This window comes from Daucus carota, chromosome 6 (genome assembly GCF_001625215.2).
Source record: "Daucus carota subsp. sativus chromosome 6, DH1 v3.0, whole genome shotgun sequence".
Taxonomy (NCBI): Eukaryota; Viridiplantae; Streptophyta; class Magnoliopsida; order Apiales; family Apiaceae; genus Daucus; species Daucus carota.
The window spans coordinates 6,160,654-6,232,742 of NC_030386.2; the positions used below are offsets into that span (position 1 = coordinate 6,160,654).

Sequence of the window (72,089 nt, forward strand, 5' to 3'; positions counted from 1 at the left end):
GCCTTCACTGTTCTCATGATATCACAAGATTTTGTTTGTTTGTTCTAGGAACACAACTCAGAATTGTGTTTATATTAACTGGATTCTTTAATCTCTGAATTTTTTTTTTGACAATGCAGGCTTATATGCCTTACAAATTAGTATCTGTTCTAATAAATCTCGGGGTGAGCCAGAGTCGAACCCGGGTGTCCCGGGACAACAGAGGATAAGCCCACCACTTGGGCTATCCAATCGTGCTCTAATCTCTGAATTTTGATTTGCATCTATTTTAGATGTAAATAATTTCATTGTATCAATCGATTCTTTAAACAGCTTTAATTGATTACCTTATTTAAAAGATTTGATTGCTTTTACCTGATCCTAAAATCATGCTATCCTCTCATTAATAAAATTCAAAGAAGATTTTGTACAAGATTGCCCTTGAAATTGAAAAGATATTATATATATTCCATTTTAATAATCAACGGTATCTAAGAGGTTCCTCGGTTTTCTTGATAACTCGGTTTTTAAAATCTCAAATTTTAAAAGAATCTTACATGGCACAAATATTTCTTATTAATCATAAAAAAATATCTTAGAGAATCTTTTGATATTTATTATTTAAGACAATATTTTAAAGATTCTTAAGATAAAAAATTTTTGTCGGTAGGTAGAAGATCTCTCAACAGAATCCGAATAAATAATTTCTCATTTAACTATAGGAGAAGTATTTCAGTTTAAGTGTAATTGGATTCCCTCACGTGTTATATTCATACTAACCAGATTTCATTATGTGTTTTGATGCATATTTAAGAGAATCTTAGTAACATAATAGTTTAAAAAGAAAAGATAAATATAATCAAGCCTGTTCTATAAATATGTGATAAGATTTATTAAACTTTTGTATAACACTCATATGAGATTCTATAAGTTATTTTAAATTGATAACGACTTAAGAAAACTTCTTACAAAATCATTCAGTAAATACATTAGAAAACCAAATAATATTAAAAAATTTATTTTCTCTTAATATTTCATTGATTAGTTTTCGGCCATATCTATTTGGTTCAAAACATACAAGAATTTAATAAAACCAAAGATTCTAGCAAAATAAATAATACTAAATAGAACTTTAATATAATACATGTTAAAAATGAATAAAAATTATTTAGCAATATTTAAATTATAATAAAATATTTTTTTATTATTATATGATAAGATTTATTATTTTATGTATAGACTAATGTGAGATTCTATAATGTATTTTATATGCATAACATGATAACATACAAGACTTTATTATTTATATAAATTTGTAAATAATTAATGTGGTCTAAAATTGATTGTTGTAGAATGTAACTGACCGTTTTTGACCGTCGATTTTGCCATGTTTTTTTTAATGTTGGAAGAATCTTTTATTAAAAATATATAATTTCAATGCTAAGAGAATCCATCATAAATATTTTAAATATTGTTGACATAAGTTATTTAATATTTAAGCCCTTAATTTTAATTTATATATTCTAAAATCACTTTTAAAAACACCTTAGAGAATCTTAGATTATAAAATTTAGCAAAAATGAATCATTAAAAAATTACATCTAATATAATTTTCAAAAATTATTGCTATATAAAACATTTATCAAAACCTTGAATTTTTGACGAAATGGTTTTTTTTTAAAACTTTTTTAAGGAATCGTAATAGGAATCCAAATATGACACAAAGAATAGTTCCACGTGTGATTTAAAGAGTTACGGTAAAGATTAGAATAAAGAATAATTTAAAGAATCTCCATAATTAATATTATTCACTTTTTATGTCATACTCTTTGTATGTTACTATCTTTTATTAAAGGTTTTATTATGTTTTATTAAAGATTCTTTAAGGTAACATAGAATACTAATTAAACATGTTGAACACACAACAGAACCCTTATAAATTATATACTTAAAAAACAATTTGATTCTAATTAGAAACATAACCGCACACTTTTTTTTATAGTTATATTGATAAGCGAATACAATTGAGAATATAAAGACCCTGGGAAACAACCAGCTAGCCATCAAAAGATGAACAAAAGAGAATCCAGGTTGACAATAAACATAACTAGAATACAAACTAGAACACCTAAAAAACTAACTCAAGATCAACTTCCACCTTAGTAAAGAACCTAGTATTCTGAGGAGATCATTTAGAATCATCGAGGCTTTCCACCTCGTGGAGAACCTGATCAACATCCATCAAGTCTTTACTCATGTTGCAGAGAATCAAAAGGGAGGACCTTCGAGGAAAACAAAAGCTCTTCAGAACCTAGATTAGAATCCTCTGAAATGTTTAGATCGTGGAGATTCCTAAGCATTTTATCCTCTAGCACATCTTGCGCATTTTATCCTTCAGACTTGGGAACTCATAGAAGAACCAATTTTCTCATCAATCAGTCTTCCGCCTCGTTCTTCTTCTTCCTATTCCTCTTCCAACAACTTTCAACATTCCTCATCAGCGTCCCGTGCCTTCTTCTGAGCTTCATTTTCCTTCATTGCTTGCAACTTCAAGGGATTATAATATGCAACATCCAAGAAACCCACCCCATATCCGACCAATTTAATCAGACTCACTTGATCCTTATCACCGATCACGAAAAAGCAATCAACAACCAATTCTTACCTACCCCACCAACATTCATGATCAATGCGGACGTATTCTGAACAAGCAAAAACACGGCAAGATCGAAAGCAAATATACAACTTGAATCAGTCCCAAAAATCCAATAATCAAAATGGGAACTCGAAGTCTACCCCAACAATGGAACTCAACCATCAACAAGGCACTTCCTTTGTCCAACTAAAAGATTGCCCACGATTCTCTTTAAGAAGATAGGTTTTACTTGAACCAACAAAAGGCCGGTGTTGTTACGGAGATTCTTCTCCGCCATTGAATTCCTGAAAAAGATTGGACGCTTCTGGAGATTATACGAATGTGATAACAAATAAATTTTGTAAAAAAGTTTAAAGATTCATGATAATGAGACGTAGTATAAACCTTGAATTGATGGAGCATGGTGTTTTAACGTGGCTGTCTTCTTCTTACGGTGAGAAAGATTCTTTTCAGAGGAAAATATATGTAATGATTTTCAGACTATTTTGTGCTTTGATTGAATTGTGGAACATGCCAAAAATAAGAGATTGTTACTTAATCAGCAACAGATTCTTTACGATTTTGCCCCCGTATGTATTAGATTAGGATATATATTTGATTGATATTAATATAGGAAATGATTAAATATGACAAAAATAATCAACGGTATCTAAGAGGGTTCCTCGGTTTTCTTGATAACATGGTTTTCTCTGGAACCTCACTCATATATATATATATATATATAGGGGAGGGTTCTGGTACAAACTTACAAACTTACAAACTTTTTTTGTTCAACACATATATAACTTGAGTTCAACATTTTTTTAACATATTTTGTTGAGCATCGATTAAAATAGTGGTGGAGAAGTACGTAAACCAATTTTTAAATGTAAGAACTGAGGTAAACATGTTATATAACTAATATTTATGTTTCTAGACCCTACCCAAACCCCAGAGGTATAGTTTAAACATCTTTTTAGATATATTCAACACAATGATAATTAGTGTTCAACACCCGATGTTGAACCCCAGTTATAAATGTGTTGAAAACGCGATTTATTTATGCGTTATTTTTAAAAATTGTGATGTTTTTTGAAGAATTTTCAACATGGATACTTTATATAACTAAGGATTAACACGATGGGAAAATAAAAAAAAGTTTGTAAGTTTGTAACTTAAAAAAGTTTTTATTTGATCCTATCCCTATATATATATATATATGAATTTCGATATTCTTAAACATATTATATTATGTTTATGAGTCGGATATAATTATTTTTATTTGACTGATTCGGATATAAGTCGGCGTCGGGAACTCGAAATAATTTACAATGCATGTTTTCTTATAAAAAAGGGAAAATAGAATTTTTTTTTTCACTGGACTTATTGTATTGTTAGAAACTTACCACTCAACTAATTTATTTTTTCTTTTACTCACTAGTTTTAGGTTTTGAATTTTTTTTTGTCACTTAGGTTCGGTTTTTTTTTGTATATAGCATCATTAATACATAGTGATAGTATTTTATGCTTATATCTTTGTATAGCAATAATAATATAAAATGAGCAAATTAAAAATTAAGATCAGGATAAATCGTAATTAGAATTCTAGAAATTCATGCAATCAATAAAAATGTCCCTCTCATTTGTTTAAAGTTTTTCTATTACTCAGCACGTACTTTAAAACTCTTATAAAACATAGTTTCATATCTTATTTTTGAGATTTTCTTTTTGTGTATAAAAATTCAAACGCTAAACTTTTATTCGGAAGGAAAAAATAAAATAATTTATGAAAATACATATTTTAGAAGTCGTAAAATGAGTGTCAAATTTTTATCACCCAAAGTAAACGACTTTGGGACATAAAAAGTACTATATATAGCAAATCATCAAAATATTACAAAATAATGTTAATAATGCTAGAAAGAATTAATATAATGATAATAATCAAATCTGAACCTAACTTTATTGACCAAAAAAAATTGAACCTAACATTGTGAGTAAATAAAAATAATTATAGTTTGAGTGATAAATTTCTAAAGACAAGATAAGTAGAATGAGAAAAAAATCCATTTTCCTTCCAAAAAAGAAAGTATTCACGCCAAAATCGGGAAAAATATCAAGTAGGTCACTCGTTTCGTCCAAATGTATCAATTGAGTCATTGATTCCCAAATTGACTCAAATGAGACACTCATTAAAAAAATTGTATCAAAAATATCACTCTATCGTTAGTCGAAATTTTGAAAGTATTATATATTAAGTTTCACACATTTTTTATGAATGATATTACATCTAAATGAAAGATTCCGAAATCTATTATTTTCGCTAATATTTTTAGATTTTTAAAAATTTATCTCCTATTTATTTTTATTTAAATCAAATAAAACAATCAAAAAATTAAAAATAAATAGTTGATAAAATTTTAAAAATCTAAAAATATTAGCGAAAATAATAGATTTCGGAATCTTTCATTTAGATGTAATATCATTCATAAAAAATGTGTGAAACTTAATATATAATACTTTCAAAATTTCGACTAACGATAGAGTGATATTTTTGATACAATTTTTTTAATGAGTGTCTCATTTGAGTCAATTTGGGAATTAATGACTCAATTGATACATTTGGACGAAACGAGTGACGTACTTTGATATTTATCCCCGACAAAATCTATTTTTTTTCACGCTGCCTAGCCGACAATTAATAACATGCATGAAGGGTGAATCATGTTATGTTGGTTGATGAGAAAATGAAAGGCCATCCATCAACTTTGGACAGCTCGGGACAGCTATACAGATGGACCAACCATAGAAAACTAGTGATCATAAACTCCGCCAATCATGTTCATCAACTGCCCTACCATTAAAACGACAAAGCAAAAACTTAAATAACATAAAAACTCATGAAATTATCTGGAAAAGAAGATAAGAATTCGGCCGCTGTCATTGAAATCATCTAAATATATTATAATAACTTGTGAATATGCATATCATCAAGTCCACCAACTCCATCATTGTGCACAACAAACAAGCAAAAGAAGCAGAAGCAGAACAAGAGCTGCAATTCAGAGTTAATCGTGTTCTGATAATCTGGTCTTATCGATGGGTGGGCAGGTGACGAAACAAGTCGATCGACGAAAAGCCATCTCAGTGGAGAAAAAGACCTTATGTACTCTATGTGAAAGCAGTGGAACTGATTTCCCTGGAAGTGATTACCGTCCTGCTGATCGAAAAACCTGGATGTCAAGTCTAGGCCCAGAAAAAATGCAGATAAACAAGATCGTGTGGCCAGGAACACACGATTCAGCAACGAACAAGATTGGAATTCCCGGAATCACACGCCCTTTCGCGCAATGCCAGTCCCTGTCGATCTATCAGCAGCTCGTGAGAGGGACACGTGTCGTGGATATTCGCGTCCAGGAGGACCGCAAGGTGTGTCACGGGGTACTTTTGACATACGGCATCGATGTGGTTCTTAAAGATGTGAAGAAATTTTTGTCAGAGACCGAGTCAGAGATTATAATTCTGGAGATCCGCACTGAGTTCGGGCACGAGGATCCTCCTGAGTTTGAGAAGTACTTGGAAGGAGAACTCGGTGAATTACTGGTACATCAAGACGATCACGTGTTCCAGAAGACAATCGCGGAGATATTGCCTAAGAGGATTATATGTGTGTGGAAGCCGAGGAAATCTCCTCAAGCCAAGGCAGGGAGTCCGTTCTGGAGCAGCGGGTATCTCAAGGACAATTGGATTGACACGGATCTGCCATCGACTAAGTTTGAGAGTAATATGAAGCATCTGGGTGAGCAGCAAGCAGTGACGTCCCGAAAATTCTTTTACAGGGTGGAGAATACGGTGACACCCCAGGCTGACAATCCAATTTTGTGTGTTAAGCCTGTGACCAACCGGATACATGACTATCATAGGCTTTTCATTTCGCAGTGCTTCTCTCGGGGGATTGCTGATCGGTTGCAGATCTTTTCCACTGATTTCATACAAGAAGATTTTGTGGATGCGTGTGCAGGACTTACATATGCGAGGGTGGAAGGAAAGGCATGAATTTGATTTTATTTTAGCTGCTTGCTTGGATAATCTTTCTCATCATATCTTTTGTGCCTAAAAGATCAAGTTGGAGTATACCATAATTTGTGAAATATATGTCAGATTTTGATATGGGTTCATCTGCATTTCATCTCAGACTGCTTGTGTAAATGGTTATTATTCTGCATCTTATATGTTTACTGTCCAAATAAAGCGAAGATTTCTCTCTCTTGCGGAATGTCGACTTGGGTTCTTTTTATTATTAATTCAAATAATATAAAAAATATCGTGTTGAAAGGCTCTTAATTCGAAGGTATATTCTTCAAGTTTCTTGCAGTTGGCAGCTTACTTCCAGTTAATCTTTCTTATTCCGGAACCAAAAGTGAGCATATAGTAATCAGCACAATTAAAATTCACCAAATAATATTTGTGATTCTTGACGCAAATATTACCTTCACAACTTGCTAGCTCAATACATAAAAGGCAAACACTGAATACAGATCCATCTGTCGGAAAATGTCGGTTTTAACGCCTCACATTGTCAAGTCATTTTGAGCCGAAGATTTGAGTAGTGAAAGTTGCGTGTGAATAACAAGTGATACTTGGAATGTGTCCTCCGTCCAAAGAGCTTTGCGAGACACATTGAATTACTCAAAATGATTTAGGGATGAATGAGACGTGAAAATTTACTGCACTTCTACAAGGATGGCATATGTACTTCTTAACCGCAATCTTCTTTCAGTTGTTTTTTTGAACTGTCTCTACTCCTATACTGGGTGGTATTAGTTTTGTATTCTTAGCAATTTATAGGATTGTGGCAAGTAGTTTTCATTTCATATGCCAATTTATTTTTTTCTCAGTAGTGTACAGGCTATGAAGTTAATTAATTGATACATGAATGTCAGCTCACATTATATGTTTTTCCTATTGTTGTTATTTACTCCCTCTGTCCCAGCAGATTCTTTACGGTTTCCTTTTTGGGATGTCCCATCCAATTCTTTACATTTCAAAACTTACCAAAAATAGTCAATGGGTCCCACCACTACCCAACTTTTCCTCCCTTTTTACATTACTTTTACTTCCTTTTCACACTACTTTTACTCCACTATCTCTCTTTTATACATTAAAAATTAGTGGGTCCCACCACTTCACCCACTTTTCTTTCTTTTTTCAACTACTTTATACATATTTCTTAACCTCCGTGCCCAAACCAAACGTAAAGAATTGGCTGGGACGGAGGGAGTATGACTTTACATGTAATAAGAGATTGACCTTTGTAACAATATATAACTTGATTGTTGTGGTTCTTTGGAAGTGCTTTTGTCATCTGAAGCTGGTTGTTTAGGATAGGAGATGGAAAACTACTACTACTACTACATGGTAGTTCTCGAAGGATAAATATTTTTAAAAATATGATATATATTGGAATATATTATTTTGCTGGCTGTTGTTATACAATGATATATGTACTTGCACACTATCGTTTGGTCTCTGTTTGAAGTGTCCAAATATGTTCGAACCTTAGATAATTATTTTAAAGACTCAATGTTTAGGAGCCAATATTAATTTTTGACATTGTAGAGTGTCTCACACAAGAAATTATGGTAGAATAAAGAGTCCCAACAACATAGCATGCAAATGAACCATATATATTTATCATACAAAAGTTATTGCTTTTAGTAGGTTGCTTTAGTCCATATATCTTGATAGGTTTACTTGTCATTTTTCGTCTAATATATATGACTATCTTGACATACATGTATATATGAAATTTGATAAGGGTGATTGGTATTGGAGTTGACTCCTAATTTCATACTCTTATGACATGTCTCCTATTGTTGGTTGCGCTCGCTATTATTATTCATGTCTGACAAAGAAGATAAACTATATATTTTTCTATGCTATAGACAAGGACACTAGGGATGTTTGTAAGTAGGAAGTTCATGACGTATATGTTAAGCTCACTATCAATTGTAACCATAAGTCTCATGCATATTGCCAAAACTCCACCTGTATAACTATATTTGTTTTCTCATGTAAGTTTTGTGAGATTCATCTCTTTTACAACTATATTTTAATCAATTAAGAGTTGAGATATCCGAATGACCCACTCAATACAATTTAATAATTCGATTTGTTAAAATCATAGCATAGACAAGGGAGGCTTATATCAGAGTAGTGAACAACATTACGAACAATACTATGCTTCATCATATATGATTTCACCTGATTATGTAACACTAACATCGAATACATCATGGCAATAACAAGAGTGTCTGTTTTTGTTTACATTATTTTTCAGCTTCACTTATCCTTCATATTGGTTTTACAATATTTATAACTCTTCCTACGTTACATATATGCAAATGCAATGCTTAAAGTCATTATTTCAACTTTACTTAATTCATAATATATTTTAATATACACATTTTATAAATTAGAGAAAGAGTCTAACAAAATGTCCCTAATATCCTAACAACTTTTCACCTAAAGAATGAATCCTTCAGAAAAAAAATCTCTTTGAATAACTCACTATGTTTTTTTACATGTCTAGTTAGCTTACAATATTTTCTCGAATATCTAGCCGTTGATATAACTACTTCCTTGCAACTCCAAATCCACACTTGACTTGGACAGCCAATGCCTTAAATGTTTCGAGACAAGTATCTTTGTCCTTATCAACAAAAACATCCCTCACCAGCGGGATGGTACATGTAATCTTACCAAGACAACGCTGTAAATATAAAAAGATGGGAACAAAAGTTAGAACACTTGTGCGCAAACAATCTTGCACATATTTGTAGTCTTACCTCCTCTACAACTTTGTGGCTATTGGTAGCATGACATTTCCCTTGACTAAACATTCCGCAGGCACCAATAGGGTCGCCAAAGCTTGCAAACTCCACTTTTTCCATGACTTTGCCATCAGGGCAGATAAGTCGAGCTCCAACTTTCATATCCTCTACCACAGGTCGTAACTGGTTGTCTTTCCTCTCCCATGATCTAACTGAAGGTGGAGTTATCTCACTCAATAAACTGCATATTGTGTCTCTGTTTACCGTTAAGATTGTAATATCATGAGGAATTCCACCAACTTCCTCGAATACCACTACCAGGTTCTTCTTTTGATTCAAGAATGCTCTTGGTATATGATACCTACACATATTTTTTTTAAACAAAAATTTGATAAATCAATTATGTCAAGCAAATGTTCAAGACTAGTTTTGCCATCCATACAGAACTAGGTGGTGCAGCTTGTTGCTTACTTGCTTCCATCTAAATTTAATCATCATCATCATCAGAATATATATCCTATAGAGGCATACATGCACACAAAATAAATACTATACACAAAACTCGAAGTAAAAAAAACATACTCAGACTGTGAGGGCTTTCCAAGGGGGCTAAGAAATGATGCCCAATAACGCCCAATGCTTTTTCCATTGATCCAACAATGACCTTTCTTCATTGAGTCCATGGTAATAGCAAGAGGATCATTTCCCGGTGGAGTATCAAAGTATGCCTACATCCAAGTATGCATGTGTATAAAATTTATTACATAACATATGGTTTAGAACATATAGAAATCATATTTTAACAGGAATCCATGAGTTTTTAAAACATATACAAATAGTCTTCCACATACCGAATATATCGATTTAATATAATGAAGCTCATCCATCTAGGTTCACTATTTCACAATTAGGATATAGAAAGTGTAGAGTTCAACATATAAAATTAAGGTTCAAATTAATTTTCTATTGAGCCTTGGCTATATATGTTTTGTACCGTGAATCTCATTTTGGTTTTTATTTAGGTGGTTCTGGCTTAAAGTAGATCCTATAGAAATATGCATGATCCTTAGTACTACTAGATTCATATTAAACGTGAAACTCTAATCTAAGGACAAGCTAAAGTCAAAGTGAAAGAATTACGTACCTTATACCATGTTGCTGGAGTTCCTAGTCCTCTGTCCGGCGTCCATTTTACTTTTTTTGTCCCCTCCTCTTTAAACAATTGTAACTTCTCACCAGAAACTCCAACCTATATGACATATTATTAAGTAACAGGCCAACTTAAGCATTAATATATTACTAAGATTGTAAAGATATATATATCAATTTTAGTTATGATTAGTAATAGATGTATTGAACAAATACATGCAAGCATACCTGGTGCCCCCAGTTATTACGGGTGAGGTCAAGTGTTCCTGTGTTCAAACCTTTGATAAAAAGTGCATCAGGTCCTGTCCACCTATTCTCCATGTGAGCTCCACTGTTCTACATTGATCATGTAAAAGTACTTACATTATGTATATTTCTGTTTATATTCTCTTTGGGTGCTATATTTTAGCGTGCAACACACACAGACATGTAAAATTTTAGACGGAGTTACAAATTTATATACGGTTACCTGGATACCTAATGTCATGCACAATAGTGATATGTGATTGATTCCTGGCCTAAGATTTATAGGTTTCTCTAGCGTAAATTTCTTCTCGTCTAACTTTCCATGAGCAAATCCTAATAGTAATTACATGCGGCTGTCAGTCCAATTTGCTACAAATTTGCTATAATTTGTGTGTACGTAAAAATTAAAATATTATGATGCTCTCACCAACAAGTTCTCCATTAACAAAAGCAACCATGGCATGACCATTATTTTCAACAAGCATAATCGGCAACACATCGGGCCTCATTGGTAGATCACGTCGATCAAAACTTACACTGCATTAATCATTTATCTTTATTGTTCATTATGAAGAATTATGAATTTATTACCATTATAAGATTGGGCAATACCTGGTACTATACCATGCATAGTCAGAAACATCTTTAGTCAAAAAATATAGTTCAATCGGTATGACATTTTTGATAGGTAAGGTTTCAAAGGTTGGTATTGGCTCTTGATAGAATTCCCAGTTTAGATTTTTGTCTGTATTTACTGTGACAAAATTTCTCGCGCTGTGCTGGGCTGTAACCTGCAATGTAAAAAATATAAAATCCATGAAATATCTCTATTTTACAAAGTACTAAAAAAATCAAGAATAGGAATATTAAGATCTACGTACTGTTTCAGTGTTGAAAACAACAGTCTTACAATCAGGTAAAACACTAATTGATTTAGCTGGCAAGTAAACATCCACACCCCTAAAATTTACTGTGGTTGGAATCTTGGTTTTATTGTTTATGATAAAAGCAGCACACATGCTTACATCTCCAGGCTTCTCATAAACAATTGTCTGCATAATTTATACAAAAATGAAGGTTAACTATCTTACCGTTTTCACTTACATGTAAAACAAAGGGAATGAATCATGGAGAAGAAATATTTTGAAACTCAGGTACCTTGACATGATGATTAAGTGTTTGAATCTTTCTTTCTCCCCAAAGTAGAGCCTTTTTGGACAACTTTAGAGCTCGATGTACATCTCGAAGGTGACCAAATTTCGGTTCTCTAAAAAAACCTAGAAATAAGAAAGCTTGATTAGTATTTCATATGTACACTACTTGATATTAAATTTGCTCTACTAACCAAATTCATCAAGGGGAGCTTCATCGTAGTATCTAGTTGTCACAAATGAGGAGCTGATTCTACCATAATTAGTCCCACCATAATACTGTAACATCGTAATAAAAATATGAATTATATTCACAAGATGTGACTTGCAGATAAATGATGAATAAGACATTAAATAAGACATTGTCGTCTCTGGTTTGATTCTCATTAATGTGTGTGTGCACTGTTTGTTTAGAATTCTTAAAAAAAAAGGTTTTGTTTGACATAAAGCTAGATGTGCTCAAAATTGTTGATACCATGTAGTAGCTAACAAAAGATCCACCCCTAGCAAAAAAGTTAATAACTGAGTAAGCAATATCTTCAGCTGATCTTTGAGATGGTGGATCACCGAATGCTCGATACCTTTGACAATTGATCGTATAATATAAATGTCTGTGATTGATTATAATCGCATAAATAAATAAAAATATATGCATCAGTATATACTCACTGTGCAGTCCAATTTTCAGTCCACATCATAGGCTTGTTAGGACCATTAGGCCCAACAAATGTATCTGCGCAGTGCCTTCCGTTGCAAGTTTGTATCTGGAAGTTAAAAATTCCAAGAATCAAAAATATTGAGTCAGTATAGAGCCATGTACATATGTGCATATGACGACAACCAAAGATGTCCTTGGACACAATTGGTAGAGTAAGTGGCCGGTATAAAGAGAATTCAAAGGTTAGGCATTATAGTTTAAATTCTTGATATCATCATACCACTTCAGGCGGGGCATTTGGTTGCTTGCACATAACCCAGGGGACTTCATTATACAGACTCACGGCCATCTGAGCTGCCCATTTAACATATTTTACACCATCTTCTCTATAAGTTGCCTGGATTGATCCATACTCATTCTCTATCTGCAAGATGTCAACTTAATTCGAAAAGCCTTCAATTTTGATATAGTGAATGCTTATTATAGATTAAAAAAACACAAAAAGAAGAAGATCAATTCTTCAAAAATAATAAGAAAATTTAAAACTAGTTAATAAAATAAAACAAACATATAACAAACCTGTAACAATATAATGGGACCTCCCTGAGGTAAAAACAAGTTCTCTTTTCTCATAATGTTTATGGTCATCTCGCAAAATCTTTTCATGTGGAACTACATAAATGACGATTAGTAAATTACAGATGAAGATATCTGTGATTATATGCTTGGTGCTGATACAATTTGTATTAATAGACACAAAATTAATGCACCCCAACCAACTCAAAGGCATACTAAAATTTGAACTAGTCAGTGATCTAACTAACCATGAAGGGATCATTATATGAACGAAACATAATATCTGGAACTTCTCTCAGCCAATATGGAAATCCTCTGTGTAACATATTAATGTTGTAAGCAATTTATCAATATAACAAAGAGAAAATGAACATGTAGACACATTGGTATATAAAAATAGATCATACCCTTGATTCCATTCAGCTGCAACATATGGACCAACTCGGAGGCTTGCCCACAATCCATGCTCGTTAATAGTTTTAAAAAATTTAACAATATCAGCATTGCCTTCAAAATGGAACTAGCAAAGTAAACATATTATAATTAGGTTGTTGATAGTATTCAGAACTGTTTATACACATTTAGATGTACATAATAAACAAGAAGACCAAACCTAAAGTTAATAGTACAATCACACATAATATGGAAGTAGGGTATAAGGATGTGAGATGTTACAAGATCTGTTGTGTTTGGTTAGAATGAATGGATTTAGAAATTATAAAATGACATTTGAACAATGGTTGAATGTTTAAGATTTCACTCATTTTCTTTTTCCATTCACAACAATCAAAACAGTGTTTAAAACCTCGATATGAGAAGGAATGCTCTATTCTCTATCATATTCATCCTCTTCCAAAACCTATCATAAAAATATTGCATTGTTTCCCTTTATGTTTACTAATTTCATTCTTCTCAACCAAACATAATTACACACTTATCATTTAAGGCTAGTATTCGTAAACTAAGACAATATATATTTCATACCAGGTTTTGTATAGGTTCGTGGATGTTCCAGAAAATATAGGTTTGGATAACATTAATGCCTCCCAATTTCGCCTTGTGGATAAGATCCGACCACATCTATTTGAAGCAATAGATTGAAATTTTGACATGCATAGAAAAGAAATCAAACAACACACAACAACATGAGACAAAAGAATATACATAGTCAGTGACAAGAAAAATTTATGATTTGTATTTCACCTTGTCCCAACAAATATATATATATACATTTAACTACTAAGGACCTTTTCCCTAAATGATCTATTGGTAAATCCACCGCAGTAATGAATTGATTTCAAAACAAATTTAAAGTAAATTTTGTTATCACCGACTTAGTGGTATTCTTTAACTAGTAATCTTTTTTCCATATTGTATCTTTAAGTGTTGTTAAGTATCTCAGTAGTTAATCATCATGATTACAACAATTACCTTCATTCCAGTCTCTAAATTTCGAAAGACATATGGGTATAACAAACTTAAAACCAAAGCTATTTCATTTTAAATTAAGACCTACATTTGTTATTACATATTAAATGATCGAAAGAAAATAAAAGATTGGAAATGGACCTCAGGCTGGGTACGAGGATAATGAATTGAACCCGAAAAAAGTAGCTCCCTGCTTCCATTGATGATCAAAGATCTGGCATCATAAGTAATTGGTGGATATGAACCTCTAGCATGCACAACTACTAAACATGTTGATATCAAAGTTAACATAATGGTGGGACTGTTTAAACCCATCATATATATTTTTTCAATCGTGCATGGTGACAACTACCATAAAGATGGAGTTTAATGAAATGGGGTTGCTTTTTTCTTCCCTCTGCGTGGGAAGGTTTTTTTCTTTTTCTTTTAAATTATGTAAAAGTCTTGAATAAAGCTGTACATATTTGTTACAGACTAAATGCGGTAAATGTATGGCCTTGGAGAAGTTATAGATACTGACAAGTCATTGTATATGTATACATTAAAAGTGTGTGCACCTATTCTTACGAGAGAGAACGAGTTGAACGTTTCTGAGATGTACATATTTGGATTTAACTGATGTATATAAAATGGAGGAAGGAATAAGTATAGTCAACATCTCTTCTAATAAAGTCGAGGTTATGTTATGGTAAAAAAGGGACGCTGAGTTCCTCAAATTACGTAAACTAGTTTTTGTGCCCACTTTGAATGATTGGGTTTTAGAAAAAAATTAAAAATTAAATTACTGAATAGGATGTTATTTCAAAAATATTAAATTAGTGGATACAAATAATTTTTGTATATTGTTTCCCTTATCTTCTTGTTTAACAAGAATTTTATAAGTTTGGGGATTTAGGGTTTATGAAAAAAAGAGGGGCAGAGCTTGAGAGATGTCTCGATTTGTCTCGTGTATCGGACCTCATATCCCCATATGCATGCGTACCTATGTTCTTATAGGATCAAGCTCACGCAAATCTGTTGTTATTGGACCTATTCCGAGAGATTTTAGGGATAAGTTATGTTAAAGGCTGAATTAATTGATTTTAATCTGATATAATCTTCGAGTTGTGAAATCTTTCTTATTTAAAAAATATCGTTTTGAGATATTTTCAATGATAGTTGATTCTTTCCTCGTTTCGGAGAGAGGATAATTACTTACGGCCAAGTACTTAATTATTAATCTTAATTAATAAAAGAAATTAAGAGATTATTAGAAAAAATAGGCTATGCCAAAATATGGCATAACAACAACCCCCCAGTTCTTCTGTGCAGCTTGATGCAATGCAGAACTAAAAATCTTTAAGCTTCCAAATTCCTGTAGTCGCTGAAACAACTAGATATAGAATATCAGTAAAGCATATGGAGCACCACAGTGCTAGCAATATGTGCGTGGATGCAAGTATGACATCATGTAAAGACCAAAATCGAATATAAAAAGTGCGAGCAATATAATTTGAAATCCATTGAGGACTTCATTGTCAAGTTAGGACCTTGGCATTTGTATAGAACCCGAATTGATGTGTAAATGGATATACCTGAATGTAGTAGGGACAAATCTTTTTGTCAAATGGATAAACCTGAATGTGGGTGACACATTGACAGGCTTTCAATCATGTAAGATTACCCATGTGCTCGTGATAGAGTGGAGCCTTCAATAATATAAGTTGTATCCGCTCGACTCTTTTGTGAAGAGGAGGGACTTCGGTATTCGGTAATTGCTGACTCTTTTTTGGATAGTGTAGCGCGGGGACTTATAAGTTTGCCCAGGTTTCCCAATTGATAAGTTCAGTTCGCAAGTTTGAATCTATTTTATTGACATATATATTACCGCGACAATATATGAAAAATATTTTAGAAACACAATCCAAAATATAATAAGCATGCTGATTGAAAATTGTCGCAGTGTATAAAATATTTTTCTTGCAAATATGATCCTTGTAAAATCCTTCAAAATTGAAGATTTCACTTGAGAATGTGTTGATAAATATTTTTATCCGAGAGATGCAGCTCGTACGAAATTTTAAAGACGTACAAATCATCCAAAACATAAATATCTCGTACGATATGTTTTTTTAAAAAAAATAGACGTGTTACCCGAATTTGGGCTCACAATTAATTTTACAAGCATAAAAATAAAACTCTCACTAAATAAATATTTTTTGTTTAAAAAAATTTAATAATAATATTCATGGGTGCATGACATAATATATAGATCAGTAGAAAACAAGATATGAATAAAAAACTTATCTCTATATTTTGCCATGCAGGATTTGATTTCCAAGGGACAAATCCGGTCTTTTTGTGCAAATCCTCTGTGCTTCGATCTTTTTATTTGCTTGCGGCCATGCGATTGTTTTTTTTCCAACAAAACATGTCTTCTCCTTTTTCATTACATGTGGTTTAGTTGCAGCACCCAGCGTCTAGGCATACGTTTATCAATTTCCTCCCCTGCTTTATATCGTAGTTTGGATCAAATGTCCAAGTCCAACATTTTCTCTTTAATTGTTTATGCCAAGCACCTCTATGTAACCTTTGGACCAAATGCCAAGCAAGCCTGGTTGTGTATATGTATTTCATGAAAAGCTCCCCTAACAGCCCCATGTATTGAGATTTATCTGTCCTCCACATATAATAAAATATAACTCCTCCCGTTGTGGTCGCCAATGGTTAACAGAGGATTTTGGTTAACAACAATGTGGGCACTTGCGTGATTGAAGGAAGAATGTTTTGAAGAACACCGGACGGAAAGTGATGGATGTTGTAGCTGATCTTGTGGTTTGATCCTTGAGCAAACGAGAGAAGATATTCTCAAGCGTTCTTAGCAAGAATCAGGTTATGAGCCACAAAAGGCCTACATACCCTGTATAGGGGTTCAAGATACCACGTAGTTCTGTCGGGCCAAAATTTCTAGCACGGGTCAAATGTCAGTCTAGTCCATAATGCCTAGGTTCGTGCGACCATGAAAACCGCCGTGAAGAAAGGCCCGTACTCGCATGGCCCAGGCTCATATGGGAAGGGGCTGTCATGGAGTGGGTCGGAGAGTGGATAATGATCCAATAAGCGGAGGGAGCCCGATCGTCCTCTCATGGGGTGAGGGAGCCCGATCGTCCTCTTATGGGGGGACCCGATAATCCTCTTATGGTGGGAACCCAATAGCCTCTTATGGGGCGAGGGAACCCGATAAACTCTTCTGGGGAGAGGGAACCCGATCGGCCTCTTATGGGGTGAGAGAAACCCATCATCCTCTTATGGGGCGAGGGAGCCCAGAATAGAGGGCTTAGCGCTAAAGAGAGCCCACAACGGACTTAGTATATAAAGTGGGTGACCCCTCAAATGAGGCCAACTTGTAGTAGAGATGATGAGGCCTAAGAGTTATGCTGGAGAATGAGCCCAAGGGTGATGACCCCTTGGCTAGCAGTCTTGTAGCCTAGGACCCTAGGTGAACGACCCCGGGATATAGTAATCCTCATCATAGCAACCCCCATATGATGAGGCCAAGGTCCCCTCGAGTGATAACCGCAAGAGTGATGACCCGTCGGGTGATGACCCCTCAAATGATGACCTCTGGGCGATGGGACCCCCGGTAGAGCGACCACGGTTAAGGTACATGGGTTGTCAAACCTCGGGCCACAACCGCCCAGCCCTGTCAGGGCCCGTATCTAGAGTCTTAGTCTAACTAGGCGTCTATTAGAAAAATCTAGAACTTCAGAGTTATTGATGAATTTTGACTCTTCAGAGATGAATACTAAGAGTCTTAGATAATCATCAATGACTCAGGATGATGATCACAGATCAGTTCTATCCTATCACAAACTCTAATACCTACTTCTAATATATCTCTAAAATATGAAATATCGATATAAATTGATCTACCCCTCAAAACTAAAACTATGTTTTTGACTTGATTCTTTACTCCTGTGAAGATACGTAGGCATCTCGTAAGGACACATTCGAGTTTCAATTCACGAGAGCAGTCATAAAGGATGAAACTCACCTCTCGTTTTTTAATCCATAACATTTGGTGTCTTATGTGGGAAGAAGACGACAATCGTATGAGACCACAAAGAGCACTACGCTTAGAAGTTCATGTTCCATCAACCGGAGAAGATATTGGAACTCAGGATCCACCTATCAGCCAGGTCATCACTGCAACCACTACATGGACGATTCTTGCAATCACTACCGCTGGAACCTTGAATCCCATCACCACTACACCATCAGTCACGCTGAACCTCACCTATAAAGTGGAAACACTATCGAACCTCACGCCTGGATCCTGATGATTTTTGGCAGTTTCGACCGTCATTATAACTCAACCCCTCTTTGATAAAGGACGAAATACTGGACTACATGCCGCTAAAAGAAGTGGACTCAACAAAGACAATCCTTGTGGGACAGTTCACTATGATGCATGGGTTACGGACAAAGACTCATCTGATGATACAGACAGGGATAACGATATCCCCCGACAAAGGAGAAGAGATGACCACTAAGGCCATGGCACCTAAAATAATACCAGACAGGGCAACCCCGAGCTCGAGGGACTACAACAATTGTGAGGGCAGCCAACGGTTACTCAAATCTACTTGGACATAATTCAAGCTTTCAAAGAGCAGATCGCTCAATTAAGAAGAGATGTGCTTAGACATAAAGAAAGGAAGGAAAGTCGGAACCCAAGGGACGAGAACCATCGTTCGTGAATTTTGTGACACCTCGCGTGAGGCCCGAGAACTCTTCTCTGGTATGAATATAATTCATTTATTGCTTGTAAATGATCTAGAGATAACCCGATTCTACCATTCACGGAGGAGATCATGGGAGCTAGGATCTCAAGAAAATTCAATTTGCCAACTATCAAGGCCTGTGATGGAATGGGTGATCCCGTTAATCAGGTACGGACATTAATGATTGCATTGTTGTTGCAACTAGTCATAGAGACCATCAAGTGTCAAGCTTTTCCCTAAATCTTAAGCGGGACGACTCTACATTTTGCCTCTAAATTCTATATTCTCGTTCACGGACTTGAGTAGGGCTTTTGTAGGATAATTTATTGGAAAGACTCATGCCAAGAGCTCAACTTCTTTGATGAATCTACATCAAGACAGGAATGAGTCTCTTCGGGAGTACATGAACAGATTCACTAAAGAGGCACTCAAGGTCCCGGATTCGGACCAAAATGTAGCGATGATCGCCCTTCAGCAAGGAACCATGGATGACAATTTTTGAAGGTCGCTAGCCAAAAGGGCTTCAAATAACATGAATGAGCTCCAAGAAAGGGTCTGGAAGTATATTAAGACAGAGGAAAGCTTTAGAAAATCCCACAACCCCTAAGGACCATCTATTAAGTCCAAGAAACATAGAAAAGATATAGAGTACAATGTTGATGGTAAGTACTCGAAGATTGGAAATGATGAAAATCACCATCTAAGAAGAAAACAGAACTGAGGTTCACAGAGTATGCTAGGCTGAATGCTCCTAAAACTCAGATCTCAATGAAAATTGAAAAAGTGAGTCACCGTGAGATTAAGTTAAAACGAGACTTTAGAAAATGTTTTAAAATTAAAAGCGAAACTTTATACAACGTTTTGGTGTCAGGACGGAATATCATGTAGCGACTTGTTCAAATTTTAAAAATAAATTAACATATTTTAAATACTTGATGATGTAGCGTTGTAAGATTAAACCTAGTATTATATAACGTTTTGGTCAAATTTTAAAAATATTAAAATGTTTTCAACGCTCGATGATATAGCATTTTGTGCTATTTTTGTGTGAAACGTATAAAATGTTATGCAAAATAGCGTTTTCAGTAACTACCCAAAACACTACATAATATAACCTCAATAAATGATATTCGAGTCCATATTTTCGATTGTGCTATTTTGAAGCCTTAATGTTTAATACGCTCACCGCCCCCTTCAATTATTTATAGTGATAAACAGTGGCTCGGCATTTATTTTAATGATATCATAAAATATAATTTTATAAATGGTTTCTCTATAGTGTGCTCATGAGCACATGCTAAGTATCAAATTTTAAGTATTTAACTCATTTTGATTAGCTACTAGTTATTAATAATGATGGAACTCAGGCATATACAAAAGTTCCACCAATCAAAACACAAACTAAATACATCAAATTTAGCAAGCACATGTCCATGGCACATACTAGTCAAACCCTTTTATAAATTATTTCAAACCTTTTTCTTCCAAATAAAAATTTAATAGTTAAAGTTTTATACATATAAGAAAATTTTTGAAAATAAATTATAAAATTATATTCTACTCCCTCCGTCCCATTTTAATTGACACTTATTCCTTTTTGGGACGTCCCAAAAAGAATGAACCTATTAAACTTACTATTTTTGAACATTACTTTTCACTATTACACCCACTACTTTCTTCCACTGTCTCTATTCTATAATAATATAAGAGCATCTTCAATAGCCTCTTTATAGTGGCTGTTAAATTGAAATTCGAAGAGCATTGTAATTTTGCTTGCTCCAATATACTCCTAGTCACTCTTAAATTCTCTAAATTTCTCTTTTCTCTCCTCAATTGTAAGAGCTACTAGTCACTCTTAACTAATATTTTATAATAAATTTGTAAGCACTCATTCTCTCTCCATCCACTTTCTTTTGTACTTTTATACACATGACTTGCTTTTAATAATACTAGCCTTTAACCCGTGCGAAGCACGGGCGGGTATATAGTTCGTAATTTATTATTTATAATTTAAATTTTAATGTCATTTTATTAGTATTTTAATATTAATAGATTGAATTTAATTAAATTATATTATTCGACTGACTATATTCTCTCCCGATTACTTGAAAATGGACAAAACCTACATGTAGATTTAAAAATTAAAAAAAATCAGAAAATTCAAATTTTTTTCAAACATAGACGATCTTGTAATACATTTGAAAGATTCAGTAATCTAATCAATCGAATTTCAACATAATTCTGTAATGTTGATTTTTTTGACAACAGAAACTTTTAATATTAGAATTAGAAAGGGTTATGTAATGTGTGGTGTTTATATTTATATAGAACACGTTAAAGTTAAAAAAAAGTTATATAAAGCTTCTTGTTAAAAAAAGATATTCAAAATTATTATTTATAATTTTATTTATAACATCATTATAATTTTTTTAATGAAATATTATATGATAAGATATTGTTAGGAGTGTTTTTAATATTTGAAACTGTTTAACAATGTAAGACTAATAGACTCCACATTTGTAGACTTGTAGTACCAAAAGGAGAGTACCAAACCAAAAAATATAACTAAAACCTAGGACTACAAATTATACCCATGTTGGCTTATTATAGTATAGTATAGATAAAAACAAATACGGAGTGAATATAAGAGGTGTTGTTGGAGTTGAACCTACATTAAATCACTAAGAGTCAATATTTTATATTATATTTAGGAGTGATTTAAGAGACTATTTGAGATCTCTAAACACTATTACACCCACTACTTTCCTCCATTATCTCAAATCTATTATTAAAATTTTGATGGGGCCCACCACTTTACCAACTTTTCAACTAATTTAATTTATTTTACTACATTTTTCTTAATCTCCGTGAAAGTCAAAGCAGTTCAATCTTTTGGGGACGGAGGGAGTATGTGTTTTAAGAAAACATCGGGAAAAAATGAAAGGACCCTGTTTCAAACCGGTATTTAAAGACGGGTCCTGTTCCACAGCAATCGCGTGTTAGATAAGGGTTATCTAACACACTGTACGGGGGCCGTTGGATTTACCGTTGGATTTATATTTCAAGTGCTCAGATTCAATTTTGGGTTTTGAATGTATCCGCGGTTATTTACCGCGGAAAGGAGTTTTCTTTATCCGCGGTTTTTTATAACGGATACATTAAAATCTCATATTGAATCTGGACCTTTGAAATATAGATCTAACGCCTCCGTACAGTGTGTTAGATAACCCATATCTAACACGCGGTTGTCGAGGAACAGCACCCTTTAAAGATAGAGGGACTGCATATATAATTGGAAAAAAAAAAAAGGAAAACAAGTATGTCTGCAGAAACAAAGATGATTGTTCTGAAAAGCTCAGATAACGAGACATTCGAGGTGGACGAGGCTGTCGCACTCGAATCTCAAACGATGAAACACATGATTGAGGATGATTGTGCAAACACAACAATCCCTCTTCCAAACGTGTCTAGTAAGATCTTGGCCAAGGTGATTGAGTATTGTAAGAAACACGTTGAGTCTAGGTCTGCTGCTGACGATGAATTGAAGAGTTTTGATGCTGAGTTTATTAAGGTTGACCAGGGCACGCTTTTTGATCTTATCTTGGTACTCATTCTCTCTTTACTTTTATTTCTATTAATCTCGTGGCCCTTCTCTTGATTTCTATGTGTATACTATGTTTTTTGAGATTATATATTTTATGTATGTATGTGTGAAATTGTGAATTGCCCTTGTTGATAACTTTTACTGTGTGTTTGTGTTTTTAAGGTTATGGGTCAATAATTTGCCAGCTAGATATATCAGCATATATGTTTCATTTCTTAGGTGACTGTTGGCTCTGTAACTTGAGATAGAGTATATGTAGATTAATTGTTTCGGAATAATAGGATTTTATCTGTTGCTTGGGTCCTGTATTTTATGCTATTTGTGTTTAGTGTATCAAGGGATAAGGTTTGTGTCCGAAGATTAGTGGATTAATTGATTGTGGGAGTATGGAATTATACGGCTGAGTTCTATGAAGATCATTTTTTTTATTAGAGACTTTGGAGGTTATATATCTTCTGCAAGAAGAAAAACGCTGCAAAATATATTGTCATGCAATTATGCAAAACATCTCCTGCGTGTAGAACATATATGGGGTTCGAGGTCTCCAATAAAATGGAGATCTTCATATAACTTTTCTCTGGAAATATATCTCTGATTTACCAAGTTGGGTTGTGTGTATTTCCTTTAAAGTTTGGGATTTAGAGGACTATTGTTTTATATTGTTTGGGGTTGCAACAACTAAATTTTGAAAGATAACCTGTACACTCTTACCTGACATGTATATATTTCGAGGTTTTATTTATGAAGTAAAGTTTTGGTCGTTAGAGCAACTCCAATGGCCATCCCTACTTTAACCCCCTAAAATATGATATACTAATAGTTGCCTTAATTTTAAGGAACAAAAAAAGCTACTTGACTCTAATGGCATTACCTATATTTTGAAAATAGTATTTAACTAATATTTTGAAATTAGAAATTTGACATGGAAATAAAAGTTTGTTCAATACATAGTTGATAGTACGAATCCACAATTTAACATGATATTACAAAACAAGTACAATAAACACAACTGAGCCTCTTTCTAAATGTCGTCTTTGAGAGAATTGTAATATTTGTGCGAGAGGTGCCTCCATGGTCTAGTATCAGTGACCAAGATGGACAGTTCTTACACGTCGATGTCTCGTTCTTCCCTTGCTTTCTCCCTTTCCTCCGCTGCCTTTAATCCTTTTTTTAGCTCAATCAATTGTTGGATTGTCTCATTTCTCGCTGCAGACAACTTACTCACTGTATCTTTTACTTGGCTTAGAACTGCAATGAATTCATCACCTTTTGCATCATTATCAGATCTTTTCAATTCTTTCTTCACTTTCTGGGACCGGAGTGCCAATAAATGGACTTTGAGCACTTGCAGAAGAAGTTAGGTTATCCAGTGCTTGATACTTCAGGGTTTTTTGGCAACATTAACTCTAAATTTTGGGCAGTTCTGCAATTCTGTCCAAAATGTATCAACTGGAAGGTCTTTTTTGTAGGCTTGAATACATCTTCATTGTTTGGCGTAGCTATCCAATGATGCAAAAACAAAGAAAGAAAAGCATCAAGTAAAACATCAAACGTACTTGCTATTCTGGGAATGAAGATCAGTTACAAATGCAAGGGGAAAAAAAGATAATTACAAGAGCATATTGCGAGGAAACATAAAGTTCACAACAAAATTAAAGATCTGAAGGAAATAATACCTTGTCTTGTTCAGAAAGTCCACTTTGATTTCTTCCCTAAATTTGATTATAATACCCATTGATTTGGACCACTGATAAGACAATGAATCAGCTGTTGGTTCACTTGAAATAAATGTTTTGTTCTCTGCGTAAAAAGCTGCAACTATGTCCCTATAATTTTGATGTGTTTGGTTGCTCCCTTGTGTTGGATCCATGCAAATGTTTTGCCAAGCAGAAACAAGTAACATATCCTCCTAGGTACAAAATTTGGTAGCTCGACCCTTTTTTTGTTGAGTAGGTTTTTTGTGTACTAAAAGGAGGTATTTGGATTTGGAGGATTTGAGATGAATTAATATCGTCCTTTCATTCAAATTCACATTCAACAAAGATGTAAAATATGACATAATTGACCTGCAATCATTTAACCATAAGACTGATTTCACTATTCAAAGCCAAACTCAAATATTTAACCACTTGAAATCTTAAATATTCATAAGACTAATTTCACTAGAAGCAAAGATAAAGCCTTTGTAGGATCATACAGAAATTTCACTATGAATTATCTGGTAGGAATGACGTGCATGACCCTGCTTATCCAATCGATCACAAATTAAAATGCATCTTCTCCATGATGACATGATCTACCATTGCACCATACCACCAATAGACAAACCTTTCTAAATTAAGTTTGTGAGCATTATGTAGACATGTCATAGGCATATCTAAAATTCACCCTACTGACCTAACCATACATAGTTAATACATAAGAACTAGAGTTAATAAAACAGTTAAAGAAAACAATCAGTTGCAGCAACTAAGGCATATCTTAACAGAAATAGGGGCACTACTTTGCTCCCTCAATTATGGGGTTCAAATTCCTCTCTCCTAAAACTTTTAGGGAAGGGAGGAATGGTTGGAGAGAGTCTTGTCGATTTTGTATGGATCCCTATATTTGTCCACCTGGCTCATTTATAGGTAAGGAAGAAGAGGCATTGAGGTTGCTTTTATGGTTGAGAAAAAATGGGGGTTATTAATATTCTAATGGTTTGTTATGAATTTCATGAACTGAAAATTTAATTTAATTTTGTGTAGAACAGAGAGCTCTCGTTGAGTCAGTGGCTACTGTAAGTGTCAGTTATTAAGAATGTGTCTGGTCTGTTTTGATCATGGATCACGATTTTGTCTGGTATTTTTTAAGACAACATCATGCATTTTCTACTCACATAAGTTCACATCTTAAGTTTATTTTGTTAGTTGCTTTCTAAAATTTGAAAGCTCTTTGCCACTGAGATTATGTTTAAAGTTCCATGCATGTATATTTCTATCATGTACTATTATCCATATATTATATCCAAAACATTCTTCTTTTTTTTAAACTAAAGAAGACTAGAGTTTGGTTTTCCATTGCAAATAGTCAATAACTTAGTTGTGTTTTGTTTGTTTCTTAAATTATCTTCTTATGAACAATACTTTCACCAGTGGTTTCATTTCCTTTGTGGAAACAATCACCCCATGAGCTGGGAGGCGAACAATTCTCTTGCATTATGTAACCAACAATTATGAAATGCATTGGCATTTGATACTCTTATTACTATTGACATATTTCATTATTTCATGTTTGAATTCCATCTTTTTTGTGATTCTGTGTTTATAACCCGATCTCGTTTTGCTAATAGTGCTGTTTCCAAATTTCAGGCTGCAAATTACCTTAATATCAAAAGCCTTTTGGATTTGACATGCCAAGCTGTTGCAGATATGATCAAGGGAAAGACTCCAGAGGAGATCAGGAAGACTTTCAACATCAAAAATGATTTTACTCAAGAGGAAGAAGAGGAGGTTCGCAGGGAGAATGCTTGGGCATTCGAGTGAACCTGCTTGCAGCCCAAGTTGTGTGAAATTTTAAATATGATTTAGGATTCTAGCTGCAATGTCTATCTTAAGTAGGTATATAAGAGATTTGTGGTTTTGAAACTTAACTGGCTGTTTTGAATTAACATCTTTGGAGAAATGATAGTCCTTTTGCTATGATTTGGTATAGATTTTGATCTCTATATATTCTTGAATGTGGTTGATGTTGTTTGATCTTCATTTTGTATGGTTCGATTCTGAAGAATGAGTTGTGGAATGATTATGTGTATACGTGTTGGTTTGTGAGTAGTTAAGTTGATGCTCGAGTGAAATTATGTAGCCTCATCGTAAATATGCCAAAACTCTAAATCTTTGTGGTTTGTATACCATTGAACTGGAATTTGCGTTGCTGAGCAGGCCGTAGGGGACATGATGCAATGCTATTATTATTACTAAGCAAATCCCTCCCACTACCCTGTTTTGTTGGAATGCTTGATCACAATCTGAATACTAGTAGTATCTTAAATGCAACTTGATGTTGGATGTTTCCCCATTAATTCTGCAATCCCAAAATCACAGGCAGAAGACAGATTCTTAATCTTGATTTCATTCCTAAATTCCGCAAGTTTTGGTGAAGTCTGGTTGGAACCCACCACTTTTTTATATTATATATTAGGAAAATGCTAGATATCCAAAAAAATATTTCTGAATTATTTTTCCCAAATCTAATTGGCAACGTATGATTGGTTCAACTCACACTAATAATAATGGGATCTCCTATATGCACATCAACTATCCAATTAAAAGTAGTCATCTCTGTATCATGTCATTTGAGAAAAAAAATTTGGGAACAGAATTTGGAGTACGTGACACTACTCTGTATATTATTATTATTACTCAAATTTCAATCCTTAATGCTTGGCTAATGTGGCTTTGTTATCCATGGGTGAATGGAAGGACCAAATCCATTGGATAGCTACAAACAAACATGCACCACAATAGTAAGATGAACACTATCAAGTTGGTGTGACCAACAATAATTTACAAGAGCCTCTTAATAAAGAAGCTCATACTACTCATCCAAATCCAAATCCAAAATGGCCAAGCCAGTTTCTATTGAGGTGTGGAATCCAAATGGCAAGTACAGAGTCATCAGCACCAAACCCATGCCAGGAACCCGCTGGATCAATCTCTTGACTCAACAAGATTGTCGCGTTGAAGTAATCATTTCTCTTCTCCTTCTGCCTTTCTTCTTTTTTCTTTGTTATTCAACCTCTTCCTTCTTCTTCTTCAGATATGCACGCTCACCAAAACTATACTGTCTGTCGAAGATATCATTGCTCTTATCGGAGATAAGTGTGATGGAGTCATTGGACAGGTTCTTTCTTACATTCGTGTTTTTGGTTTCTCCAAGACTTCACTTACTATATCTATCTCAAATTTTTTAATTTTTACGTTTCAGCTGACTGAAGATTGGGGAGAGACGCTTTTCTCTGCGTTGAGTAAAGCAGGGGGTACAGCTTTTAGTAACATGGCTGTGGGCTACAACAATGTTGATGTTAATGCTGCAAATAAGTATGGCGTTGCTGTTGGAAACACTCCTGTAAGTTTCTTTCTCAATTCTTATCTTAATCGTTTCATTCGTGCAAGTAGCATAAACATATTAAGGACTCGTTTATCTACTCACGCTACTCGATTCTTGTGTAAATTGACTACTACTATCAAGATGATTACCAATTATATTATAACATCACTCGGCCTATATGTTTAGGGTGTCCTCACCGAGACAACAGCAGAGCTAGCAGCATCACTTTCAGTATCTGCAGCCAGAAGAATTGTTGAGGCAGATGAGTTTATGAGGGCTGGTTTATATGATGGATGGCTTCCGCATCTGTATGACTACTATCTATGGCAGAAATTTTACTTTATTATCTCGTGTTGAATCCAATTGTGTGATTTGATAGGTAGTTTATTGTTAGGTTTGTCGGGAACTTGCTTAAGGGACAGACAGTAGGTGTGATTGGAGCTGGTCGCATTGGATCTGCTTATGCTAGAATGATGGTAATGCGTTTATGTAATCCTAGACCCAGCTTTTGACTTGTTAAAATCATGATTCTCTTATGATTGGTAATATGTGTGGAAGGCTGCTAAATTGTCTTCTGAAATACAATACTGTTACAGAAATATACCCCCAGTAGAGCATACAGATCAGCGTTATTGTTAACAAGATTAATATGTTGTTTTCATGTGGCAGATTGAAGGATTTAAAATGAACTTAATATACTATGATCTGTACCAAGCCACGCGTCTGGAAAAATTTGTCACAGGCATGTTTTGGTTCATAAAGTATTCAGAATTATCTAATGAAATATCATATTTACGCTGAATAATGGTGGTTTCTTGTTGCAGCTTACGGTCAATTCTTGAAAGCAAATGGTGAGCAACCAGTAACTTGGAAAAGAGCATCATCCATGGACGAGGTGCTCCAACAGGCTGATGTGGTGAGATTTCTTGTAGAACTCATGAAAGCAGATTACTAATGTGCAGTCTCTTTCAGTTTTAGTTAAACCTAATTTGTAATGTAAACCCCTCGTAGATAAGTCTGCATCCGATTTTGGATAAGACGACATATCACCTGATAAACAAAGAGAGGCTCTCAAAGATGAAGAAGGTAGACATTATTTTACGACTTGTCTTTAGAGTTTGTTGACGACTTTGATAGTGGCAAGTCTTGCTTTAGCTTGAGAAATCTGAATTTGTAGGAAGCGATTCTTGTGAACTGTAGCAGGGGACCTGTAGTGGATGAGACAGCTCTCGTGGAACACCTGAAACAAAATCCTATGTTTCGCGTAGGCCTAGATGTGTTCGAGGTATACAGAGATATAATCATTTTTTCCCAATTTTTCAGTTCACATTCATTTTGTAAATTATTTGTAATTTACTGCACAAATCATTTATGATACATATTCCATCAGGAAGAGCCGTACATGAAACCTGGTCTCGCTGATATGAAGAATGCAATTGTTGTTCCCCACATTGCTTCCGCTTCCAAGGTAATATTTAGTACTGACTTATATTTTGCAGGGGTAAATCAGATGATTTTTTATTTTCTAAACTTTAGTCCGTGGTTTTTAACTGAACAATTTTTTTTTTAAGTATACCTAATTCAAAATGTTGTTTATGCAGTGGACTCGAGAAGGAATGGCAACACTAGCTGCTTTAAATGTTTTGGTATAACTGTCTACAATCCTCGAAAACAATACAGAATTTTATCTTTGTTTCGGCTTGTACACGAGGAACTCTACTAAAATTCTTAATGTTTGTGTGTTCAGGGCAAGATTAAAGGATACCCTGTTTGGTCTGATCCCAACCGGGTCGAACCATTCTTAAACGAAAACGCTCCACCACCTGCTGCATCTCCAAGCATTGTGAATGCTAAAAGCCTAAGTACTACGACCAATTCTTTCAATTGTTGTTGTTTGTCTGATTGTTTTAAAATTGGTTTCTCTGTTTGACTAGTAATATTTTTGTACTGCAGGTTTGCCTGTTTCAAAGATGTAAGCACGAATGGTTTGTCCGAGCAAGGCAGGGCACTCTGCTTAGATACTATCTTATGAAATTTAAGCAAGTTTCGGTTTGAATTAGTTCCTATAAACTGTAGTAATAATGCTTATGAAGGAGTTTTATACTACTTGTATATGCTGCTACTGCTCGACTGCATAGAATTTCCATATATTAATGATCCATATTAGCGTTGCTGGTCTTGTAAAGAGAATAAAGGAGTATTTTTATGAAAATATATGTCCGCCGAGAGGAGTTTGGTTCGAGAGGGTACCGGATTGGAATTAGAATCGGCCATCGGGCATGTTAATAACAACTCATTAAGAGGTGGAAGGGATATGATTGATATAACATATTATATGAGTAATTATTTTTTTGACGAACAATAAGATTTTGTTGAACATAAAACATAAAAACACAGTCGGGATGAACCCTCAAACTGACAACTACAACCTGATTGTGAAACAAAAACCGAGCTAAACAAATAAAAACTTGAATTTAAGATATGGGTTTTAAATAGAAAAAAAATCATCTAAACAATAGATATGAGTTTAGAATAACTAAAAATCGAATCTAATATGAGAAATAAATCATTTGCTTCTCGCGATCCCAGATAGATGATATGCAGACTTCGTAACAGTGTTTGTATCATGCAGAAGAATGAAAATAGATCGGATTTAGTTAAATTCAAATCCAAATTTAAATATTTTCGGGTTTTAAAACTGAATGTGAATCCAAATACCTCTAATTTCACAATAGGTCGGGTTTTTCGGATATGCATACTTCGTAACAGTGTGTATATCATGTACAAGAACGACAACGGGTCGGATATGAAACAGATATAGTTAAATTCAAATCAAAATTCAAATATTCTCGGATTTTAAAACTAAATGCAAATCCAAATTCATCGGATTTCGGATCGGACGGGGTTTTCTCGTGTATATAAACATTTTAAATAATATAATAATGTCCATTATATGTAATATATGCAAATAATACTATATTTATTATTTGACCAAATAACATTATATATATATATAACACATAACATTATAAATGAATAAGTTTTGTGAGTAATATATATCAAATATTGTTCAAATATTAAATTATTATGATTTTATGATCTAGAACCAAATGATTTTATCAATAAATAAGATAATGGAATAATTTGAATATTGAGTAATGATGAAATAATGGAATAAACAAGCGTATTATTTGTCGTGCATCTAAAATATTATTATATACCGTTTATTGCAATACCTTAGTCTGCTACATCATGCAGTTGACCGATTAACGATTTTTGAATAAGTTTTAACGAATCAAATATTACACCTAAATTTTGACAAATTTAATTATTACTTGACTTTCTTCTCGTAAGGAGTTTAACAAATATCGGTTAATCAATCAGTGAAATTTTAATTTATTCTTAACCAAAGCCATCATTGTCTTCGTGATTGTGCTCTAATGAGAGTCCCATCAGGCATCACATACTCAACTGTGAACCAATTTTACGCTATCTCATATCGATTCAATCTTAAACATCATAAAATTACACATCGAGTCGGAAAATACATTTAAGTATTATCAAAATACTTCAGCTTCATGATAAAATTTCTGAATTGCAGTAAACTGAACAATTGCTTAACATACAAGCATTTAAGTAGAATTCAGCTTAAAGCACACTTAACAGAGGCATTTAGTGGATCATAATTGCAGAACACCTCTCAATCAGGTAAAGCAGTTCCTCTCTCAAGATTGTTCTTGATCTCTAGTGTGTATCTGCCAAAGGCTCGCTCGATCTTCTTATTAAAGTGCTCATTCCGGTCATTGATCGAGTCAATGTCCTTCTCTTCGTGGAACTTCCTCCTCCTGCTAAATGTATTTCTTTTCTCATCCCTGTCCTTGAGCTCCTTCACCATCTTGTCAATCTTATCCTCTGAGATCTTTGGTGCCTGCCAATAGATGTGATTAAAGTTTTGACCGCCTTTAAAAATGTAAAAAAAGAAAAAAAAGAAAAAAGGGTTAAATGGCTATTACTGACACCCAGCTTTTAATTATCAAACTGACACCTAACTTGCAATTTCATCATCAAAATAAAAATCCTAATCACTAAACCTACATTTACATATTGAACAGTGGTTACACATTCAGAAATTTTAATGTAGATAAATGTCATTGACTAATATCATGCAGCTTCATCTTGCACCTCAGCTGCCATGTAAGAAATGACGTGTATTTCAAAAAGGGTCAAGGGGAAATTTATTGACTAAACTCATGCCCAGCTTGCAGATTCATCATCCAATCGAAGTTTGCAGTCAACTCATTGAACCACTACTTTGACCCACTTCATTCAAAAATGAACCCAAAATAATGAACACTCAACACAATTCTAAAGACCAAAAATTAATATACATATATACATGGGTCATGTTCCACTTAGAACCCTTAGCATAATATATCCTATATGCATATACATATACACACACATATATACATATATAGGCATGCTTATTGAGTCGACGACTAGTCGTCGACTAGTCGGAAAGTCGGTAAAATGAATTAGTCGTTGAACGACTGAGAAGAAAAGTCGGACATGGGTCAAACCCGACCCGACCCGGTACCGACCCGGTCCAATCAGATTTAACCCGACCCAGTTTTAACCTATACTTACGTGTTGTTTGCTGCGCCGCGACTCCGGTAAGCTTCCTCTCTCTCTCCTTCTCCATTCCTCTCTCTCTTCTCTCTCTCTTCTCGTCTTCTCCTCTCCCTCTTCTGTCCGTTTCTTCTTTTTTTCATTTTTAGTCTCCCAGATGTATATACACACAGTCGCGTGTGTGTATATATTGTGGGCAGTACAACGGTAGTACATGTACCTTTTTTATTCCATTTTTGATTTTATTTAATCTTTTACTTTTCAAAATTAATTCTAAATTATGCTTTTACTTAAAAACTTTTATTTAAAACATTTTAATATTTATATTTTATTTCTTTTTTTCTGAAAAAGATATTTATTTTTCATCCAGTTTTATTAATTAGTATTAGTATTATATTAAAAAACGTTTTAATAATTATTTTTTATTTAATATTAATTAATTTTTATTCATATTTTTTTCATCTTTTATTTTTAAAAATTAAATTCTAGTTTTATTTTACTTATACAATTTTATTTATTTCATAAGTCCAGTTTTATTAAAAACGTTTAATGATTATTTTTTAATTATTTTTTCTTCATATTTAATGGAAAAAAATTATCATTTTTTTAATTCTGATCTATTATGCATGATCAGGAAGGTTGCCCCTTTGATTTCCAATTGCTGCTTAACTCAGATTGCGGCCATCCTCAGAGAATACTCGAGAGGGATATGAAGATTTAATGACTTCATGCTTGATTAGTTTATTTCACTCATCTATTATGTTTTTATTTGCTTAGGGATACTTGACTTTTGGTATTTGAACTTATTATCTCTTTCCTATTTGAAATATTGAATGATGTGTTTATATATATATATATATATATATATATATATATATATATATATATATATATATATATATATATATATATTAATTTATGTATATCACGACTTGTCGACTTATTTCGATTAGTCGGGCGACTTGTCGACTAGTCGATTCCAAGGCATCCGGGCGCCGAGCCTCGACTTGTCGACTTAATAAGCATGTATATAGGGTCCTACTCTAATACAAACTACTAAAAAATACAAACTTAATACAAACCAATGCGATTAAGTAAAATAGTAAGGGTCTTCTGTATAAATATTTAATATATAAATATTCATAAGAAAAAGGAAAATTTTAAAAATAAAATTATGAAACTACATTTTATATGCACCTTCAAAGGGGTGTCAAGCAATGCAACAAACCGTAAAAAATGAGAAGGACAGCGAGAGTACTATATTACAAGTTATTTTATAAAAAACCCAGCCTGCATTTAATTATTATTATTGTTGTTGTTGTTGTTATTTTGAATCAAGAGATTAAATTATTCTGCCTTAAAAATACTTCATTTATATTAAAACATCTAACATCTAATCTTGAAAAACCCATTATTTTATGATGATACTCCGGTACAATTTTATATGTCCATACTAATTTATTGATAAAAATTTAAGTATTAAATAATAATTTTCGGCCAAATCCAAAAGAAAAGTCCAAGGCCAATTTAAAATCAAATACGTAATAGAAAAGAAGAATACAACCCAGCTTGGTCTCTTAGTTGAGAAACTTATATATATACAGTGTATATATAACGATATGTATATGTAAGTAAAAAAATAAAAAATGCTCCCTCTGCCACTCATCGCTCCCAAGTTGTTTACATTTGGGGTACAGAGGGTTTGGCATGCTCCTATAAATCATAGTTTCATAAATTATTTTAATTTTTTTCCTCCCGAGTAGAAATCTTGTGTTCAAATTATTATTCAAAAATAGAAAATTTAAAAAATAAGCTATGAAACTACTTTATATTCACCTTAAATGCGTGCCTGACAGTGAAAAATACCGTAAAGAAATGAGTGGGCAGCGAAATAATCCTTAAGAACTTAACAAATTTTAATCAACTTTCAGTTAGATAGAAGCAAATTTAGTGACCCTGATACAAGTAGAAAGTTGGGTGTTAGATTCACAGAGTCAGGAATTTCATTTAAACATAAGCAGGTGCAGTCAGTTCTACATCCATTTGTAAACACTTTAAATGGCGAAACCTAACTATAAGTTTAATATTGGTTCATTATGTTGACAACAAACTCTTTCAGTCTCATAGTGAGACTGCAAGTTGGGGGTGAATTTAGTGACTAAATAGCCATTTCATTTGTCATAAAAACCTATACAAGACTAACATAGAAGCAGAGTTGCTTACCTTTCCGTATTGTAGACTCGAAGCATCTCGATAGAATTCAGGATCAGCTTCTTTCATTTTATTGTACTCTACGAGATCAACATCTATATTCTTTGTCCTCTTCTTGTACGCATTAAACAATGTTTTCTGGTTAAAAACTGGCCAAGCAAGACATTAAACATCAGGTCCAGCAATAATAGCATCTACAAGGTGATAAAAACGTTAACAAGACTTGCTAGTTGCTAGCAAGCCTTTCCTAATGCAATTAAGATGCTTAACAAGTTGTGGAAAAGATTATTATGATACCAATCTTTATAATTAATAGTGGCCAGCAAGATAGAAGATAGTCAGATTGTACTTCGGGAAAACTACAGGCAGCAACTTGCAACTTGAATTTATAACATGATTTATAGTGTTTGATTGTTTTATATCGTACCTTGATGCATATTGAAAAAATGATTAAAATATATTATATGCAGAAATAGTGACCACGACCTCTTTGCCAAAGGTCATACTAAGTGTTTAGTCATTGGGAAACTAACATAACCCAAAAAGCTCTTAAACAAGTTCAACTTTTCCATGAGGTAACACTGTTTAGAAGAGGGATAAAGGCATACCATCCCAACCAGAAGGAGCATGCTCCTTTTCCCATTTCTTATACTTCATCTCTGCCATCTGTTCAGTATCCAGCATATAAGCTTTACTCATATCTAAACCATTGGCATCAAGAAGTTTGCCAATTTTTTTCTTCCTCTCTTCATTCCATTTTTGTTTCGAAATGCCTCTAGATTCTTGGGGAGCTTCCATTCTTTTCTTCTCAGCCATCATGTCAGTTTGATTGGCTTTTCTTGCTTGATTCTACATATAGGTAACTCATACAAGATCAGAAAATATATGGAAAGAAAAATGACGAGAAATTTAGCAACCTCTAAATGATAAATTAGAAAAAGAACAAATCCACATTACCATTTTCAGTTTTAGTTCGAAATACTTTCTCTTTGTGCCTTTAAGCTGGGTAAAGTCTACATCCACATTGTGTTCAACATCTTGACTATCACTAGCATCTGTCTTTTCTTCACTAGCCTGCCTTTCATCCAATAGATCCTCACCCTGATTTGGATTGGCAGCAGAAGCCGACTGATTTCCATCTTTAGGTTGCATTGCTATAGAAAATAATAGAAAGGTAAGCCATGTATATTGGGGTGAAAACTGAGTCATAAAAAAGGGTCTATAAATTGTTATATTATACATCCAAGCACAAAACTAAAGCCTTGTCTATTGCCATCAAATTAAAGAAAATAAAATAAAATAAAATAATGAATAATCATGCTACAACAAAACTAGATAATCTGGTGCTATATTAGAAACAGATCTCAGTGACTAACGATACCAAAATAGACAACACAATTATTGTGCTCATACATCAGCTTCCAAAATTTCAAAATGACAAAAAATAATCACTAAAACATATCTGGGAGGAAAATTATGAAAACAACTGGAAGTAAACATAAAGGAAAGATAAATAGATCCAGACATGCAAAACCAGAGATAAAAAGACAAGGACATGACGAGATAAACCTTAAAATTGTGACAGAAGCAACAAATTATCAAATTAAAAAATTAATTAGGTAATAACAATGGAGTGCTATCAGTCACAACGAGATAGTAATTGCAATCAATGTTGTACTTACCAATATCAAGCAACGGATGGTCACCTAAGAGATGCACACATAAGTAAGAAATAATATCAATGTTGCACTTAGCAATATCAAGCAACGGTGATGGTCACCTAAGAGATGCATACATAAGTAAGAAATAATATTAATTGCCCAAAAAAGTGGACAGATCTTGATTTTATCCATGACCACACAGAAGAAGCTTCTAAAAACTGGATTCCTTTCACTGCAAGATTCGATTAAAATTGCCATATGCTCTATAAACACTAGTGAGGTATACCACTAGTAAGGTATGCCTTCAATTTGTTTAATCAAAACATTGGCTCAACATATGAATCCTAAAGAACTAATTAGTTATTTCTTGAGCAAACATTCTTCCCCAACAACTAACACGACAGAGTAAGACGTTGAAAGGCAAAAGAAGACATTGCTGCAGTAAAAGGATTTGACTTGAAAATGGTACCATACTGAGAAATACATAACAAACTTAATTCAACAAGATCACTAAAAGAAGAGCAGCAAACTCACCAAGATCAGCTTTACTAGTATGTTTCTTGGCTTCAGCAATAACTGTGAAACAGTATTCACTACATATGTGGTATGGGTTGTCTGCATTTCTGCAATCTGGGTGCACTCTTCCTTCTTCAACCATATTTGAGATCTATGAAAGCAAATACATTACAAGCAAGTACAACGTAAATGTAAACATTCCAACTTGAACTGTAATATTACATATTTCCGTATATCAATTAATCTCGAACCCTACGTTTAGTTAGGGGATATAATTGGGTAAGAATGGATCAGTGAATTATACTTATGATCTTCATTATCTCCGCATCACATTTTATACCAGTTAAGCTAGACATTCAACCCATCTAATACAGGGATAAATGCTCATCCTCTTCCGTCCTCGTTTCTCTAACAAAACTCATCAATAAAAAAATTCCACCTTTTGAAAAAAAAATCCACTCCTTACATCCTTCTCCCCCGCCTTGACTATTTTTATTTCATTGCTATATCATCCATTATAACCGAACAAAGAAACCTCTGAGACCGAGATAACCAAGAATAACATTAACAATAACTCAATTAAAAATATATTGCCAACCCATGTTGTCAAAACCATGTAGATATATAACCAGTCTAATATGAGATTCCTAAACAAAACCCAACAATTCAAGAATTACAAATTCACAAAATCCAAAAATTGAATTCAATTAACTATGTTTAACGTGATAACAATCAAATTAGAATAAAGGGTCTCCTTTTTAATCTATTTGAGCTAAAAAAACTAATTAATTAAATCAGAGAGAGAGAGGGATTATTAACGTAAACCCTAGATCAAGTCCAAATTAGTTTTAAAAAAAGTAAATAGGATAAGATAGGTTGAGATTAGATGGGATGAAAAGAAAACATACCGGCAGAGAATGAATTTGGAGAAGAAAAACGACGCTAATAGTAGATGTGGTGGGGGGGATCGATAGGACGACCAGCTGCACTGTCCTTTACTCTTCGTTCAAATTATAAGAGGCGAGGTTACTTTGCACTCTCCCTTGTACCCGTGATTTAACACAATAATATATATAGACCGTATTACTCAAAAAGACCCCCCTTCAAAAGAAGCACCACAGAGCAGCAGCGAACAAAATCGAACCGAAACCCCGAACCGTAAAATTTCGGTTCGGGGTTCGGTTTGGTTTCATTTTTTCCAGAATTTCGGTTAATTCTGTTTTTCGGTTTGAACCGAAAATAATTTTGGTTTGATTCAATTTTTGATATAATATTTCAGTGGCATGCTTTTGGTAAAGTAGTGAGGACTACGGGTGTTGTGTTGGGTGGTGTAATCACAGTTCTTTACTAGCAGATGGTTTCAAAAAAAATTTGGTGAATGTGATAAAAAAATTTCGATTTCTTAGATAAAAACCGAAACCGAACCAAAATGATTCGGTTTGTTCGGTTCGGTTCAATTTCGGGAAAAAAAAGCTATTTCAGTTTTCGGTTTTTTCGATTCGGTTCGGTTTTGAACCGAACCGACCGAATGCTCAGCCCTACCACAGAGGATGTGAATATAGAATAAGAATAGAATCTCTCCTGAAGTTCGAATTAAATTCTAATTTTAAGTTAATTAATTTTTTATTATAAATAATAATAATATCTAAAATATTTATTATGGATCAAAAATAAAATAATTCTATGTAATATTAATCATACAATATATATATATATATATATATATATATATATATATATATATATATATATGAGATTCTATTCTGAATTTTATTTCGCTTCTATAATATTTAATTTGGATGAGTTTGGATCTAAGATTTCATATATTAAGTTTAATTAGTGTTTGACTATGTAATTATAATCTTAGCAAATCATTTTTATGAAAAATAAAGTGTTATGTGTTTTTTTTTGTATATTTTAATGTGGATGTCATGTTAAATAATTACTAATATTTTACAAAAATAAATTTTAGCCGGTTGATATTCAAAACTAAATTATATGTTTTTATCCATATATTTTTAAAATTTCAATATTTATTTAATAAATATAATACATACTTTCTGTATTTAATTTTTTATACAAATGTTAATTTTTTTTATAATTGGACTCATCAACATATATTGAAAGATAAGTATTTTTAAAGACAAAAAGTTTTAATATTCAAATTTATAAAATTGTTATATAATATATATATATATATATAATAATTTAAAAAGATTAAATATATAAATATTATTGTTATTATTCATTTTTATCTTGGAGCAGAGAACTAAACCAAACAACCAAATGATATTAGCATAATGGAAGTATGAACCAACCAATAAAATCTCTCATTCCCTTGCTATCGAATGGAGATGCTCTCAACTTGTTCTTCCTCAAACAATTCACATAAAATTGAAATCGAACTATAATTCATTGAAATTCAGATTTTTTTTTTACCTATTAAAATCTTTAACAACAATTGAATACCACTCCCACAGAATAGTAGTAGTTGAGATAACTAGATCAGTTCACCCTAGTTATAAAGCTTTGCCAATTCCCACTTCTCATTGCCATAGCCACAACATTTAAACTAGAACCATATAGCAAAAGTTTTGACGAAGGTAATACGCGTTGAGATGGATGTGAGTAATTCAACAAAACAGGCTTCTCACAGTGAAAAAATAAAAAAAAATGCATATAAAATAACAATTCACAGATCATGAACTTCCTTAGCAAATGCAGATTCCCTTCTTACAAGGTCATTTAGTTGGAACCTCCTGGGTCGGTTGGTTCTTGAGTTTCTGGAATCAGACACGAGGTATGAGATGCATTATTTTTTTTTTTGTCTCTATTTAAGTAATAAAATATTAATATTTGATACAAAATTAAATCAATGATAGAAAAATATATAATTATAGTAATTTTATTAATATTTTTAATTAATATAAATTAATAACTTATATTTTACAAAAATTGTATATATTGATTCCAGCATTCAACAAAACACATGATATCATACCTCGAACCCATACCAGCTTAACCCTCCTCCTTCCAGCCCCATACCACTCCTCGAACCAAACGACCCCATAATAGTATGGAAAAACAATTACTACATTCACAATTAGAATACAGCTGAAATATATCCGAGGTAGAAATTAGAAAACAATTTATTGCTCATCCAGGAGAAAAAGAGTGTACAATGCAGGAAACGACCAACTTACTCATCAATCCCACCTGAGAGTAAAACATATAGCAAGAAATGTACAGATGTTACATCAGTAGCCAAAATTTTGCCAGCATTACAAGATGGGGTAAATATGATAAAGATTGGACTATTTTAATCATGTCCTGCAGTTTAACTGCAGAACCGAAAACTATAGTTCGGCTGTGTTTTAACAACAAAAGAATGTATTCGGTCCAAATATTAAGAATAGTTTTCACACTGCAAGAAGACACGTAGAAATTTTTAAAAAGCCTGTATCCTGGATCGGATTTCTTTCCTGCTCTTTCTTTTCTAAAATTCAAAAGATGACTGCCAAATCAAATGGTCTGACCTCTTCAATATTAACACAAGACTCTCAAACATGTGTGCTATGACTGTAGGAGATGCTTAAACTCGTCACAACAAGCTCCAACTTCAGTGAGTGCTAGAAAAAGCTTTGGAACAATTTTAGCCAACATTAGCTTGAAACCAACAGAATTTGCATCAGGAATGCTCTTATCACTTAAAGAGGCATCTTCAGTAAGAGAGGCGATCAAATAACCTTTCATATAAGCATCGCATGCTTTTAGAATGTAATATCCACGTTTCTTAAAATGCTCGGTAACAAGAGATTCAAAGTCCTACAAAAATAATTAACCTGATTAGTACGAAAAAATATTTATTCCCTGCATAAATATGAAACTGAAATAGTTCAAGAACAACCATAAAATGATTGCTTATATCAGAAAGCACCTAAATGGGAGTATGGAACAATATTATAGATGAGTCCAAGTACTTATGCTTTCTTATGTACTATCTCTCAGTCTCACCATATGTAATTTCCTCTACCTTTGTGACACTTATAATTCTCCAAGCCAGAACGTGCATCTGACTCTAGATTTGGAGCTAAGCTATTGTCCTCTGTGAATTAGTCTTTATTATCCACCCTGTAAGGTCATGTTTAGTAGCTTTTGTTTAAAAAAATACTTTTAGAGAAAGCAGGTTCCCCACACAAATAGATACCACTTTTCAACTTTTGCGAAAAATAACTAAAATATCAAACCTCGTCAAATATATTCTTATTATATTATAACCCAATACGTGCATATCCCAGACAGAGCCTACATCACTCATCTCTAACCTCTGTCTGCTCAATTTTCAATTTAGCAGCTGAAAGACAGCTCTGGAACTCCTCCCAAATCCTTTTTAAACTTTTATCATACTTATTTCTATCTTACCTTGTATGTTCCTTAGTCCTTGACATGTTATTTGGTTGCGATAAGCATGGATTGGTAAGGCTGGCCAATTGATATGATCTGACTAAGTGATAGTATCTGTAAAAAATTGCTGGTCCCATATTATTCCATTTGTCAATATTAACCCCCCCACAACTGACAACTTATGACACCATAATCCAATCATCTTATCCACGTTTAACCCTGGTTAGGATTTTCACAGAACAACGTAAAAGAAACATGATCTAATCCATCCCCCTCCCCTCATGTTACTTGATGGATTGGGGGTTTTTACAAAGAGAACAATATGAGCCTTTGACAAAGATAGCTGCTCATAAACCAGAAAACAAAAAAGAGGAATAGGCCGGTAAGCAGAGAAAGAGAGATATATACAGATACCCAAATTTCATGTTATATCAATCCTATATAACTATCATTAATAACTCTTAATTCTATGGTTTGTATATTTTAAGTCTTAGAAGAAATAATAAGAACAAATTTGATGGGCTCGGACAGATTTAGATTGCTAATACTAAGCCAGTAAACAGGTGAGGCTACACCACTATGCAGAAAGCGACCATAGCAAATCCTGACAACAGAATAATTGAAAGATAAATTGCATAACATGTGTAAATCACTAAGAGCATGTTTTATGGTAGTGCCAAATATATAAAGCTATTGCTAAATTATGGAATCACAAAGTAATTTTTGATGCCAAAATAGAACTTGTAGGCCAACACATAGTCCTACATTAACACCAAATAGTTCCAAATTTAGCTATATTTCAACCACCCAACCCTTAAATGCACAACTAAATTTGTCACTATTACTTTGGTTATTCATTTCCCTCCTAACACTTTTCAACTTGTATGCTTATGTGGCAATTATAGCAACATCTATATTTGGTTCTATATCTAGCACCAAGTATAGCATTTTGCTAATTTACATCCATGTTTACCCTTGCACTGAAGAGGAGTTTTTTCTTTAGGTGCTATACTACAGAGATAACATCATTTTTAACACCACCACTGGACTTGCTTTAATAGATTAGTACTTTATTAATTACCTTGGGCGGCGTCCTCATAAGGTACATCATAGTCTTACAGCTCAGTAAGAATGCATTCTCATTGTATGATAATGAGTTCTTCTCTCCTTCAGCTGTTCCAATCTGTTTATCGTACCCAGCTTCATTAAAATATGGCTTAGAATTTAGAACTAGCCCCTGAAGTGAAACTAAAACTTGGAGGATGCTTGAGGATGCCGGATCCCATACTTCATTTCCTCTGCCTGTCCAGGTATTTAATAGGCTAAGGCAAACTTTGCCTTCTTCATACAGATTAGGATTTATCCGCCATCCTCCAGAACGATAATATGCTGACTGTATTTATTCATAACTTGTTAGCTACAGATATTGCTCCAAAGATTGCTGAAAAATAATTTTCGTGAGTATAGATATTTATCTTACAGGTGGAACATTAGGATAGTCCGGTGGAAGGTGAAAATCAAAGAAGTAAATCCCGTCTTGGTAGGGCGTCCCATATGCTCCAACGATTACAGCCCTCAAAAGATCCATTCTATCTTCATAAACCCGTACATAAATTGTGTCTGTTCAAAGAGATAAAACTGTTCAAATATTTTAAATAACTTCCAACTACGAAGAGATCAGTTACATTCAGAAAACCCAACCCACCAGGCAGATTGTTCTGAAGAATGTTCCAATCTTGTTGGACCTTCTTGAGCCACTTCCTTCCAGTGTTACCCTGCAAGTGTGGTAATTCAAAATCAAAAGATCAATGAGAAGTAGATTGTGCTATCCTGGGGGGATTCTGTTGCTACATTACTAAAACCACCATGACTCTTAGATAACACAACAAACCATTGAGAACTTAACCTCCACAGATAACCATAACCACTATCACTGTAAGACCACTTTGGTAAATGTTTTTTCAAGTACTGGTGTCTAAAAAGTCGAGGGAATTATAAGCAGGTGTCTACATATATTGTGGACCTATAAGGTAAACGCAAGTAAATATCTATCAAACTATTATGAAGGATGCTATCAAGCAGTTTAGACCATCTCCAACCCATAAGACCAAAATGGTGTAAAAATCACACTATTATAATGTAAAAGTTTCACTGTTCACAAAATCAACTCCAACCCTTTTACACTTATATATTACACTAAAAGGAATCTTTTTTCTATAAGAAGAAATATTCCTCAAACATTTCTCATGTAACTGTTTTGTTGGGATACAATAGGATATAAATGGGACACGGAAGGAATAAATTTCTTTGTTAAAAAACATGAGGATATACTTGGACTCTAGCGTTAAATTTGGTGTAGAACTTGCACCTATTGAATATTTGATTTGACACCAAATTTGGTGTCACTATTCATTTGGTGTAGTTTTTACCATCATAGGATTGGAGTGGAGTTATTCTACATTTTAAATTACATTATTGGAGAGTCTTGGTGTTGGGTTGGAGATGCTCTTAGAGGAGAAACCGAGGTCTAATAGAGAGCTCACCTGTCCATTAGCACCAACAAAATAATGGTCGCAAGGATCCTTTGCAATATCAAACCGTTTGAAAGAAGAATCAGCTGCATCACTTGATACAGCCTTTAATTTCCTAGGATTTGAGCTGCAAAGATCTTCTGTAACTTCCAACAAGTCTGTTCCCTTTGCATCAACTTGCTCCTCAACTTCCCCATGAGATATTACCACGTTACAATCATTAATAGTGCCATTAGGTCGTTGAGAGCCAGATCCATCACCATCATCTATATTCACCAAATTTGTTATCTCCTGAACTTGAGCATCTCTAGCATTTGCATTAAATGGATCTACATGCTTGTGTCCCCTTGAAAATATTCCACTTGCCAGTCTAGACATAAATCCAAAAGCAGCCTGAGGAAAAGAAAGAGCTCCATTCATTCCAGAATTTTCTGCACTGGTTCTGCTCTCATCCACCTCAGAACTGCTACCACTGCCATCTGGGGTTTCGAGCTCCTGAAACTCAATTAATGAAATAGTAACTCAATACAATTTAAGTAGATATATAAATTGTTAAGCATGAAAAAATATATAATATGTCCATGGGAGGATGTTTTCAATTGTGACAACTTAGTCAATGCAAAGATAAATTGATACGAGGACAAATCATCCCATAGCACAATAAAAGTGACTATACGACATACCAAATCACATGCTACTCATGATGACAACAAACTTAAAATTGCCACTTATTCTTAGTGAAGCAAGAACCCTGGTCATAGTTGGGCTTTTTAAGCAATTGTACTTATATTCAGTACAGCCACAACTCGACTCTTGCAGGAAAATGTACCATAACCAAACAAACTTAATAGTTCCTAACTAATAATATTAGCATTAATGCCCATTATCAATAGGTCAAAATTCACTAAGCTACTGCAGCAGCTGTAAATTAATTGTAGAAAGAGTACGCTTCCAGACATATATTCCAGCAGTAAAAGAGGATTTAGCTCTAAGAAAGAAGGTAAATATAGCAAAAACAAAATGACAAACCAGGAGGGAATTCTATTAATGATGACTGGAAACTAAAACAACTATTAATAAGTTTGGATTTATGACAACTATGGATGACTTAACTTTTAGCCATTAAAAAAAATTACAACTACAAAATAATTAGGCATAGGAAGCACCATCCATAATTTAAGCAAAAGGTATGTCCATAGTCACTTCATTCAAAGTTAGTAAACTTCATAATAGACCCATAACAGAGTGATGCTAAATATCTAGCAGTACTCTTAATGTGTCCCTCCTAAATCCCACAATGACCTGCATGACTGCATCAAGTCAATCAGGGACAAAGAGCCATGACCCAGAAAAGAGTGATGCTACATATCTAGCTTACTCTTAATGTGTCACTCCTAAATCCTACATAACCTGCATGACTGCATCAAGTCAATCAGGGAAAGAAAATTAATACAACATGCTGGAATCTAGAAAATTTTCAAATTTATAAGACATGCAACATTCTAAAGCCAAGTCATCTGGGTAAAGCTCATTTGACAAGAGGATGAAATTTTAAAGTAACAGGCCAACTAAAAATTGCTTAATTACACCTAGTTCCTTTATATGTACTTAGTTATAACCAGTTTATTCATAATAGCAGTACTATGTGACTAACCTAATATACCTAAAGAATTTCCTTAATTTCTGAATTTAGCTTTTCATCACGATAACTTATGAAACAGAGTTATATTAAGAAACAGTTAAAAAATAGAGTGTTTCACTTTAGTTGCAAATGCAATGATTTAAATTACACAAAGATTGTCTCAGCTTTAAGTGCAAGATGTAAAAGAGACAAAACCAGCATGAATTGAAAAAAGCAATTTGTCAAGACTAACACAATATTACTGCAACGGCCTCCTAGTAAAAAAACAATATACCCAACTTCTTGTTATTAGAAGACAAGAAATGTGTATTAGCACCATTAACCTTGAGACTTAATTCCAATTGCATTGCCTTGTGATGATTTAATAATCCACGAAGGAAGCTTTGATCTTCATAGTTACTTCTATTTCTTGTGTTTGTATTTTCTAAAGAATGAATACTTATAACAAACGATCTCCTTGAATAACTATATTATAACTTGCAACAATTCCAAGCAGACATAATACACACCACCGTCAGCAATTTTGATTCTGTATTACCATATATGCTAAATACGTTAAAGGAATATATGACAATAAATTGAGGACATTTTTACCTCTTCTGCATTCTCAAGGACTTCCCTTTCATCATCTTGAACTGTTTCCCAACTAGCTGCGTCATCACTAACATCACTTCCAGCTGCAATTGAATCATCATCATCACGACCCACAACATATATTGCTTGAGGCCCAACCTAACAACAAAAACAAAAGCATATATGAGGAAACTTCATCAAGTAAAAAATACCAATTACATATTAAAATTCTTTTTCACGACGATGTATTGTTATGTGAACATATGGATACCATTTTCACTTGTTAGTAATCTGACAATGTAAGAGGAGAATTCACGACAACCAAGATTGGTAATATCACAAGTTAAACTCTTATCTAGGATGTAGAAAAGGAAGAAATACAGAAAATAATTCCAAGACATAATATCATATTAAAAAAATTTACACCATCTGTTAAGTAATATATAGTACACATGTCTTTTAGCTGATTGTCAACTAATAGTTACTCCGTACTAAGCAATTTATTCCTTTCAAGCTAAATGGATAATTAATTACTCCCTCCATCCCAGCAGGTTGTTGACGTTCTTGCACGCATTTTGAGGCTCCTATAAAGTATGGTTCAATTAATTATTTTTTTTTTGAATAAAAGTTTAAACGTCAAACTTTTATTCATGAAAAAAAAATTAAGAAAATATTATGGAACTATACTTTATAGGAGCCTCAAAATGCGTGCCAAAAAGTAACGTAAAGAACCTGCTGGGACAGAAGGAGTATTGTTTTGCCATCGCACATCAAATAACTAACTATTTGAGGTTTAAGCTGCCAGCAGTTCACCCCACCCAATAGCTATCGCCTACCAGACTAGATCAAATAAGTCCTACTTTGCTATATACAAGCTGCACATCAGTTTAATAGCACATTCCTACAAATAAGTGGTGTCCTTCGAAATAAACAAGTTATGAAATCAAACTGAGCTAGCAAATTGCATGCAAAATATTTAGTTGATGAAATTATTAAAGATTACAAGATAAACCAATTCACATATTCACATAATAAATAAAAAGCAAATAACTTTTCTTAAAACTTTGTGGTATCAGACATACCGTTGTTACCATTCCATCAGCCCATGTGACTTCAATATCACCGTTTCTAAGCCCGGTAATATTACCAACCCATGACAGTTCTGAGAAACCCGCCACAGTTTCATCACATGAGCTCTTCTCCATCACCTGGTTAACATCTGACGAGCTGTTAAATTGTTTAGATTTCTCAGAACAACCTTGCAGAGAAATCGGCTCGTCCAGTACAGAAACAGGGGACAACCTAACAACAACATCTCCATAACAGTAGTCATAGTCCGGATGCCCCTCAAGCTCATAAACGCTTACTATCTCGTCCCCTGCGAATTCTTTAGGATCCTCTGCCCTAGAAACGGATTTCAACCACCTCACACAAGTTGTTTTGTCTTTTGCATTGACACTTTTGACAATCCCAACTCGTGCAATGGCACCAGCAATATCGCTCTCACCACCTGCCTTCTCCACTACATACTGTTCAGCAACAAAATCATGATCACCAGGACTGTCAATTGAAATCAAACTTTTGGAAACCAACCCACATTCTGTGGTTCCATCTTGCCAGATAACATCAACTCTCGTCGTGGTTTTGACAATTAAAAGGGCTCTTTCAAAGTTTTCCTCTTTTTTCCGGGCTTTTTTTTCCCTTCTTACAACTTTACGTATTTTTTTGCGGTGAAGAGGCCAAGTTTCACGAACATTATCTTTCGATGCTGATAATGGACTACTACAAGATCCTGATTCACCAGATAAATTACTATCAATATTTCCATCATTTCTGTTTAGTGAAGTATCTACATCACATTCCATCGATTCACCATTATCATCCAAATTTTCAGGAGTGGGGGTGTCGGAATCACTTTCTTGTCGTGTTTGATGACGCCTTTTATCATGGAGCCCTAAGTTTGATAAACCCTCACTCAGGACTGTAGAAGATGATCGGCTGGTTGTTGGAAGAAGGCACCAATCACCTAACTGCCAACTTGCATGCATAAAACAAGACAATAGCTTAAGGTTCTTGGGATTCTGCTCTTCAGCTGGGGTGGTTGAAGAGTCAGGTCCATATCCAGCAGATGCTATCCAGTAAATAAACACTGACCCTACAGTAACTTTAGTTACTGTACCCTCCAACCGATTAGCTCTCCACAGACCAGATAACCACCTTGAATTTTTAAAAACAGATGAAGAGTTTGCTTTTACTCGCTGACCAGGATAATAAGGGAAGTGTACATCATCAAGATTATTTTTACCAACTGGTTTTAGACACAAGGGATCAGCCTTCATAACTTTACAAACAGAACCATCATCAAACATGACTGTAACATTGTCTAAAATATCATCAATTCGACCAAGCCAGGGACCATGGACAACATAATCACCCACAGCAAAATCTCTTACACGTTTCAAGTCTCTTGATGACACGTCAGCTATAACAGATCCATCACCTGTCATTAGATCAACAGAAATGTTGATGTCCACCACAGAACCCACTTGACCTGTTGGGTCGGCAGCAGAAGCGACGTAATCCCCGTGTAAGAATCCCCTGTCAACTAATTCAACATCCTTCACGTTTTGTACTGTTTCAGACTCATCCATCCAAATGACTCGGACTTGGTCAGCTGCAAGCTGGCTAATCTTGTAATTGCTATCATCTTTGTTCTCATCATCACTATTATTGGTATCTCCATCAGCAACACCTTCCTCTTCATTACTAGTCTTGTCATTTTCATTATCATCCTCATCTTCATCGTCAGTAATGCTACTATCTGAATCAGAATCAGAATCGCCAGCAACTTCAGTAACCATCCCGATTTTGTCACTGTTTTTGCACCTTACAACATCTTGTCTGTATAAGAGCAGCTTACTTTCAGTACCAGTATCTGGATCAACGGCAGATATGTTTACTCTGGAATTGCCTTGTTCTGAAGTAGCTGTATCCATACACGATTTTGTTGTCTCACTAACTACTTTAGTATCACGGTCCTGTGCAGTTTCCATCTATAATAAATAATACAAACAGGAACTGAATTCCATCAATTCAATTTAATTCTCCTTAGCATTGCAATAAATGAATTCTACAAATTATCCAAAAATTTAAATGGCTAAACAGGTGAGTACACCAATAAAGAACTAGTTTGAAGGATGACATGTACACTACGATTTAGAAATTATATATGAATATCATTTAATATTATATAAGATATAAAGTAACAGACGCTATAAGACTATAATAGTTTTGTAGAAATTACGCACTACAATAAAAACCCATCCCAAAACATGAACCTTCGATCAGCACACATAGCTAAACTCTACCGTCATAAGTACTTCTGAGAAAAATGAAGAAAACAATGGGTGCATGGTAGACCCAAAATTTGTTGCATATGGGCTAGCAAAGTGAGTAGTGAAGAACAGAGTAGGCAAACACTATTACCAAGTAAACCAGACAAAATCAAGAGATTTCGGTAGCAACAGTAACCTGGGTGTGTGATCAACCCGAGTTGTTGCATATGGGGCTGGCAGAGTTGTCTTGTTCTTATTCAAGCTCAAAAATTGTCCAGCCTGCTATATTTATTTACCAATCGCCAAAGACTATTTTACTTCATTACCAGAGAATAGAGGATTAGTTTACAGCTCTAACTGTGAAGTAAACAGATTTTAGACTGCTCTTCCCCCACCCACACGGCCACACCCACACCCACCACACACATAATATTAAGCAACTAAAGTAATGAAAGCTAATAAACTTGCAAGGTTACACCCTCAGTAGCTAAGAAAGCTAAATATAAATTAACCATGAGGATGAGGGTTGTGTTCATTGGATGGAACGGAATGAAATTTATATTATTATTTGACCGAGATGGGAGAAAATGTCTATATTTTTATTCTTTTCTTCATTCAATTCCAAACTTTATGAACTAGAAATCCAATCCACATTTTCCGGAAGGAATGCTTGATCCCAATTCTTCACCATTTTTACTATAATCTTCATCATAGAAAATTTAGACTCCGTCATGTTCATTCACTGTTCTCTTATACATTTTTCTTTCTTCATAGAATTTCTTTATAAAATTTCATTTTATTCTCACTTCTTTTCATCTCATCCAAGTGAACAAAAACCAAGTGAAACAAATAAAAGACGACATTTTTAAGCATTGTGGTGTGGGGGGCATGTAGTATGACCAGTATGCTTTGCAAAAGGGCCAGTCGAGTGAAGTATTAGGAATCTGAATTCATATTTTATTCGAGTTCAATAGTTAACTAAGTCGAACATTAACCACCCAAAACAATTTCCAGTCTTGATTAATAAACAACATATGAATCTTACAGCTTCAAGTGCAAATTGAGAGTCCACGCATACCCCATTACATACACATTAAGATTCATGAATTTATTATTTAAGAACTCAGTTAACTTAGAATGTTACACAAAAACAACCAACTGAATAAATCAAAAGCTTACGCCTTGAATCAGCCAAAAAGAAGCTAAAGGTGAATAACCCATTTCTTTAAACAAATAATAAATTCAATGAGAGCTCAAATTAATCCATGGAATATATATACATATGTAACAGATAAACATGAGAATAACAAGAGATTTGAAAACAAACAAGAAAGCGTATTACCTCAACAAAATCAGGTGTCCAAGCTCGAGTTTGATTACACAAATTATAGATAAAAAAGATGTTTGTGCGTAAATATTGGAGGTGATGTGTATGTGGGTTCGCTTTTCGCCGTCCGACCGATCGTCGAAATTGTTTGTTTTATAGAGGAGAGGGCAAAAGAGAATAGCCGAAGCTTGAAGCTACCTTTTTTAGATGAAGGGCATCTATGTAAATACAGACAAATTTTTAATCTATCACATGTCTTTCTCAAAGTCCAAGATGTTTTAATTCAAATTATAATATAATATAAAATTATTTTTGTGTGATTTAAAATATGTTGAACTGCGAGAAATAAAGGTGAAGAGTCGTGCTTTCAAGACTATTTTCGGTATTTGAGATGCCTACGTATCTTTAGCTGGGTAAAAAATCAAGTATGGACGTAATTCAGTTTGGAGGGGCAAAGCTCTTTATATAATAGTCTCGAATTGGAAAAGAATCAAGTCTGAACGTGGTTCAGTTTGGAGGGGTAGAGCCTTTTATATAGTAGTCTCGAAGTAGAGGCTTAATGGAAGAATGATTTCATGTGTCAGAAACCTCATGGAAGTAGGCTTTTTCATTTGAAATAAGATAGGATTCTTATCTTGTATAATCGATGTTTATCTAGGATTTCAGACGTCTATCGTTAAGGAATCAGAGTACTCGTATAACCCTGAAGTTCTAGAGCCTTTCATTTAGTTTCTCACTTAGAGTAGTATTATGAATTCAGGCCATAACAGGGCTCGTTCTTACATTCCAGCCTTGAGTGTGCTCAAAACTCAATTCTTGGATTTTGACGGTACAAGTAGCTTAATCGTAGGCCTGTTTACGGGCCTCATTAATTAATTACGAAATTAATTAATTCATTAATTAATATTTAAGTGTCTCAGGCCCTAATTATCTAGACTTTCATATTTTTGGGCCTTTATAATTTAATAATAATTAAATATTATTTCTAACCTCTATCACTTTTCGACTCAAAAAACATGTTTTATCCACATTATATATTTAATATTTTATGATTGTTTATTAATATAGTGATCAAAATTGGTAATATATTATTTTAAATAATCAATACATAATAATATATTTATTTATTTACGAATTCATTTAGAAGAACATTATGATACCACTGCGAAACGCGGTTTATAAACTAATTATAGCTTAGGATATCATGTGAGGCATCTTAGACTTGCTCTTACATTATATCTTGTATATAATTACGATAATTAGGGTATTTGGTACAATAGCGGAAAGTACATGTTTAAATAGTATTGTTAGATTTTATCTTTATTGTTTGATACACACTCAAGATTATATAATAAAAAAATATGTTCTCTACCATTTTCATATTTTAAACAAAATAGACGAAGATTTTATAAAAAGCAAACATAAGTAAGTTTTGTAGTTAAAATATGACTTTTATTCTTTATATGTTCTGAGTCTTGCGAATAAATACAAAACATTAGATTTTATTGTATTTTTTTAAAAATAAGCATACACGAATTATCAGGATAAACTTATTTTTTTTAAAGTATCCATGCATGGCACGGGTTATAAGCAAATATATTAAAAGGTGATATATCCCTTCAATGTGCCTACGTACTCTATTTATAGGGATCAAGCGAGCCGTAGTTCTAAGAGATCATGACACCTAATTGAATAAAAGTAGGCCTAGATAAAAACACCCTCAAGGCGGTGACTTATCCAATAGTATTCTAAGGTCGTCAGAAGTTCTCCGACAAGACGGTCCCGATAATCGATATGCTCGGAAAGAGAGTCATATTCCGCTAAGGACTAGTCCTGAGGCTAACTACTTGATTCCTAGTCCAAGTATATCATGAATACGATATTATCACCAATAATCAGAGATACCATTAACCGCTATTTTTCGTATCATGGAAGGAGTCGTCTGATAGAGTTGTGACCCTCTTTGAGCTATAAGGACGTGCCCTTACACCCGATGAGGATACTCACCAGAATAATGATAAGGTCTCTTTTTAAACAACCAGGACATACGATCGTCTCAATTCCCGATCCAGACATGTGACCGCTTTTTATACCACCATTAACAAAATCTTCATCATTAACAACATAATTATCGACGCTAACAAATTTTTGTATCATCAACAACATTATCATTATTTTGCATATTAATAAACACATTATCACATCATTATTATCATTAACAACATCATTAACATGTACTAAATCATTATTACAAACAATTTTAGCTTTTTTTCTAGAAACGAAATTTGCAAATAAAACATTCGCCTCAATATCACTACAAATCAAATAATTTAGTATATAACATTACCACAATTTTATCAACTTCTTTGATCTAAAACTCTCACTTCAAACAACGACCCCAAGCTCTCTCTTTTACAATTTTTTGGTGAAATAAAATACATATATAATCTAGCTTCTTATTTTTCGCGATCACAAATAGTGTTACATGCTTCGAGCGCTTTTTTTTTTTTTTTTACTAATATGGCTTATAGCCTTACAAAGTGAGTATCTGTTCGAAGATATTCTCGGGGTGAGCGTCGAACCCATGACCTGGGACGACAGAGGATAAACCCTTAACCACTGGGCTATCCGATCGTGCTCGTTTCGAGCGCTTTTTAAGTGCCGTGCGATTTGAAAAATCTCCCCATCTAGCAGAAAAAAATCCAACGATTGGGCAATTGATTTCTAAAAAAAGGAAAGAAAGGAGAATTGGACAGCTGAGGCAAGTAGAAGTAAAACATGGGACATGTTCAGTCGCATGTCTGTCACATAGCTAGTTCCTCGCCACTGATTGTGACGGTGCCATCAAACAATTCCTATCATATTATTCTTTCCTCCCACACTAACACTCTAATATAAATATATAATAACCTACTGTTTTATTGAATCACTCATCAATATATATATATAAAGGAGGATGTGGGCGTCTCTAAGATTGCTCGATTCAGTCCTCTGAATTTTCTTGATTTTCGGAGAGAAAATATAGTTATAATTCAAAAAATCAGGTCCAGGAATTCTAAAAGTAATACAATTCTTTTTTTATTTAATTCTAAAGATGATATAGTTCTTTTCTTATTTGATATTTCTTATTAAACTCTAAAGATGATACAATAGTATTTCTTATTGAATTCTAAAGATGATACAATTCTTTTCTTATTTAGTAATCCAAAACAAATAGGATTATATTTATTCAAACTAATAATAATAGATAAAATACAATTTATATTTAAGATATGTAAAGTAATATATGCAATTCTTATTTTCGATAAGATATATTGAAGATATGTTTAATGGGAACACGACTGAAAATAACTTTTTTGGAATTATAATAGTATTTCGTATCAAACTTTATAAAAAAAATTATTTATTAGTATTGTGTTTAAGGGGAGAGCGGCTCAAATTAATTTTTACCTAAATAATACAATTCTAAAGATAATACAATTCGGGCGTCTCTAGAATTGTTCGATTGAGTCTTCTAATTTTTTTTAGATTTCGGATAGAACTATAATTACAATTCAAAAAATCAGGTTCAAGAATTCTAAAAGTAATATAATTCTTTTCTTATTGAATTCTAATGATTTTACAATTCTTTTCTTATTTAGTTTTTCTTATTAAATTCTAAAAATGATACAATTCTTTTCTTATTTAGCAATCCTAAAATAAATAGGATTATATTTAATATAATTCTTTTCTTATTGAATTCTAATGATTTTACAATTCTTTTCTTATTTAGTTTTTCTTATTAAATTCTAAAAATAATACAATTCTTTTCTTATTTAGTAATTCTAAAAGAAATAGGATTATATTTATTCAAACTACCAATAATAGATAAACTACTGTTTATATTTAATATTTGTAAGATAATATGTACAATTTTTATTTTCGATAAGATATATAGAAGATGTAGTTGAATTTTATATTATAAAATTTTATTTTCGATAAGATATATAGAAGAATAATCTAATACTATGTCCGTAATCACATGTGTGTTCGATTCAGTCTTCTGATTTTTATTAAATTTCAGGTTGAAAATAAAATTATAATTTAAAAACTAGGTTCAAGTATTGTATAGATAAAAGGATTGCAAAAATAGTACAATTCTTTTACTTATTTAGTAATAATAAAAGAGTAGGATTCTATTTATTCAAAATAACAATTATTGAAAAAATATAATTATAAAATACAATTCTTATTTACGAAAGTTATAAAATTTATAATCATATTTTATTATTTTTTTTCAAATTATATATCTAAAAAATAAAAACCAGCATCTTCCAGAATCTCAAATGGTCTAAACAGGTTCGTAACGTCTTCCATAATGGTCAATAAGATAGCATATCTATCATGAAAACATCTTTGAGATCTTCAAAACCTCATTCAATGCATGGACTTGCAATTATTTTCGATAATAGTTGGATTCAATCTTATAATTTTCTTGAATTTTGAATAGAAAATAAAATTGTAATTCAAAAAATCAAATTCACGGATCTTAAAGGTAATACAATTCTTTTTTTTATTGGATTCTAAAAATAATAAAATTGTTTTCTTATAATTTTTTTAAATTTCGGATTGAAGATATAATTATAATTTAAAAAATCAGGTTCATGATTTCAAAAGTTAATACAATTCTTTTCATTTTGGATTCTAAAGTTCTTTTCTTATTTAGGAATCCTAAAAGGAATAGGATTGTATTTATTTAAACTGACAATCATACATAAAATACAATTTATATTTAAGATTTGTAGGGTAATACGTACAAGTTTTATTTTCGATTTACTCTTATAATTTTTTTAAATTTGGAGTATAAAATAAAAGATTGTAAATATTATAGTCATTAAAAAAACTAATAGCAAAAAAATTAGAACCATACAAGAATAATAATTTTTAACTAATAATAGGAATCATAGAATAAAAATAATTAATAAAATAAAATAGGATATATAAATAGGAATCATATATTGATTTTATGATAATATAAATGATTCTTTATTAGTATTGTGTTTGACGGGCACAGGAGGCGGCCCAAACCAATTTTTATCTAAATACTAATAATTTTTCTATTAGTATTTTGTTTCACGAGAAAGTGGCTAAAATAATTTTTTTATCTATGTTATAATATATATTTTTTACTTAAACGGGACCACGGTTCAAAATAATTTTTATCCAATCATAATTTTTAATTTTATCATTATTAGAATAATTTTTATATTTATTTAAACTAACAATCATTGATAAAATACAATTTATATTTAAGATTGGTAAGGTAATACATACAATTTTTATTTTCGATTTAGTCTTATAATTTTCTTAAACTTCGAATAGAAAATAAAAGATCGTAAAGATAATAATCATTAAAAAAACTAATTGCAAAAAAATTAGAACCATAAAAGAATAATAACTTTTAACTAATAAATAGGAATCATAAAATAAAAATGATTAATAAAATAAAATAAAATAAGATATATAAAATAGGAATCATATATTGATTTTATGATACTGCAAATAATTCTTGATTAGTATTGTGTTTGACGGGTAGGGGAGGCGGCCCAAACTAATTTTTATATAAATAATAATATTTTTCTATTAGTATTATGTTTCACGGTAAAGTGGCTAAAATAATTTTTTCCTATGTTATAATATATATTTTTTGTTAAAACGGGACCACGGTTCAAAATATTTTTATCCAATTATAATCTTTAATTTTATCATAATTAGAATAATTTTTATTAATATTGTGTTTGACCTTAAGGAGAGACTCAAGCTAATATTTAAATTATGATATTTTGTTATTAGTATTGTATTTGACAAGAGAGCGGATCAAACTAATTTTGATCTAAATTATAGTGTAATATTTAATTTTATCGTATAAATAATAATTATGGATTAATATTGTGTTTGACGGGAGGGCGGCTCGAACTAATTTTATTATTAGTATTGTGTTTGACAGGATGACCATTTAAACAACTTTTTATACTAATTATAATATTTTTTTATTAGTGATATATTTAACCAGAAGATGACTTAAAATAATATTTTTACTATTATAATATTAATTCGTATCAAAATTTATAACGCCGCCGCGAAGCGCGGCTTTATTCGCATTTACTTTATAAAGTGCAGTAATACGACTTCACAAAAAACTAAAGGAAAAAAAGAAAGAAAAAAAAGACTAACGTAAAGGTTCGGGCGAAGAGAACATGTCGAGGGTACTCTTTTCCCGACTGGGCCTTGGAGTGTCAAATTGTTTATGGGCCTGTTCAGCACGTCCCAATCCATCGCTCAAACCTTTTTAAGTGGGATTCAAAACTTTTGTTATCTTTATTTAATTTTTTAAAGAACTTTTTTATCTTTATCTTGGCATAGTGCTCGAACTTGCTCAAAATAAGAATTTCCTCTCAAATATAAACAAAAGACAAAACATAATATCATACTAATTGTGGTGGTATCATACTAAATCATGGTGGTATATTTTCATGTTTTCCATATAGACTGAAATAGACTAAATCAAATTTTCATTTGCAAATTGTTGCTCAACTTGCTAAAGGCAGTAAAATAATCAATTAGAAGACAATCACGTAATTCTTTGATTATCAAGTTGACATTGATCACCACCTGTCATACATCAATATATGACAAAGTTAGACAAAAATTATTCAAGGGTATTTGTTCAAAATTAAAGTTAACCATAACAAATATTATAATTTTATAAAAATTACTTCCTCCTGTCCTTATTATAAGGCACCGAAACTTTTTACACACAATTCTAGATGCTTTGACCACCTACTTAAGATTATTTTTTTTAAAAATTCCTTTTTTCTGAATTAAAATATATATCACATATTTTAATTCAGAAAAATAATATTTTAGAAAAAGTAATTTTAAGTAGGTGGTCAAAGCACCTAAAAGTGTGTGCAAAAAGTTTTGGTACCTTATGATAAGGACCAGAGGGAGTACTTTTTAAAAATATTTTTTATTTTGTCATATCTTGTATAAAAATAACTCTTTTTCCGGATCATATTAGTTATAAATGTGTAACGATTTTAAACCTCGCTTTATTAATCCCATAAAGGAAAAAACAGAAAAACATAAAAAGGAAATTTTTGATATTTTTAGCAAATTACTCCATTTTGAATTATTTTTTTTTTTTTTAACTTTTACACCCCACTTTTCAATTCGAGTATATTGCCAATACCAGACACAATATTTTTATCCCGATCGCTGATATCTTGAAAAGCGTGCAGAGAGTCAGAGCAAATCCTAAGAATTCGATCAACTGGACGGGAAAAAATAAGCAGCTAACTTCCATCCAATTAAATGACCGTTGGGGAAGTGGCAGGAAATTGAAATAAATGTTACAGCACTCGCTATCCCCCAGCCCTTCAAACTGCACCCATCAATGACCTCTTTTTCATTATATCTACACAATTTTAACATACAAATAATACCCACGTTTATAACCAAAACTAAGTACCATCCCAATTTTTAATTTTCCTTCGCGAATGAGCTCATCCAATATTTTGCCGAGAAAAAATACACAGCATGCAGAGTTTATGATACATGTACAAGTTACATTTGTGATCTTCGTAAATTAATATTTAGTTCTTGAAAAAAGTGCATGCTGGGTTTTTTTAAGGTGAGTTTGGATTACCAAACACAAGTCAGACGCTAAGGTTGTTTATTTATCTTTTTCTTTGTTATTGTTTGCGGTTTCTTTGGTAGATGAACAAAACCTTTGGCTGAGATTACTATGACCCTCTGCACATTTTATATATTATAAAGTCCTGATAATTAAACTTAGTAGTAGTCGTATTTAATAATTGCACAGTTGTAGTACTAATTTTGGATTTATTGAAAAAGATTAGCTCTAGTTTAGGTGGGCATTCTACTGAAAAACAACAGAAATTGGCATATATTAGTCACTAGTTATGATCAGGCAAGTGGGAAATTTTGCATTTTGGGTTAAGTGCACAAAAATATACATAATAATTTTGAGAAAATTTTAGTTTTTTGAGTGGGGCTGCAAATATATGATAGGTGATCAGATTTTAACCCAAGCTAGCCTGTTATAGGTGAGGCAAATTTGCATAATTGCATTGTGGTAGAGAAGAGTAGATAAATTTAGGTAAATAATGGAGTAATATGAATAAAGAGGTCTGTTTGTGTAATTACTTGGAGCTTGATAAGTTATTCTGTAAAGATTTCTTTACAGGCTTGATTATATAATACCATAAAAATTATTTTGAGTCATCTTTCCGTTAAACATATCACAAATAAAAATATATAAATTGGTATAAAATTTGTTTAAGGTGGCCATACTTTCAAACACAATACTAATAATAAAATTAGTTTGAACCTCCTTCCCGTCAAAGACAATATTAATCCATAATTATTTTTATGAAAAATTAAATACTATAATTTAGATTAAAATTAGTTTGAGCCGCTTTCTTATCAAACAAAATACCAATAACAAAACATTATAATTTAGATATTAGTTTGAGTCGCCTTCCTGTCAAACACATTCTAATAAAAATTATTCTAATTATGATAAAATCAAAAATTATAATTGGACAAAAACATTTTGAACTGTGGTCCCGTTTTAACAAAAATATATATATAAACATAGATAAAAATATTTTTAGCCACTTTCTCGTCAACATAATACTAATAGAAAATTATTATTTTTAGATAAAAATTAGTTTGGGCCGCCTTCCGTGCCCGTCAAACACAATACAATTAACATTATCATAAAATCAATATAGTGATTCCTATTTATATGTATATTTTATATGTTAATTATTTTTATTTTTGACTCCTTTTATTAGTTTAAAATTATTATTCTTTATGTTCTAATTTTTGATATTAGTTTTCTAATGATTATTATCTTTACAATCTTTTATTATTCATTCGAAATTTAAGAAAATATAAGACTAAATCGGAAATAAAAATTGTACGTATTACCTTACAAATCTTAAATATAAATTGTATTTTAATATGATTATAGTTTGAATATATATATATCATATTACTTTTGGCATTCCTAAATAATAAAAAAATTGTATTACCTCTAGAATCGAAAAAAAAATTGTATTAACTTTTGGAATCCTTCATTTGATTTTTAAATTATAACTATAATTGGATAAAATTATTTTGAACGGTGATACCGTTTTAAAAACAAATTATATAAAATAGATAAAAAATTAATTAGCCACTAACCCGTCAAACATAAACTAATAGAAAATTATTATTATTTAAATAAAATTGGTTTGGGCCGCCTCCCGTGCCCTACTGATTCATATCAAAATTTATCACGCCGCCGCGAAGCGCGGCTTTTTTCACTAGTTTTGTATCAAAGAAGCCCAGAAATCTTCTTCTTCCATGGATGCGCCGCCACGCAAATCAACTGGTTCTTCTTCTGACACTGTAATAAAAATCACTGACAACAAAATGTGGAGAGACTCGAGCTATGATTTCAGTAATGATGGCAGCAAGAGCAATGACTTTGATTTTGTTACAGAGTCCCCTGCTTCTCAGCGATCCCCATTGTCGAAAATCCCCGAGAGTCCCAGTGTGTACGCTCAGTTGTCACCTAAGGATGCTAAGGTTTCGTTTAATGACAAGTTGAGGAGACGTTATAGTGGTAGTAACCGCGGTGGTGGTGGTGGTGGTGCTGAGGATGATGAGCTACTTGGGTGTGCTTTTAACAAGTCGGAGCTTATGAGCATGAAGAGTAGCAAGTCAAGGCTTTTGGATCCTCCTGAGCTGGATAGCAAGTCTAGGAGGACTATGAAATCTGGGTTTTTGGGTAAAGGGAGCGAGGTGGATGATGATGATGATCCATTTTCTGAGGAAGATTTTCCGCAAGATTTTAAGAAAATGAAGTTTAGTAAGTGGGCTTTGTTTCAGTTTTTTAGTTTGATTTTGATTGTGGCTGCTTTGATTTGTAGTTTGACTGTTGGGCTTCTTGTGAAGAAAAGGTTGTTTGGACTTGAATTGTGGCGGTGGGGTTTGTTGCTTTTGGTTTTCATGTGTGGGAGGCTGGTGGCTGGGTGGGGGATGAGGGTGGTTGTGTTCTTGTTTGAGCTTAATTTTATGTTGCGTAAACGTGTTTTGTACTTTGTTTATGGGTTGAGGAATGCGGTCAAGAATTGTGTTTGGTTGGGATTGGTTTTGATTGTTTGGAGATGCATTTTGGTTGAGAGTGTTGAGAGTCTGGATCATGGTAAGGTTTTGAGTTATGTGACTAGGACTTGGGTTTGTTTGTTGGTAGGGACTTTGATTTGGCTTGTTAAGACAATGCTTGTCAAGGCACTTGCTTCTTCGTTTCATGTGAATACGTTTTTTGATCGTATTCAGGATGCTTTGTTTAATCAGTATGTGATTGAGACTCTCTCGGGGCCACCCTTGATTGAGATTCAACAAGAGCAGGATGAAGAGGACCAAATCATGGCTGAGGTCCAGCAGTTGCAGAACGCTGGGGCTACTGTGCCTCCAGAACTTAGGGCAACTGTTTTTCCTAGGAGTGGGAAACTAAATGCTAAAAGTCCTAGATTCTTGACACCAAGAAAGAGCTTCTTGACACCAAGAAAGAGCTTTGCATCTGTTAAAAGCTCTAGACATTCGACAGCTGGGACCAAAAAGGAGAGTGAGGGAATTACAATTGATCATTTGCACAGGTTGAATCAAAAGAATATATCTGCTTGGAATATGAAAAGGTTAATGAATATTGTCCGCAAAGGAACTCTTTCGACTTTAGATGAGCAGATACAGGACTCAACTGGCGAGGATGAGGCTGCAGTGCAGATCACGAGTGAATTGCAGGCAAAACATGCGGCCAAGAAGATCTTTTGCAATGTGGCTAAGCCAGGGTCAAAGTAAGTTTTATTTTTTGTTTGTAAAAGAACATAACACACATCATGTGTAATCTGTTTGCTTAAATAAGAGTGCTCTGCCACATGAAGTTTTTTGAGACAACTTTTTATTGAAAATTCATCTCCTAATTGTTTGTCTCCTTGTTACCAGACACATATACGAGGAAGATTTGATGAGATTTATGAGAGACGACGAAGCATTAAAGACAATAAATCTCTTCGAAGGGGATAGTGAAAGCAAAGGAATTAGTAGGAGAGCTCTAAAGAATTGGGTGGTAAATATTTCAGTTCATATGTGCTACGAAAACAAAAATGTTTTTGTTTTGACTTTGTTGTTGTGCTATATGGCGTTATGCATTTCAAATATCTGTTAGAAGTTGGGTGGTGACATGTATGATGAGGGTTTATGATATTGATTTATAATACAGATTTCTTGATTTGAAAGACTAAAGGACCTGTCTCATTCTCATCTATTGATGATTAGCATAGAAACCTCTTATACCCTTGACCTTCTTTGGAGTGGAAGTACCTCCTGACTCTTTCCAGTTGTCAATTATAGGTCCAATTTTTTTTCTGAAATTTAACTTTTATTCCTGCTGCAAAACTTTTTATAGGTGAATGCATTTAGAGAGCGGAGAGCCTTGGCGTTGTCCCTGAATGATACTAAAACGGCTGTAAACAAACTTCACCAAATGCTGAACATATTTGTTGGAGTAATAATACTGGTTATCTGGGTTATTATACTCAAATTTGCAAGTACTCATTTTTTTGTCCTTTTGAGCTCCCAGATAGTTCTAGTGGTGTTTGTGTTCGGCAACACATGCAAGACAGTCTTTGAAGGAATCATTTTCTTATTTGTGATGCACCCATTTGATATTGGTGATCGTTGTGAAATTGATGGAGTTCAGGTATTACTATACTGACAAAATTACATGTCTATAGCAATTTAAATGCATGATGCTGTGGCATGTGGGTATTCTCATTATTCTTTTTGTTATTAATTCTGGTTCCAGTTGATAGTTGAAGAGATGAATATATTAACAACGATATTTCTGAGGTATGATAGCCAAAAGATCAGCTATCCTAACAGTGTCTTAGCCACTAAACCCATCAGCAACTACTACCGCAGTCCAGATATGGGAGATGCCATTGATTTCTGTATCCACGTTTCAACCCCTTCAGAAAAGATCGGTTTGATGAAAGAGAAGATCACAAGGTATTTGAATTTCAAGAAGTGCCTTGAATATACTCCATCCTTCCCATTTTAACCATTTTAATGGTCTTTTTCGCAAATTTTACAGTATTACGAAATTACGAAATATTAAATGTGATGTTTTGTTATTATTGTCATCACCAAAATTGCATTAATTACACATGAATATAATCATATTTTCATCTTTTCTGTTAGAATTGCATAGTTATTTGCTTAAAAAGTTTTAAAGTTGTGTCACTTAATTATAGTCAATATTGAAAATAGTATAAAGTTGCAAGAAGACAACAAATATTGTGACAAATTTTATTTTGACAAACAAGACTATATATTAAAATGAGGAAGGAGTATGTTCTATCTCTATCTTACCAAAGTTTCATGCTTTTATTGCAACTGCAGCTACATTGAGAAGAAGAGTGATCACTGGAGTCCCGGTCCATTGATTGTGTTGAGGGACATTGAGGACTTGAACAGGCTAAAGCTGTCACTGTGGCCGACCCATCGAATGAACTTTCAGGATATGGGTGAAAGGTGGACGAGAAGGGCTCTTCTGGTTGAGGAGATGATCAAAATATTAAGAGAGCTTGACATTGAATATCGCATGCTGCCGCTTGACATGAATGTCCGGGCCATGCCAGCTCTGGTCTCAAACAGGCTTCCTTCAAATTGGACAGTTCATGCAAACTGATAAGTTTACACGAATGATTTGAGCTTTTATAAGCACTTGCTCTTTACTAGTCTTTTCTACACTACTCAGCAGATGGATATATGGTACAAGTAGAACTACGGGAATTCAAAGGTTTATAATTTTTTCCCAGTAATTTTTAGAGCCTTTGTTCTGCGCGTATAAAAAAGTCTTGATGCTTTCACAGACTGAAAGCCTATTTTTACCAAATCTTTGTTTTATCATACAGTACTTACTACTTAGTCAGAGCCCAGTTTCAAATTTATGAATTTCTTTAAGTTTTCAGGCCTACAAAACTATAGATTCATCGTACTCCCTTCCCTCCTTTTATATGTTCATTTTGACTTTTAATCAATCAAATTAATTATTTTTGACCGAAATTTATGTGTATCTTATAATTGAAAAAATAATAAAAATTATATCATTGGAAAGTATATTTAGTCTATTTTAATATGTAACTTTCAGATTTTAACAATAAAAAATAGATAATTTGTAATATTTAATCAAAAATTAGTCAATTTTGACATTTGTTCATTCACTGATGTCATTGTTGTTTGAGTAAAAGCTTGAAACTCAGATTAGAGAGAGGTTTTGAGTCAGACACACTTGAGAAATTTTGTAAGCTAGAAAATGAATTGAAAAAGAGTAAAAAAAATAAATTATACTTACTCAAAAATAATTACACCCTCTGTCCCTCGTATTTCTTTATAATTACTATTTTGGGATGCCATCTCATTTCTTTACGATACTATAAATAGTAAGTTTTTCCCATGATTACACCCACTATCTTTCCCTACTATTTCATATTTAACAATAAAAACTACTATTACACCCACTACTTTCCTCCATTATCTCAAATCTATTATTAAATATTGGTAGGTCTCACCACTTTACCCACAACTTTACTCATTTTTCATACATTGTCTTGGTCTTCGTATACCCCTCCAATGTAAACAATTGAGGGGGACGGAGGGAGTACCATTTATATGCAAGAATCATAATCATTCATATAAAAAGTAAACGCAGATAATGCCAAAAGTTATCAACTACTATACACATTACACACGACTATATGCACACATTAATAGATAGTTTTTGTGAATATCAACGATTGAGATTTCAAATACATTAACGAATAAGATGATGGATTTTTTTTTTAAAAAAGGTATTTGTTGATTGTATACTTTTTACTCATTAATGAGTTAAGACTTTCAACGGCTACTAGGGATGGCATCAGGTCACTTCGGGTCGGGGATCGTTATAACCGGCCCCGATCTCTGAATCCTAACCCAATCCCCATCCCCGACCCGATCCCCATCGGAGATTATTTTTCGATCCCCATCCCTGGCCCGATCGGGATTCAGGGATATCCGCGGGGATTCGGGAATTTCTAATTTAAATCAAAATTTCTAATTAAATACTTTTTTTTTTGACAGAACTAATTAAATACTTAAATTCATAATTATGATTAGTTTTTAATATATCTTATTAATACCTCATTATTTTAATTTATCTTCAATGATTTAATTATGACCTTTTTAATTTTAAGACTTATTTTAATAGAATTAAATATTAAAATTTATTTCAATATGTTTAATTATATTAAATATATAATTATAATATATATATATATATATATATATATATATATATATATATATAGTTAAGTTCTATGGAGTACAAAAAAAATGGAGTATTGGAGTACAAAGTTTGATAAAATGTAATCTAGTCATCTAAATTTCAATTTTTTTTGTCCAATAATATTTGTAAATATTTGACAACCTGCACATTATGTTCTGCAACATAAACATCGTGATCAAATGGTAGAATAATTACTTTTATAAATCATAGGACTCTATGTTCTGCAATATAACTAATAAGCAGAACAATAATCTTAATACTTGTTAAAGTTGAAAGATATTAATGATTAATTGACAATTATGTGCAAGACAACTTATAAATGATAGATTATATCAAAATTTGGATAATCAAAGATATTATATAGGATCAAATTAAAAAATTATGATTTGTACTCCAATACTCCAATGTTTTTATGTACTCCATAGAACTTAACTCTATATATATATATATATATATATATATATATATATATATATATATATATATATAATTAAACAGGTGATGACTAAAGTGCCACCTAAAGAGGTATATAAACATATTAATAAGTAATTATAATATATATATAATATAATCTAATAATCGTGTCGGGGATCGGACCGACAATCGGCGAAAATCTGGTTGGGGATCGGAGATCGGGGATAAAATTTATAAAATTTAACTATAAATAGCGGAGGAGGGCCTATATTTAAAAATGTTTCTATAATACATTGTAATGTGGTATTCATCGTTACTATCAGCAGTACGAAGTAATCAACTTATAATTTTCCTCTTGCCGACATAAGAATAAAATGATTTGCTCGAAGATATTTTTCCATTATAAGATGGCATACTTTGGATATTGTCAATCTTTAGTTTATACTTGGTAATATCTCCTTGTAGTTTTAGCGCCCAGTGGGTGATTTTTATGTCCTACTATTATGTAATCATTCAATGTACACGTCCTTCTGAATAAGAAAAAACACGTTTATTGCAAGCAACCTCGTACCTTGGTAGGTGTTACATAACTTTTTTCTCAGAAAAGTCTTCTCATTTCAACTTTTGCTTATAGTGGAATAGTTTGGTATTAACATGTAAGAGATATTCTAAATAACATGTCTGGCGTACTTGGACAAATAATTTCTCTGTTAAATGAATCTTACACACACACACATATGCCATAGTTTCTATAAATTAGCATGATTTATATTTGGAATTACAGACCTGCAAATAAAATATTAGCTTATAAAGATATTTTATATAAGAATATTTTACGGGGTTCCGGATTGTGGATTGAACAAGCAATCTCTTCAAGTGCTTTTTTTTTCCGTAAGGATTACCCCTCTATTTATAGACGTAACATCCATTTCCTCCACCCCATGAAATGTAACCGCCCAACACATTTGTCACTCATAATCAATGTCATTATGAATGCACAATTGTAACTTAAAACATTAAAAAACATCATTAATTTATTAAATAAATCATTTAATTATTATTATATTTGACAAATAAGTCAAATACAACATCTCCCACCTGATGTATTTGTCAAATATTATTCCTAACTCCCACCTTTTCTAGAGTCTATAATTCAAATATACACATAAGCATAACACCAGTGAAAATTCATTTTTCACATTTTCTCTCTTACTTTCAAAATTTCAATTTCAACAAAATTAAACTGATTTTCCGAAATTGAATTATTAGTATCATCTTTGATACATACAACATGTTAACCAATAAATTTAGGCACGTCTGCCTAATAACAATTTATAAAATGTACTCTTCAAGTACTTGATCATGATCTTCTTTACTGCTTCTCAATGCCTTGGTCAGAATAGGTATCCAAATCAAGTCATTCGATTACAAATACATCGAATATCTGACTGCCGGCACATGTGATTCAACAAATTAATCCTTTTCCGCATTAATCGTTTCCCCATCATTACTCATGGGTTGGTCGGACTGCTTTTTTGCATCCTAAAATGATTAAGCAACTCATTCCAATAATTTCCATGCTCAAACTCAACCAATTGAACATATGCAATCCCTTAATTGGATTTTCTGAATATATAAGATTTCACAAAAATAAATGATTTTCTAAACAAACATTCACTTTTCAAAGTGGGGACACAATTGTCGTCACAAATTTATCAAATAAATTCCCAATTTTCGAAAAACATAGACAAAGTCTAATTCAAAATAAACTATCCAAATGAACTTCCACTTATTCTCAAAGTGCAGACTCAATCGTCTAATTCTTTCTTGATATAAAAATTTATAACAAGACAAGTCTCAACTTGAAAGTAGACTTATTAGTCTTATATTTTCTTTTCAAAATTCACTCACAAACTTGTGAATTTTCTATCTTTCCAAATAACAAACAACTCCCGCATTTATATCTTTTCCACTAACTCAATGATTTACATTCATGAATAGGAATTTTTCTATCTCGTTTCCTGTTAGGAATCAATAATTTTTGATGATAACATAAACATTTTGTAACATGTCTTACTTAGAATCTTTATCAAATTTCAGTTGTAATTGTTATATTTCTTATCATTGGGAATTATCAACGGATGGGTAGAATAGGATGGCTAATTGTAAATATCCAATGCCATGTAATTTTATCTAAGTGAAGGATATTCAACTGATGAGATGTAATTATTCAACTGATGAAGACTGAACCATGTTTCAACTGATGAAAATCAAGCATTCAACTGAAGACAAAGTATTCAACTGATGATGCTAAGGAATTCAACTGATGAGACTGGAACAGCATTCAACTGATAAAGTTTGTAATTCATTCAACTGATGAGCCTAGCACAACATTCAACTGATGAAGTCAAGAGCAGTTGAAAGTAACCAGAACTTTCAACTGATGAAGCAAAGAGCAGTTGAAAGTGACTAGAGCTTAAGTCTGACAAATCACATGGATCGAATTACACTAAAATAGACATGGAAGCCTAATTAGGAAAATAAAGAAGAAGCAGAAACATACTTATCTCATGCAGTGCAATCTGGATCAAATCAAGATGATGGTCAAAGATGAAGACATCTCAGAAAGCATGCATAAGACAAAGTTGTGCAGCATTATTTTTAGATTAGAGTGCATTTTGTAATCTAGCTAAAAGCTTTGTAAAACTTGGAGTATATAACCAAGTTAGAAGCATCAGTTGAACTTGTTCAAATTGCAAAAAGAGAAAATCTGAGAGTTAGAACTTGTTCTTAAGTGATGAACCAGCAGCTGTGCGAATTGTGATCTAAATGTATATATATTCTTGTCAAAATAAAATTATTCAATTTTGTTTTGTACATATTTTTTTCATAAATACCAATATATTTATATATACTTGTTATAAGGGCGGATCTAGACACAAATTCCTATAGGGGCACCAAGCAAATTTTTGAAAAACACCTATATATTTTTAAATTTTGAGGGGGCACTTCTGTAATTTTGTAAAATTTAAAATGGTGAAAAAATGTAAAAAAAATATTTTAGGGGGGACACGTGTCCCCCCATGCCTCTTCCTAGATCTGCCCCGTACACATCTAGAGTGAGTTACTTTGTGTGCATGAAATGCTGCATATGTGTGTTTTGATAAAATTACTCAAATAAATACAAACCCTTGGTCTTCCTCCATGTTGCCTGGGAACGTGAAGCAGTATTATAACGGCCCTGTCTTAATAATCATTAATTATTTGGGTATTAGTATATATCTATTAACATGTGATGCGTTGTATCATTGTGCTCTCAGTTTCTTACAAACAGGTGTTATGGATTCGGGTTCTAATAATCTGCAAGCAATGCCTTTTGACATCCTTGCTGTGTTGCTCAAGCTCCTCCTACCTTTCGGATTTGAAGCTTTTTACACCTTCCTGAAAGCATGGTCGCAAAGCGAGAGGTCCAATATGATCATTCGGTTGTTGGACAGTCTCCCTGTGCGATCTTTGTACAAGTATGGGAGTGTGGGAACCCCTGCTGATATTGCTTGTTAGTTTTCATCGTTTCATTGGCGTTGGGATTGATCTAGGAGTAGCTGATGCCATTGTCGCACGCTGCCGCGATCTAATCCGCATCCGGGGATTTCGATGCTAACTTTGCTGCTCTTACTCACGTAGCTAACAACGGGCACTTTCTTGGCCAAGTATATCCGGTCTTGAGGCCCCTGTTGACATGCAAAAATCTCCACATTATAGGTTCCAGATTGCTAATGCTGTATCGAGTATAGAACTGGTTTTCTCCTCCATTTCCCCGTCATCTGTTGTAGCTGAAGTGTCCAATGAAATTGGTTGTCCTTTTCATGCCATGCTTGATGACCAACCCTTTCTAGACAATAAGTTGGAATCAGGGATCTGTTTTTTCTGTAAGGTTGCATGCATCTTTAATCGGTTTACGAAGAAAGTCGAGGTTCCAGTTCCTATGCCTTAGAGCATAGGGGGACTTCGAACAGTATAGCCGCTAATACGAACTGGAAATTGTTATATGCGCGTCTATGTAATGATGAACGTTATATTCCAGGTAATAAATAAAGTGTGTTTCCCTAAGTTCACTGTCTTATGAATAGTTATGAACATGCCTAAAGCAAAGTGATGGAAGAAATTAAACTGGCGGATAGTAGGAGCATGCAACTCGTACCGGATAGGTTAGAGCAAAATCCATATGATATAATAAGTATAAAAACTGGAAAAGAATAAAACACTTAAACTTGGCGTAGTTGCAGCTGCTTTTATAATATTAATGTTGGTGTCTGCGTGTGTAGTCTTCCTTAACATTTTAGCGGAGAAAAATAATAAATATTTTTATTTAGTATCTTGAACAGAAATATAAGCTTTTGAATGATTAAAAATTGTCATGTGTCTCACTTGAAATGTAGTTTATCATTATAATTTTTTTTTTTGGGATTCTTCATTTATGAAGGCTAAATATAATTGGTAGTAGTTGAAAAGCTATAGATCCTTAAAAAAAATTGTACCACTTTCATAATTTATGTCCTCGTAAATGGGAAGCGTAGTATTTGTTATTTTTCTGAAAATTATTATTCTAAGATTTACCAATATTGATGTCAAATATAATATTTTCCGCGGTTGAATTTTTTCTTCATAGTTCCTATACGTTTTAGGTATAAGCTTTTACCTGGAATCTATGAGAATGTTATTATGTCATCTGAAAGTTATTTTGGATTTTCATATATATGCACATACAATATTAAAATTTATAGTTATTATTAAAAGAATATTCGCTAAAATCAACCAAAATGGTATGAATATAGTGGGATTTTGTATGATATATGTATAACATGTGATTAGACATGTGTTGTTTATTTTTTTTATTCTTAAATTTTTTTCACAGCCTCTTTCAAGAAATTTTATCAAAAATAATATGTGAAGCACTATTATATAAGCACGTAAAAATAATTTTCAAATTTTTTACTCGATAGACTATCTTAAATACATTATTTCTAAAGTCATCTATTGAACTTTGAACTATAGGTATCTTATTTGAAAATATCTTAAAAACCTTATATGTACTGAAGTAAATGGTTTTGTGTCGATCCAAAATAATCGAATTCTTAAATATTACTAAAAATATACATTAAAACTGAAGTAAGTAGCGGAACATTTTAGAAGATAGGGATAACATGAAGAAGGCAAACCTGATTTTAGCGAAACGTATGCTCCGTTTAAATGTTTATAGAATAGCTAGTTGTGTGTGTATAAGTAGTGTCTCTTGCACCACTTGGCAAATTGCAGACAGTCTCTTGTTCCAGTTGTGGCTGATACATATTACACCATGGATTCTTCGTCGCGCAATTTAGCTAATATTCCCGTTGATATGGTTGTTTGTATCTTGAAGAAATTGTTAGCAGTGGGTTGTTTTGAAGATTTTTTTCATTGTTTCATGGTATGGTCACGGAGTCAACGGCGTTGTGTGATTATCCAGTTTCTGTGCGCGCATATCCAATTAAGGAGCTCTATAAGTTTTCACGTGTTAATAGCCCGAGTGAAGTTGGGTATTTCTATCGTTTTTTGTTTATAGTATTGAGCCTAGAGATTACGACAGCTAGGTGTTTTGTCCCATGCAAAAATTTGGTATGTGGAGTTGGAAACATTGATGCACAGTTAGATGTGCTGCTGTGCCTATCAAATAAGGGTCATTTCTTTTCGAAATTAGCATGGGTTGCATTTTAGCAGTTGTACAATGGTGGTGATAACATTTTTGTTGTTAACAGTGTTCGCAATATTTTTGGCTATCCACACTACGAGAGTCATGTATTCGAAAAGGTTCGTTACCTTGAAATTATTACCGCGAATGAGCCTGTTAATCCACTGTTTATTAGCCGAATAGCTGATTTCTGGTGCAAAACCCATTCCGTTTCACTGCCAATTTCTGAGGGTAACGAAGAACAGAATATGTTTGAATGTTATGCATGTAACATCTGTTTGGTCCTAGGTCCCTCTTCACGTTCTTTTTCCCCTTTCATGACCTAGGTTATGGTCCGATTTCTGGTGCTAGGAAATAGGAGGTTTCATTGATGTTTAGCATTCTGGAGTCTTGTTTCAGTGTTTAAAATTTTCATTATGGAAGCCTCGTCGTGACACGGCCTCTATCTCGATGTTCTCAGGCCGGTGGTTGTGCTTTGATCTTGTTACGTTAATGGCAAAGCTTATTATATATTTTCTTTGATTGTTAGCTTCTCATTGTTATGTTATATTTTCATCGACAAGTT

The 72,089-nt window shown here is 33.0% G+C and overlaps 7 protein-coding genes across 9 annotated transcripts; 4 read left to right on the plus strand and 3 right to left on the minus strand.

Annotated features, from left to right (window-relative positions):
• Window positions 1-5,503: 5,503 nt before the first annotated feature.
• On the plus strand, window positions 5,504-6,881 carry LOC108224394 (uncharacterized). Its single transcript, XM_017398995.2, has one exon. The coding sequence runs from the start codon at window positions 5,714-5,716 to the stop codon at window positions 6,668-6,670; it is 957 nt and encodes a 318-aa protein (XP_017254484.1). The 5' UTR covers window positions 5,504-5,713; the 3' UTR covers window positions 6,671-6,881.
• A 2,367-nt stretch (window positions 6,882-9,248) lies between these two features.
• LOC108225679 (beta-galactosidase 14) lies at window positions 9,249-15,315 on the minus strand. The gene is made up of 19 exons (XM_017400607.2): window positions 14,797-15,315; window positions 14,212-14,307; window positions 13,635-13,747; window positions 13,476-13,542; window positions 13,231-13,323; window positions 12,932-13,075; window positions 12,663-12,757; window positions 12,469-12,574; window positions 12,188-12,272; window positions 12,001-12,119; window positions 11,724-11,894; window positions 11,455-11,633; window positions 11,270-11,379; window positions 11,066-11,175; window positions 10,825-10,932; window positions 10,592-10,696; window positions 10,030-10,175; window positions 9,463-9,808; window positions 9,249-9,386 (listed from the first exon to the last, which is right to left on the minus strand). The coding sequence occupies exons 1-19, from the start codon at window positions 14,971-14,973 to the stop codon at window positions 9,249-9,251; spliced, it is 2,508 nt and encodes an 835-aa protein (XP_017256096.2). The 5' UTR covers window positions 14,974-15,315.
• Window positions 15,316-22,711: 7,396 nt separating this feature from the next.
• On the plus strand, window positions 22,712-26,714 carry LOC108225043 (SKP1-like protein 1B). The gene is made up of 2 exons (XM_017399846.2): window positions 22,712-23,022; window positions 26,373-26,714. Exons 1-2 carry the CDS (start codon window positions 22,738-22,740, stop codon window positions 26,544-26,546), a joined length of 459 nt encoding a protein of 152 aa, XP_017255335.1. The 5' UTR covers window positions 22,712-22,737; the 3' UTR covers window positions 26,547-26,714.
• Window positions 26,715-27,438: 724 nt separating this feature from the next.
• LOC108193041 (glycerate dehydrogenase HPR, peroxisomal) lies at window positions 27,439-30,281 on the plus strand. Its single transcript, XM_017359606.2, has 13 exons — window positions 27,439-27,745; window positions 27,820-27,903; window positions 27,988-28,128; window positions 28,297-28,418; window positions 28,505-28,586; window positions 28,780-28,852; window positions 28,935-29,026; window positions 29,122-29,196; window positions 29,288-29,395; window positions 29,501-29,578; window positions 29,712-29,756; window positions 29,858-29,972; window positions 30,064-30,281. The coding sequence occupies exons 1-13, from the start codon at window positions 27,623-27,625 to the stop codon at window positions 30,084-30,086; spliced, it is 1,161 nt and encodes a 386-aa protein (XP_017215095.1). The 5' UTR covers window positions 27,439-27,622; the 3' UTR covers window positions 30,087-30,281.
• Window positions 30,282-31,613: 1,332 nt separating this feature from the next.
• Window positions 31,614-38,275, minus strand: LOC108192791 (uncharacterized). Its single transcript, XM_017359278.2, has 6 exons — window positions 38,036-38,275; window positions 37,146-37,278; window positions 35,908-36,104; window positions 35,559-35,799; window positions 34,963-35,099; window positions 31,614-32,038 (listed from the first exon to the last, which is right to left on the minus strand). Exons 2-6 carry the CDS (start codon window positions 37,267-37,269, stop codon window positions 31,811-31,813), a joined length of 927 nt encoding a protein of 308 aa, XP_017214767.1. The 5' UTR covers window positions 37,270-37,278; window positions 38,036-38,275; the 3' UTR covers window positions 31,614-31,810.
• A 1,983-nt stretch (window positions 38,276-40,258) lies between these two features.
• LOC108227617 (probable ubiquitin-conjugating enzyme E2 23) lies at window positions 40,259-51,135 on the minus strand. Of its 3 annotated transcripts, none has more exons than XM_017402863.2 (8): window positions 50,955-51,135; window positions 47,360-49,330; window positions 46,299-46,436; window positions 44,075-44,557; window positions 43,237-43,306; window positions 43,012-43,151; window positions 42,613-42,924; window positions 40,259-40,952 (listed from the first exon to the last, which is right to left on the minus strand). In XM_017402863.2, exons 2-8 carry the CDS (start codon window positions 49,328-49,330, stop codon window positions 40,701-40,703), a joined length of 3,366 nt encoding a protein of 1,121 aa, XP_017258352.1. In that variant the 5' UTR covers window positions 50,955-51,135; the 3' UTR covers window positions 40,259-40,700. The 3 variants fall into 3 exon arrangements, with proteins under 3 accessions (XP_017258352.1, XP_017258351.1, XP_017258350.1); XM_017402862.2 differs by having other exon boundaries at window positions 40,458-40,952; window positions 44,075-44,563; window positions 47,360-49,355; window positions 50,955-51,094; XM_017402861.2 differs by having other exon boundaries at window positions 40,458-40,952; window positions 44,075-44,563; window positions 50,955-51,090.
• A 9,146-nt stretch (window positions 51,136-60,281) lies between these two features.
• On the plus strand, window positions 60,282-63,983 carry LOC108225095 (mechanosensitive ion channel protein 6). Its single transcript, XM_017399910.2, has 5 exons — window positions 60,282-61,849; window positions 61,998-62,121; window positions 62,461-62,754; window positions 62,860-63,062; window positions 63,456-63,983. The coding sequence occupies exons 1-5, from the start codon at window positions 60,354-60,356 to the stop codon at window positions 63,742-63,744; spliced, it is 2,406 nt and encodes an 801-aa protein (XP_017255399.1). The 5' UTR covers window positions 60,282-60,353; the 3' UTR covers window positions 63,745-63,983.
• The last annotated feature ends 8,106 nt before the right edge of the window (window positions 63,984-72,089 follow it).

Bases quoted from the DNA above. Each gene is read 5' to 3' on its own strand.
- LOC108224394 (XM_017398995.2), top strand. From the start codon at position 5,714: ATGGGTGGGCAGGTGACGAAACAAGTCGATCGACGAAAAGCCATCTCA.
- LOC108225043 (XM_017399846.2), top strand. From the start codon at position 22,738: ATGTCTGCAGAAACAAAGATGATTGTTCTGAAAAGCTCAGATAACGAG. The intron at 23,023-26,372 runs GTACTCATTCTC...TCCAAATTTCAG, and splicing joins CGCTTTTTGATCTTATCTTG to GCTGCAAATTACCTTAATAT.
- LOC108225095 (XM_017399910.2), top strand. From the start codon at position 60,354: ATGGATGCGCCGCCACGCAAATCAACTGGTTCTTCTTCTGACACTGTA. The intron at 62,122-62,460 runs GTAAATATTTCA...AACTTTTTATAG, and splicing joins GAGCTCTAAAGAATTGGGTG to GTGAATGCATTTAGAGAGCG. The intron at 63,063-63,455 runs GTATTTGAATTT...TTGCAACTGCAG, and splicing joins ATGAAAGAGAAGATCACAAG to CTACATTGAGAAGAAGAGTG.
- LOC108192791 (XM_017359278.2), bottom strand. From the start codon at position 37,269: ATGGTTGAAGAAGGAAGAGTGCACCCAGATTGCAGAAATGCAGACAAC. The intron at 35,800-35,907 runs GTAATGTGGATT...ACCTATATGTAG, and splicing joins TCGAACTAAAACTGAAAATG to AATCAAGCAAGAAAAGCCAA. The intron at 35,100-35,558 runs GTATGCCTTTAT...TTGCTTGGCCAG, and splicing joins TGCTCCTTCTGGTTGGGATG to TTTTTAACCAGAAAACATTG.
- LOC108225679 (XM_017400607.2), bottom strand. From the start codon at position 14,973: ATGATGGGTTTAAACAGTCCCACCATTATGTTAACTTTGATATCAACA. The intron at 12,120-12,187 runs GTTAGTAGAGCA...TCTTATTTCTAG, and splicing joins AGCTCCCCTTGATGAATTTG to GTTTTTTTAGAGAACCGAAA. The intron at 10,176-10,591 runs GTACGTAATTCT...ACTTGGATGTAG, and splicing joins CTCCAGCAACATGGTATAAG to GCATACTTTGATACTCCACC.
- LOC108227617 (XM_017402862.2), bottom strand. From the start codon at position 49,330: ATGGAAACTGCACAGGACCGTGATACTAAAGTAGTTAGTGAGACAACA. The intron at 42,925-43,011 runs GTAAGATAAATA...GAATAAATACAG, and splicing joins ACTATCCTAATGTTCCACCT to TCAGCATATTATCGTTCTGG. The intron at 40,953-42,612 runs GTAATTAATAAA...TTATTTTTGTAG, and splicing joins TTATGAGGACGCCGCCCAAG to GACTTTGAATCTCTTGTTAC.
- LOC108193041 (XM_017359606.2), top strand. From the start codon at position 27,623: ATGGCCAAGCCAGTTTCTATTGAGGTGTGGAATCCAAATGGCAAGTAC. The intron at 29,197-29,287 runs GTAGACATTATT...CTGAATTTGTAG, and splicing joins GGCTCTCAAAGATGAAGAAG to GAAGCGATTCTTGTGAACTG. The intron at 29,973-30,063 runs GTACTACGACCA...TTTGTACTGCAG, and splicing joins TGTGAATGCTAAAAGCCTAA to GTTTGCCTGTTTCAAAGATG.